A 72,089-nucleotide genomic window follows, 5' to 3' on the forward strand; every position below is an offset into this window, starting at 1 on the left:
TGCTCTCCAACTTAATCGCACATGAAATCTCGTACCTCCTCTTCCTCATTATAATAGTATTGGCTCTAAATGGGTGTTTCAAATTAAATGACATGCTGATGGCCCTGTAGCTCACTACAAAGCCTGTCTCATTGCTAAGGGTTTTCATCAAGAGGAAGGTATTGATTTTTTTAAGACCTTTAGTCCCGTTGTGAAACCTACTACCATTCACATTGTTCTTGCTCTTGAAGTTTCGTCAAACTGTTCGATTCATCAATTGGACTTCAATAATGCCTTTTTAAACAGTCTCTTTTCTAAAGATGTTTATATGACACAACCTCAAGGCTTTGAAGACCCCTCTTATCCTCAGCATATTTGTAAGTTGGATCGGGCCTTGTATGGTCTCAAGCAGGCTTCGCGTGCCTGGTACTAGTGTCTCAACTCTTATCTATAGGCTCGCGACTTTCGTATCTCACTTTCTGATACTTTCCTATTTAGTTTTAGCGATCGCAGCTTGATTATTTATTTATTAGTTTTTGTTGATGATATTGTAATCACCGACAACTCCTCAGTTGCCATTAAAAAGTTGATTCAGTGCCTCAGCATTGCCTTTTCCATCAAAGATCTTGGGTGATTAAATTTCTTTTTAGCTATTGAAGTTCATTATGCATCCTCAGGTCTCTTTCTCTGTCAGTGTACGCATGCCCTTACGTTACTTCATCGTGCCTCTATGGCTGACACGAAGCCGATATCTATTCCTCTAAGTTTCACTACTCGGTTATCTAAGGGTGGTGCTCCTTTTTTTCATGACTCTACCTTATATTGCAACGTCATGGGCGGTCTCCAATATCTCACCATCACATGGCCTGACATTGCCTTTGCAGTCAACAAGGCCTGACATTGCCTTTGTGGTCAACAAAGTGTGTCAGTTTATGCACCAACCTATGGTTGCCCATTGGTTTGCTCTCAAATGCATCTTTTGATATCTCAAGGCTACTATTGACTATAGTTTGTTTCTTACATGATCTTCCTTTATCCAACTCAGTGCCTTCTTTGATGCTGACTGGGCAGGTAGCCTTGATGAATGCAAGTCTACAAGTGGTTTTTCTAGGCTTTAGTTTGGTTTTATGATCCTCCCACATTAAACAGATTGTAGCTAGATCCAACACTAAAGCTGAGTACAAGTCCCTGACCTATGTTGTGTCTGATCTTCTTTGCCTCAAATCTCTTCTCACTAAGCTTGACTTTGCTTCCTCTTCGCCACCTACTATTTGGTGTGATAATATTGGGGCTTTATATCTTGCAGTGAATCCGATTTTTCATTCTCGCACCAAACATATTGAAATTGATATTCATTTTGTTCGAGACCATGTGCAAAAGGGATATCTTCAAGTACAATTTATCACCTCCTCTGACCAACTGGTTGATTGCCTTACTAAGCCTCTCTCTATTTCAAGGTTTACTTTCATTCATGATAAGCTCAACGTCGTCAAACCCACATTGAGCTTGCAGGGGCATGATAAGGATAACGTTGATAACAATTATGGACTCTAAAAAACAAAGTTTACAAAACACATTTTGGATAACTCAAAAGAGGTTACAAGAAGACAGACTCAATTAGGAATATCATAGTCCAACCAAATGTCCAAGAATTCAAGATTATCGCTTTTGTTTTATCCTTTAGTTGTTCTGTTTGTTATCCAACCATGTAAGTCAATGTTCCAGGACTATATATTCTCAACACTTTAAAACTCTATTGTAGCTATAAATACGTATACTCAAACCGTTAGTGGACAAGAGAGGAAAAATCAAGTTTATTGTTCTGTCCGTTTCTCTTTCAATGCCAACATGGGAAACAAATGAAAAATGAACTTTGAGATTTGGCCCATTGTTTAATGGTTCTTATTGTAGACTTGTGTTGGAACATGAAATGTATAGACTGACCATGAATTTTTGGAGTCCATAATGAAAACTGAACCGAATCACTGATGGTGGTGCCTGTTAAACACAACTTACTAGAGACTCTTGAGGAAGAATCTCTCTTTATATTATTGGAGGATCAATCTTTGTGCCACCTAACATGCTTCTCATTGATCACATCTACTTTTGCATTTGGGGTACAAATTTTGGTAGTTTAAATTGCATCAACCATACTTTGTTGAAAAAGCTAAGGTGCTGAAGGTGCCATAAAGACCATACTCCATGGGCTTTTTCTATAATTAACATCCAACACAAAAGGGACTGCTGAGGAGCTGCATGGTCTCTGTGGCTGTACTGCAAATTCCTTATTTTGTTATAGGGATAACATTTGCTACCCTCGTGGGTAAGGAACCCCTTAGTTAAAACTCTTAGGGTTGTTTTGACAAAATCTGACCTCATTGATGAGTTCAGCATGATCAGTCAAAATAATAGGAATTAACTTTTGGATCATACTTTTTGAACATAAAAACATGTTTTTTGGGTTTTGAAAATTGGATACGTTATAGGCTTTCATTTTTCAACCCTAGTAAAAAAACATGATCTAAAGGTCAGTTTTTACTAAACTTAATATGTAGATCAAGTCTGGATGGTCAGATGTACAAAAAACTGAGAAAAAAAAATGAAAATATAGCATTTTTTCACTAGAGGGTTCCTTACCCAGAGGGTAGCAAACCTTAACCCTTTTGTTATGAACGCTTCTTTTAATTTAATAATAGAATGAAATATATAATATGTTATTTTTTAGGCAATCAAAACTGGCATAATCCCAACTTGCACTTTTCTCATATTTCACTAACCTTAAGAACACATTGTGATAGTCTGTAAAAAAATCCAAGAATCACAGGGCATTGCAAACATGAATATGTCCTTTGATGTTGCAAGGTTCGAAGCAGCAATAATGGATGGTGGGGGGCAAACAACATGGACAACAATGTATCTATTCCCTTTTCAATTTGTTCAGGCCACCACGACCAAAGAATTAGCTACAACTGTTGGTAGAGATGTTTGACAACAGTTACAGACGCACAAACGGTTCACTTGCAGCTTCGATTCATGCTCAGCTGGAGCTATGGTTTGCACCACAGTCTAACTGCAACAAATTTCAAAAAACAAAAAATCCCAAGGTAAGAGACAACTAGGGGATATCCACCATGAATTTTCTTCAAAGTTTTTTTTTTCAGACAAGAAAAAAAGACCCCCTTACATTTTATGGGTTCTCTTAAAAGAGGAAAGAGGTATCATTGCCTCTCATTGACCATGTTGGGGACAACCTCCATAGTGGCTAATGAGAAGGTCAACTTTAAATATTTTGTTTTGGTTTGTCAAAGAAGGAGGTGTCCTTCTATTGGCCACCTTGGAGGTGACTTAGACTTAGAGAGAATTTAAGTCAACCTCCATCTGCACCAATAAAGAGTCAAGCTACACTCCTCTTGACTTTGGTGAAACACATTCAAATGGGGTCTATATTGGTTTAGCCATGAGGGGCACCAATATGAACTCATTTAAGATGAATTGGATTTGGTACAAGATCTAATTCATGCAAATGGATCTCGAACCATTTTAACGCAAAATAAAATTGCTAAAAAAATAAAAAATCTACTCTAATACTTCATACACCCTCTAGTGCCCTAAAATAATTCTACCGAATACCAGAACTATCCATATCCGTAAGATTCAACACCTAAAAAAATATAAAATTGATTTTAATATTTATAAAAATGAAATTGCCACATAAGGTAAATTCTAAGAAGTTAAAAACAAAATTCGTAGAAATTAAGATGTGCCAAAATGAAGGAGTGACCCCAGAGATCTATTTGAACCCAAATGGGTTTAAAGAAAATTGAATCTTCTAGGGTATCGTATCCCGGACCAGGTCTCGAGAGTTGAATTTACATCAAACTCATCTTCAATGCTCTGATCATCTAGATGTTGTGCATCACTTTGGAATGCCCATTTCGCTTTGTCACTTCATCCCCATACATTCTTCTTGAGAAGTACAATAAGTAGTTGGGATATCAAACCATAATGTTGTAAGCATCAATATTATGATAGTGTCATGTTAGCCCTAAGAAACCCCTCAATGCCTTGACAGTCTTAAACATTGGCCAACTGATTATTGCCTCAATCTTTTGGAGACCGACACTCACTCCAAACTAAATAAGCCCGTGACAACTGGTAACCAGAGCCTAGTTGAGAATTTGGGAGAAGAAAGGAGGGGTACTTGCTGAAACCCTCATGACGTTCAAGAATGGATGCGCAGTTTGGTGAACTCGTCGAAAAAGTTCACAAAGAAAAAAAGGCGGAGAAGGAAAAATCTGTCGTAGAGTCGACAGAGATGTCTCGCCTTGAGGAAACGGTTGGTCCTCTAGATAAAAGAGTGACCAAGATAGAGAAAAAAATGACAGATTTGACAAGTGACGTTCGTGGTTGCTCCTCTGCGCTAGAAAGTGTACATGACAATTTTGAAAAAATGAATGAGGATGTGAGGGATAAGGCCGAAGAGCTAAGGGCCACAGTCCAGGAATTGTCTGATTAGTTGGATGCTCAGGAAACTGACATGCGGGAACTTCGAGAATGATATGGAGTCCTAGAAAGACTATTGGGAAATGGGATTGGTGGTGTGGCCAATGCCGGGAATTATGGTAATAATCTGCAAGGGGGTAATACAGTGATGTTTCATAGTTAACGACCAAAATTGAAACCAATGGAATCGACAAAATTTAAAGGTGAAAAAGATGTCAGAATTGTGGAGAATTGACTTTTGGATGTAGAACAATTTTTTGATCAAGCAGAGATTGACATCAATGCTGATCGAATACGCATGACAACTAGGTACTTGATTGAGAGTGCCGGTGTATGGTGGAGGACGCAATATCGTGGCATGGAACGTGGAAGGGTCCCGATTGAATCATGGGATGACTTTAAAAAAGGAACTCAGAGGGTATTTCCTTCCACACAATGTTAAGGAACTTGCTCGTGACAAACTGATGGCTTTAAGGCATACAGGAGTATTTCGGAATATGTAGCGGCATTCTCTGCAATGATGCTTGATATAGAAGATATGTCGGAAATGGATCACATGTACTGCTTCAAAAGGGCCTACAGTTCTGGGCTCAACAGGAATTAACTTGGATGAGACCGACAGACTTGATAAGTGCAATGACTACAGCAGAACAGATAGTTGAGAACCCAAATCGGGAGGCCCCTCAGAAATGGCCAAATTGAGGCAATGTTGTCGGAGGTCAAGCCGGGAACCAGTATCAACCTCCTCCTCGAGATCAGAGAAATCACCCCAAGCACAACAGGAGGGGATTCTAGGGAACAAGCCGATACACCCAAATCTTCGATGTTGGTATTGCAGCGAAAATCACTTTGCTCGGAATTGCCCTAATCAGAACGTGGGGAATGCAGGAAGAAGGACGGCTAATGCCATTGAGATGGAAGAAGCCCCGGTGGAAGAGGACGTCAGGATGGGGGCAGTATAAAGGGTGAATGCGCTAGGAGGATCTTCCTTTGCAACCCCCATGGTTAAGAAGGAACTAATGTACCTGGCGATGACCATCAATGAAAAAGCTACGAAGGCAATGGTCGATACGGAGGCTACTCACAATTTCATGGCCCAAGATGAGGCTCAAAGGTTGGGCCTACAATGGGAACAAAAAGTTAGCCGCATGAAGGCCGTGAACTCCGCAACATAACCTATTATGGGAATCTCTCGAAATGTGGCAGTTGGGGCTGGTCAGTGGGTTGGCAGAACAAACTTCTCTATTGTTCCGTTAGATGACTTCAAAGTCATTTTGGGGATGAAATTTTTACGAGCAAGCAAGGCCGTGCCTATGCCTCATTTGGATGTTGTCAGCTTTATGAGTGAAGAATCGCCATGTATGATTTCTGCCTCAACGTTGGGGGCACCGAATGTACATTTGGTTTCTGCCCTGCAGATTAAGAGGGGCCTCCAATGAGGTGATCAAACATTTCTAGTGACAATGCGAGAGGAAGCTAGTGAGAAACTTCCTGTGGAAGTGACGCCACCTATAGCTGCAATGTTGGAAGAATTTCAAGGAGTAATGCCCCAGGAGTTGTCGAGAAATTTGCCACCGCGAAGAGAAGTAGATCATCAGATTGAGTTGGTGCCAGGTGCACGACTCCCTGCTATGGTACCCTACAGAATGGCCTCGCTCGAGCTGGTTGAACTCAGAAGGCAGTTAGACAAAATATTGGCTGTCGGAATCATTCGCCCCTCAAAAGCCCCTTTTGGAGACCCTGTCTTATTCTAGACCAAGCATGATGGGTCCAAGAGGCTATGCGTGGACTATCGGGCTCTGAACAAGCTGACTGTCAAGAACAAATATCCCCTGCCCCTGATCGCTGATTTATTTGACCAATTAAGAGAAGCCCGGATGTTCTCGAAATTAGACTTGCGTTCGAGATATTGGCAAGTCAAGATTGCCGAAGGAGACGAAGCCAAAACCACCTGTGTGACGAGGTATGGTGCCTTCAAGTTTTTGGTGATGTCGTTTGGCTTGACGAATGCTCCTACAACGTTCTCTACACTGATGAATCAGATATTCTATCATCACTTGGATCGTTTCGTGGTTGTATATCTCGATGACATTGTGGTGTATAGCCAGGATATGGAAGAACACATTTGACACCTGCGCATAGTGTTCAAGATTCTAAAAGACAATGAGTTATGTGTAAAAAGGGAAAAGTGTATGCTCGACCAATATGAGATAAGTTTCTTGGGCCACGTGATCAGAAAAGGTTGCCTAAGGATGGATAGCCAGAAGATAAGAGCTATTCAGGAGTGGGGAAGTCCAACCAAGGTTCCGGAGCTCCAATCCTTCTTGGGTCTGGCAAACTACTATCGGCGCTTTATCGAAGGATATTTAGCTATCATTGTGCCTCTAACTGAATTATTGAAGAAAGACAAAAAGTGGGAGTGGACAGAAGAGTGTCAGCGAGCCTTCGAAGATCTAAAAGATGCAATGGCCAAGGAACCCGTGTTGCAATTACTGGACCAAGGAAAACCATTCGAAGTCTATACAGATGCGTCAGATTTTGCAATTGGAGGTGTACTAATGCAAAATGGTCTCGAAAGTTGAACAGTGCTGAGCAGTGATATACAGTGCATGAATGGGAAATGACCGCCATGGTCCATTGCTTACGTGCCTGGAGGCGCTACTTATTGGGGTCGACATTCATTACCTACACCGACAATGTAGCCATGAGCTACTTCCAAACTCAGAAAAAGCATAGTCCAAAACAAGCTCGATGGCAGGAGTTCCTAGCAGAATTCGACATGGTTTTAGAGTATAAACCTGGAAGGACTAATGTAGTGGCAGATGCCTTGAGTAGGAAGGCCGGACTGACGGCCTTGATGAAAGATGCTGATAGAGGGACTGGACCTCGAAGTGACCTCCTTGATAGAATTCAGGAGGGATTACGAGAGGATCCAATGGCGCAGCAACTGCTTTCCCTAGTGAAAGAGGGGAAATCCAGGCGTTTTGGGAACAAGACAGATTACTAATGACAGTCGGGGGCCGAGTTTATGTGCCCCGGTGGGGGGCCCTGCGATGAGAAATATTGAAGGAGTGCCACGACTCCCCATGGGTTGGTCACACAGGTCAAGAGAGAACCTTTGCCCTGATAGAGCGAGTTTACTACTGGCCGCAGATGCGCGACAGCATAGATGGGTACATGCGCACCTGCTTGGTTTGTCAGCAAGATAAGGCCATGAATCAAAAGACGACAGGATTTTGGAGCCTCTGCTCATGCCGAGTCGACCTTAGGAAAGTATCTCGATGGATTTTATTATCAGCTTACCAACAGTTGAGGGATGCAGTATCATCTTTGTCGTGGTTGATAGATTTTCAAAATATGCAACATTCGCATCGGGCCCGAATCATTGTTCAGCAGATGACACAACTCGACTCTTTGTGAAGCACATTGTGAAGTATTGGAGAATTTTGGAGAGCATTATTAGTGATCGAGATGCTCGGTTCACAGGTAAGTTTTGGAGAGAAGTCTTTCTGTTGTTGGGATCCGAATTGCACTTCTCTACCAATTTTCATCCCCAAACTGATGGTCAGACCGAACATATTAACAGAATGTTGGAGGAATATTTGAGACACTTTGTGAATGCCAATCAGAAGAATTGGAATGATCTACTCAATATAGCTCAGTTCTGCTATAATCTTCAAAAGAGTGAATCGTTAGATCATAGTCCCTTCGAGATTGTGACAGGACAACAGCCTGAGACACCATACTCCATAGCTGCTCGAGGTCGAGGGAAGGCGCCCTTTGCCTATAATTTTGTTAAGAATTGGCATGATCAGACAGAACAAGCAAAGGCATTCCTACACAAAGCAGCTAAGCGGATGAAGAAGTGGGCAGATCAAGGACGACAGGTCGTTGAATTCCATGTCGGGGAGAAAGTGTTGGTCAAATTATACCCTGAAAGGACAACTATATTCCGGGGACTCATTCGAAAGTATGATGGACCCTTCCACATTGTTCAAAGGATCGACAAACTAGCTTATAGACTAGACCTCCCTCCTAGCGTTCAAGTACATCCCATCTTTCATGTGTGCAATCTGAAGCCATTCAACGAAGATGAAGAAGATCTGAGCCGCAGTCTGCCTCAACAGACTCTTATTCCTCAACGAGCCCCCTCTACAACAGTGCCAATTTCACGAGAAGTTGATTTTATCATTGATCATGTCCATAACTATCTTGGGAAAGTAAAGAAGTATCTGGTGAAATGGAAAGGTCTACCAGTGAGTGATGCCAGTTGGGAGACTCCACGAAACATTCATCAGTTTTAGCAAGCAATCGAAGACTACCAGAAAAAAAATGGCGCCGAGGACGACGCCAGTTTGGGCGGGGGAGTGTGTTCCACCCTACCATGTTGATTCCTCCTTGCCCTGATGTAAATACCACTTCAGACCTCTGCAGGTGCATTATAAATGGTCTTTGGCCTAAGATCCCCCGTTAACCAAGAAAAGTAACGGGTCCCTCCCCCCGCTCTCTCTTTGTTGCTCCCCCCCCTTTGTAATTTCCAACTTATGAATGGAAGTTGCTTTCTTTGTCTCTGCTGCTATCTCTCTCTCTCTCTCTTTGAGATTGTGTATGCTCGAATGTGATTGGACACCCTTGTGAGGGGTGTTTGTGTGCTTTCTGAACTCGAAAGGCTGACCTGGTTGGGTTGCCAGGTGCCGCACGCGGCTTCCAAAATAAGCTCGTGACAGCAACATAGGCCTTAATATGTCGTTCATGGTCTGTTAAAACATTGTCGGGCATTAGTGAACCCAAACGACCTAACAAGGAACTCAAAATGGGCATCATGCGTGTGAAATGCAGTCTTGGAGACATCATCGTCAACCATTCTGATTTGGTGATACCCGACACCAAGGTCTAATTTGAAAAAATATTTGGCACCATATAACTCGTCTAACAACACATTAGTAACCAATATATGATGCTTGTCCTTAATTGTCACTACAACAATCAACACAAAACCTCCAACTATTGTTTGCTCTCCATGGTGACATGCAACATTTGAAAGCGTGCTTGTGAGCTCAAGCTGAAGATTTTGAAATTCAGCAACTCATAAGGGCCTTGAAAGAGGACCCGATCAGTCATGTGCATTATGAGGTTAAAGGTGACTGTAAACACCCCAATTTTTTTTCAAAGGTTTATAAAAAAAAGACCTTTTTGCCCCTGACTCCGTTTTCTGAGAAAATCAAAGCCAAAATTCAATTATTCTTCAGATCTTCTGGGTTAAATTTCATGTCGATATATCCAACTTGATTCCGGATCCGAACCCAGTGTTTTAAACCCAAATCTGAGCCCCGTTGTCCGATTTTCAAATTAAAATTACAAAAATATTAAAAAGGGTTTTGAAAGGCTCGGGCAGTTCATCCATCCTCTGGGATCCACGACCCTATATTTCTCAATTCGAGGTTAAAACCTCAAATATTTCCTAAAAATCCGGGTATAAACCCATTTTCTGAAGAAATTTTTCCCAAAGATCGCCCTGAGTTCTCAGAAAAACTCTCTTTTGTAAATATGTTGCAAAAATACAAAAAAATTAGTTTGAAATCTTTATTTCCTCGTAAATCTTATGATTTTATTCTAAAAATACAAAAACATGTAAAAACAACAAAAAAACAAAAAAAAAATAGAAAATTTACGCGAAAAATGAATGGTTTCAAGCTTTTTAAAGTTGTTTTTGCTAAAAACCTCATTTGAAAAAAACATTTTACAAAAAGTTTCTTAAAAGGAACCCTCTTTTTGGAAAAGGGGAAAATTTCACAATGACTTGCTCTCGCGTATTTTCTTCCGGAAACCTCCATCGCAATAAGGCCTCTCTCCATCGTTGATTTTAAACCAGCCTTCTTGTTCTCCTCCATTCATCTTCAACAGACTTTCATTCTCGAACCTTCGTTCTCCGCCTTTAAGAGAAGCACGCAGGAAACCTCTAGGAGGATCATCCATTTCCATCGACTTTCACGCGACAACCCTCCTTCGACATCTATCGATTTTTTTTCTCTTCAAGCATCTATCAATCCCCTCCCTCGAGCATTGGGGACTTCACGATCGAGCATCCATTCTCTGGCATCGAGTTTCCTCTTTAGCCATCCGTTGCTCAACTTACCCCCTTCAGCATCCCTTGAGGCATCCCCTCAGCAAGCAGCTGCCATCAAATCCCTCTTCGCAGTACCTCTTCTGCAGGTAAGTGAATCAACTCCTTCCTTGATTTTCTATATAAGTTTTCTTATAAATTTTGTATCGATTTCTCATTTTTTTTTAAGCATCCATGGTAGGAATGATCTGCTTATGGCAGATTAGCCTAACTCAATGCCATATCAACAGGGAGGAATCAATTCTGACATCATTATTTGTTCCTTTTTTTTTTATATTCCCATTTCAATTTCGATGGTATATTTAATTTTCGATTATATTTCAGCAATTGATCTTCACATTGATCGCCCCCTCTAGTTTTGAACTTCCCGATCTGCTATTTCACGCTAATAAATAGTTATGACATCTGGTTGATGATTATGTATCTCTTTCAACGTTAGTATATATGTTCTGTGTTCTTTTTATTAATTTTTGTTTTCCCCTTTATGCGTCACGTTGTAACATCTTTTGATCCCCTTTACTTCATCATACCACCCTATCCATCCCTGCTGCATTTGGCATCTCAAGCCTTTTACAGAATTGCTATCAAGCTTGAGGCAATTCCCTTCTACCGGATCACGTGAGGATGCTCAGAGGATGATGACTGCGGTGACTGCAATAAATGAAGAATTATTGGGTGATGTTAAATCAAGAGAGTTTGATGAGAATGTTCTTCATTCCTCTAGTGGAGCAAGGGCAGCGCTGAATCTCATGGTTGCTATGTTTAATGGTCTTGTTAGGTGAGAAATGGTACAAAGCTTACCTTGGGAAGCTTTGTTCCCTTTTCCAGCCTTTTCACCTTAGTTTGCTTGAATCGTTCCTTGTTGAAAGCACGAGAACCTGGTGCCATTGAATAATTGTGGTGGTCCATAAATGGCTGGTTGTATCCGATGCACCAGAGTGCAAATTTGTTTTTCTTTTAACCTGGTGATGATGGAAAGGTCTCCTGTGACACTCAAAGACAATGTTGTCATTACAGGTAAACTGTTGTTGGAAAGAACTTCAACATGCGTCTCTTCTTCATGGGCTGGAACATTAACTAAATTAAAACGACTGCTGCTAGCAGCTGTTGTGTTGTTTAGTCTACAGTATGTGCATGTTATCATTCATCTATACTCCCCTTGTCCATTGATATATATATTTGGCACATTCAATATGCTGGTTCAAAAGTCTGGGTTGTGTTTTACTGAAAGATGTCATGTTTAGCCCTGCTTGTCCAACTTGTAAGAGTTGGATATATACAGAGTTAATGTTCAGCTAACATTAACACTTGAAATGATAATCCTGACCATGATCAAGTTTTTTTTTTTTTTTGCAGATGTAAGCCTCTAAAAGAGTTTTTTTTTTGTTTTTTTATGAGCAGATAGTAATAATCATCTTGTTTTCCCTTCCTGTCATAATTGCATTTTCAAATCTTTTTTTTTCTGGACCATTATGTAGCTAAACAGGAGATTGACATGTTTATCACAATGTTGATTTGTGCATCCTCGACTGGCCTGTTTGCATCATTTTAGATAGGGGCAATTGCTGAATGGTTAAAAGCTCTTCTTCTTTTTTTTTCTGTAATAATGTGCCTAGTCAGCCTGCCCTCCATTACCAGCATCCATTTATCATCTGCACTTTTCTTTCCAGTCATGCATATTTCCATATTTTCACCTCCTATAAGCCACCTTCACTCACATAACATCATTTCTTTACTCACCGCACTATTGAACCAGCATCTTCACATCATTTCTTCACTTCCAGCATGTTCATCAAGTTGTCAACACAGTCCCAGTTACACTTACTTACACTCTCTATAGCATCACACCTCCACTTAAACCCCCACATTGTTCTATTTCTTACATTTACCATACCATCATATTATGTTCCTCACATTATGAGTTTGTTAAAAGTCTCATTGGCTATGCTTCAATCGCCCCAGTACATTAGGCAAGAATGAGAAAAATAGAAACTTTTTTTTGGTACTGCTGTCAAAGTGCAATATCCCGGAGCTCAAAAAACTGATGATGATGGATATATATAAGTCAAGATTTCTCTCTATGAATATTATTACCACCTCTACTTCAGCGGTTTCCAGCTCAAAACCCTCCACCTACTGATATAAAACCAGCCTTTTATTTTCTGCATCATACTACCTATCACCATTTCACAACAAGGCAAATCCCTTCCTCCACATGCACACAACTATATTCAAGTTTTCACTGCACGTTCATCGCCTGCAGAATCATGACACCCCACATTTGCTGAACTAACCTTCACAACACTCCCTATCGATGGCTTTCCACTGTTAACATGTTACCACTTGTGAATTCCTACTTATAACATCTAATGCCTCATAGCACTTAGTGTGTTGTTATATACCGATCTGCATATCATTTCCATTGATAGCAGCACCTTGCTGCCTCTCATATCATCCTCCCCACAGCCGTCCAGTCATATTAGCCTTCATGGGTGCAGGCTCAAGTTCTGTAACAGGTGTAAGCCCAGCAGCCAGTATGGATGCAGTCATAATTCCACTTCAGTCCAACTCCACCAGTGCTCAGCATATGACATTCAGCCCACATATCATATGCCATTGTTTCACAGCATCCCTTCATTTTTATAAATATCCCTTCATTAGCTTTCATTCTCACCTATCTACACTAAGTGCAATGTTATATATATATATATAGATATATATATATGCATATATACATACATATATACATACATATATAGATGAATATATACATATATATGTATACGTATGTACATATATATACGTAAGTATATGTGTAAGCTCTCATGTATATTCATACATATGTATATAGGTCATTCTCCATATATGTATCTTGACATATGAGCATTTTACCATTGACCTTCATGTGATACGTGTAATTTTCTTCTATTTTTCAAACTAACCAGTTGTTTTGCAGGAAATATGTGGATGAAGTCATTATTTGGAGTTGTAAAGTTGATTTCATGTGTTGTAATAGCTAGATCTAAATGAGAATTTACATTCCCTGTTTTAGATAGAATGAGCATTGTAAACATCGTGAATTGCTTGTTTTCATGCATTTTTGCCTTTATTTCTCAAATTCTCACAAATGGCAACACGAATGGCACATACACCATTTCGTAAGAGGTAATTAATCCTAAGTTGATTTACATCAATGGCCATAGTCAGGATGTAAACAAGACTTAGTATTTTTATCTTTTATAAAATAACACTGGATCCACATTGGATCCTTTTTCAAAAAATCATCATATTTTCTTTAAATATTCTCCTCTTTTATCAGAATTTAATCTAAAATTAATTCAATATATATGCCAATGGCCATAGTCAGGGTATATTGAGAGTTAATTCTATTTTAAATTCTATAAAAGCACCAAAAATATATTTTATTCTTCACTTGAATTTAAATGTGGTTATTATATAATACATTCAATGACCATAGTCAGTGATGTATTATATCTTCAACCTCATTTTAAATTCATTTGAAGAATGAAATATGATTTTCAACAATCTAATTTCAAATCTTTTAAATTCATTCATCATTTAGGATAGAATTGCATCATATTTTCAAAAATTCCTTTTTTTCAAAAATCCAAGTGATTGTGAATATCTCTTCTTCAATTTCTATTTCAAATTCCAATTCTATTTCAATTTCAAAGTCCAATTTGACTTTGGAATCTCAAAAAGAAAATCATCTTACATTCAAATTCAAAATTCAAATTCAATTCAATTCCATTTTTCAAAGTTCAATTTAACTTTGAAACCTCTAAGTTATTGTAAACACCCCAAATTTTCACTCTTATCCAGTGCTCACATTTCATGTGTCATTGCATATCATTGCATGCATTCGGCATACCATTTCATTGCACTGCATAGCATTTACATGTCATTACATCTCATTTTTGAGATCCAACACTCTTGTTTTCAAAATATTTAATCCGGATTTGAGTTTTAAAGCTTTTCTTTCAAAATCAAATTTAAAACCTGGGTTTTTAATCAACATTCTGTCGTTTGCCAACCCCCAGGACCTTATATTTTGAAGTGTTTTCTCATAAGATAAATCTGGATTCATTTCAAACTCAATTTCAATTGATTTCAATTCTCAGATGAGACCCATTTAGGTGGTGTCGCTTCTGGATTTATCAAAAATCTCAAAAATTTTAGAGTCTTAGTTGGATCAGGACTCTTTTTCCAGAGTTCAGTCGGATCAGAACTCTACTTTTCACTACCTTTTTACCTGTTTTCGGAGAAAACCTTTTAAAATCTTCTGTTTTGGCCAAAATTTTAGAGTCCTAGTTGGATCAGGACTCTTCTTCAAGAGTCCAGTCGGATCAGGACTCTTCTTCAGAGTTTCAATTGGATTATGACTCTAATCTTTATAGCTATTTTTATCCATTTTCAATCAAATCTTTCAAAATCTTTCAAAATGAGTTAGAAACTCAGAGTTTTAGTCAAAACAGGACTCTGTTCAGAGAGTCCTAGTTGGATCAGGACTCTGATCCTGATTTCAATTTTGAGAGAATCTTTCAGAAAACTTTCAATCTACCAAAACTATTACACTTTTATCAAAGAATTTCAAAATTCTGAGATTTTATCTCAGAGTCTTGATCAAATCAGGACTCTACCCCAGAGTCTTGATCGAAGTAGGACTCTATCCAAAATTGATTTTTATACTTCATTTTCACTAGTTTTCAAAAGCTTTGCCCAAATTTCATCATTTGCTCATCAAAAAGCCAAAATTCTTAGAGTTCTGATCGAATTAGGACTCTTTCTCAGAGTTCTAATCAGAACAGGACTCTGAACCAAAACTTTGATTTCATCCTGTTTTTAACTATTTTTCAAAATTCTCTCATTTGTTTTCTCAGAAAATCCAAAAATCTGAGAGTCCTAGTTCAATCAGGACTCTGTCCTCAGAGTCTCAGTTGAATCAGAACTCTGTTTTATTTCAATCAGGACTCTGTCCTCAGAGTCTTAATATTTGTTATTGTTTTCACTGTTTTGACAAGTTCTTTCATTTGTTTTTCAGAAAATACCAAAAAAAATCTAGAGTTTCAGTCCGATCAGGACTCTGTCCCAGAGTCCTAGTCCAGTCAGGAGTCTGTTTTGAAGTTTGTTTTTACTCCATTTTTCATTTATTTCCATTTGTTTTAAAAAATTAGGTCATTTTGTAGAGTCCAGTTAATTCAGGACTCTATTTCAGAGTTCGGTCGAGTTAGGAATCTCACCCTGACTGTGTTTTCTGACTCATTTCACCATTTTCTGATAAATTCTTTTAAAAATTCTTTCACTTGGCTTTTAAAATCCAAAATCTCAGAGTTCTAAGAGTTCAGGACTCTAACTCAGAGTTCCAGTTTGCTTGAGACTCTGTTTTCAAAAATCTTGAATTTCAATTATTGATTTTAACCCCTTTTCAAAGCCGTTTTCAGTGTTTATTTCAAAATTTTCAAAAATCGATGTGGGCCCACTCAGTTGGCACCATATCCAGAGGAGTTCTGACCCAGTTAGAACCCTATGCCATTTCAAAAATTTTAGTTTCAAAGTTTACTTTTGAAAATCTTTTGAAAACTTTCTCAATTTCAAGTTTTAAAATCACTTTTTGAAAAACTCAAGAAGGGCCCACTCGGGGTGGCGCCATATTCGAGTAAGTCAGGGCTAGACTAGGGTTAGTCAGTGTCTTGGTTAGGTTAGGGGTTTAGAGGAGTCAAAATCAATTTTAAAAATCAATTTTATTTAAGTTTTATACCATTGGTTTTTAAAGGTTTTAAATTCAAGTTTTAAAAACCAAATGTGGGTCCATACTAGGTGGTGCCACATTTGGACTTTCTAGGGTTTAATTAGGTGTTAATTAGGGATTAATTAGAGTCCCACCTAAGCTATAGTTCTCCAAAAAATCGTTGCCCTCTTTATTGGATTTATTAGAAAGAGTTCTAAAAAAATAAAACTCCTTAATTAACCCTAATTAAGGAGGTTTTGAAAACCTATAAAAGGGGGACTTCAATAGGTCAAAAGGGGCTCTTTTCTCTCAAATTTTCGTGGCTTCTCTCTACTCTCCAGCACCTCCACCTTTCTCCATTGCAGCTGCAGCCCCAAGGTGAGTTATTTAATATTATTTTATTATTTTTATTAGTTTTTTTATGATTTTTCAATAGATTTCACCATGAAAACTCCCCTTTCATGGATTTAACCATGGATTCAACCTCAAGAACCCCAAAATCAATTCAAGAAGATGATCTAACTCTATTCCATGCTATTTTTCATGATTCTAATCCATTAGAATCGTTTATTGCATTATTTTTTATATTATTAACCAATAAAACATGTGATTTACCCTTTTAATGGGTTAAATCCATGCTTTTAAAGGTAACATCAAATTCCAGCCATTGATTCCCTGTATTTTATTTATTTATTTATTTATTCATGTTTATTACATGTTTTCCAGCATAGAAATAATTTTTATTTTAGTGTTTTAGTGTTTATTTTATTGTTTTTCATTAGTTAATGCATGATTTCCTAAGTTTCTTAGATTTCTGTGTGTTTTTTAGTTTAGAACAGAAAAGAGCATGCTGTTTCGGATTAAAATATTTATTGTTAATGTCTGATTTTTTTATATGTGATACATGCATATGTAATTGAACTACTGTAAAAACATCAGAGATTTTGGAATTCGGGAACCCTGTCAGAAAAATCAGACATCAAATCGGATTTTTAAAGCTTTAAAATCGTTGTTAAAATCAAGGAGGTAACTTGCTGTGATGATATTTTTCTCATCCTATATCTGATTTGAGATCTGTAAAATGCCATGCATTCATATTGATTAGATCTATCTAATGTGAAATTTTGAGATTTTTTGATCTTTGTTTAATATTTTTCCTCTGTCAGAGAATCTGATTTTAAATTTAAAACCCGTTAGGGTTTACCAAAACCCTAATCAGATTGTGTTGTTCATAGATCCCAAACCACAGATTTGATTCATGATCTGTAAAAAGTGAGTATTGTTATTTTTTTGTCTACTATTCACTTCTAAAATTTCAGAAATTTTTTATTAGGTTTGTTATTTATTTATGTATTTTCAATCCTAAGTATCTGTTTTAACCCCTGTTAGATTTGTTAGATTTTAGTTCAGATTGCCGGAAGGGTTTCTCCCTAACCAAAGATGATTTTTCTGATCTGTAAATTGAGAAATCTATGTTTTTTTCCTATTTTGTCTCTGTAAAAATTCAGAAGTTTTCATGGAAGATTGACCCCTAATTCGGGTCTAACTTTGAAACTGATATGTGACCTAGGTTAAAAATAACTTATTTTAGGTTGTTAATGCAATTTTCGGATTAAAATAATGTCAAAAAATATATTTTTGCAATTCCAGTCTAATTTTACGGTTATAATAAGTGTCTGTGCCAATTTTTATGAAATTTAGAATTCATTTGATGTCTGAATTAATAAAATTGCAAAACAGGATACCTGAAAGATAAAAAAACACTGATAAAATCATAATTTTTGTGATATTTCTTGATTTTCGTGCATAAGTGTATGTTTTTAGGGTTTTTTCATGTTTATAATCATATTAGGATGTTTCATGTTTGATTTTATGTTTATTTCAATCATGAATCTCAAGGTTTTACCAAAATCTATTTCAGAAAACCCTGATTTCAAGGCCATAGTCTTGCTATCGGGGACAATTTGGTCATTTGACCTCAATTTCGAAATTCTAAACCCTAATTTTCATATTTTTAATCATGTCATATCTTACTTAGTTCAATTTGTCATTATTTGCATTTCAAAAGTTACATTTTATAAAATATCTTTCTGAAAACCTTGATTTCAAGGCCATAGTCTTGCTATCAGGGGTATTTTGGTCATTTTAACCCCAATTTCGAAATTTCATATCTTATCTTTGTTATTTATTCAATTTTATTTCATATTTTATCATTTTTATTTAAGGAAATCATGGAAAAGACTTATATCTAGCAAAATCCAGTAATTTCTAGATATTACTGGATAAACCTAGAAAAACCAACATATCATCACTAACAAAGTTTTCTAGTTTTGCAGGGACATTGAAGACTTTACTTTCCTTTAATTTCTTGTATTTAAATTCAATAGTGATGTAAATTAAATTAAATTTGGAATAAGAATTTAAATTTCAGCTTAGACTAGGATTGCATTGCATATAGTTTAATTCTGCAAATATTAAATGTCTGGTGAATGTAGCATTCATGAACATTTTCATAAATTCACTATGGTCTACACGAATGACACGTGCACTAGCTCTTATGGAGTTGACAAACTTGGTGAAATTTGTATTTATGGCCATAGTCAGAATACAAATGATACCCAGATTTGTAATCTTCGTATTAGCCACATTCAACCTACACTCTTAGGCTAACTTCAAAATGCACTGCATTTCTCAAAAATACAAAAAAGGATTTTCTCAATTCCTCATAATCAAGTATTTCAAATCCATATTTATTCAATTCATGCATTTACAAATTTCAATTTCAATTCAGAAAAATCAATTTTCTCAAAAATTTCCTAAGTCTTACTCAAAAATCGATTTTCTCAAAATATGGATTTGCTAATGATATTTCAAGTATTTCCCAAGTTCCAAATTCGATTTTCTAAGTTATATTTTCAATTTCAAAGTTTGAATTCAAAGAAATCAAATTTTCCAAAGTTATTTCACATTTCTCAAAATCAACTTTCACAAAACCTCTATATTCTTCAGAAATTGATTTTCACTTTCTCAGATACATTATCTCAACCATGATTCACGATTTTCCAAGTGTTATATTTTCCAAGAATCTCCAAATATTTTCAAATCTCAAAGCAAACATCATGTTTTAAATATGCATTTTCAGAAATTCATAGCACATGCCTGATTCTTTGTGCATTTAGGAATTAGAATATGGTTTAGACAAGTTGAACAGAGCAAAGCATACAATTGATCCTTGGTTCAATTACCCCTGGTAAAGGCCCCAGGAACGGTTGAACCTCGTACCGACAGGCGAGTCCCATTCTTCGGAATTATCTTGCATTTTAAAACGGAGACTAGTTATTTTCAAAATCTTTTTCAAAGGTCAGTTTGACTCGCAAAAGTAAAATTTTTGCGATGATAACAGTTATCTTCTGATTTCACATTCGAAATCAAGTTCATCTTCAAAAATCAAAATCAAAAGTTGAGATTGATTTTGAATCTCAAAACTTGACTCTTATTAAAATTTTAAATTCAATATGGGTTTTCAAAACCCAGATCCATCTTCAATAGTCCCATTTGAATTTTCGGAATCCAAATCCAAAGTCAGATCCTAATCCCAACTTGGATCCAGATTTCCAAGTGCAAATCTCCACTTGTTGAATCTCAGATCTCAGATCCAAAACCCATCTTAGGATCCAGAATCCAATTTCACCTCGGATCTCAGACTTTAGATCCAAAATCCAATATAGGATCCAGAATCCAATTTCACCTTGGATCTCAGACTTCAGATCCAAAATCCATTCTAGGATCCAGAATCCAATCTCATCTTGGATCTCATATTTCAGATCCAAAATCCATTCTAGGATTCAGATCCCAATTCCACCTTGGATCTTAGATTTCAGATCCAAAATCCATCTTAGGATCCAGAATCCAACTTCACTTTGAATCTTAGACTTCAGATCCAAATTCCATCCCAGATTTCAGATCCAAATTCCATTTCAAATTTCAGATCTAATTCCACCTTGGATCTCAGATTTCAGATCCGAATTCCATCTTGGATTCCAAATCTTGGATCCAATTCCATTTAAAATTCAGAATTCAACTTCATCATTTGATCTCAGATTTCAGATTCAACTCCTATTTAGGATTCTAAATCCAGAATTTAATTCCATCTTGGATTTCAACTCTATTTAGGTTCCAAACTTTGGATTCAAATTCCATCTTGAATTCCAACTTTTAAATCAATCCCATTTCTCAATTCTATTTAGATTTCCCACATTTCATTTTTTATTTCAAAATTTTAAAGTTAGAATTCAATTCTATTTCATCTCTATTCTGATTCAAAGCCCATTTATGACTTTGAAATTTCCTTTCTTCTCCTTTTATCTCAACTTCAGAACCATTCCTTTCAAAGTCAAGATTCATTCTCAAATTCTGATTATTCTAAAAACTTAGAACTTTAAATCTTAAGTTCTAAGTTAGAAACCATTCCTTCACTTTATCATCAGATTCATCTCAGAAACACTTCGAAAATTTCAAATCATTTTCAAAAAGAGCATACATCTTTGCATTCACACAAGCATGATTCTTTATGCATTTAGACTTAGAATAAAATTCTTAGATAATTTCTTAGCAAAGCAAAAGGCATGAATTCGACCCTTGGTTCGATTACCCCTGGTAAAGGCGCCAGGAACGGTCGAACCTCGTACCGACGAGCGGATCCCGTCTCCCAGTTTTCCTGTAAATATTTCAAAACAGAGGCGAGTTATTTTCTCAAATATTTTCAAATTAAGGTCAAGTGAGACCCCGCAAAAGAGTTCATCTTCTTTTCTTTTCTTTTCTCTTCTCTCTTTCTTTCAGTCTTTTATTTTCTCCCTTCAAAAAGGAGGAAATAGAGGTTGGAAAGGAAAAGAGAATATTACGAGAGAAATTTTTTTGCGATGATCACAGTTTTGGCGACCGTGATGGGACTCGTCTCCGTCTGGTCGAATTATGCCTTTGCTTTAGATATTATCTAAGTCTTTATTCTCCAAAATGTCAGCTTCATGCAAACCTTAGGAGCCTAGACTCTATCCTAAGCTGACATCATTGCATATAGGATCTAAGTATGGTTTGGTAGGACCATATTGAGGAGATTATTCCATGCTCACATTAGACCTAGGTCTGAAATACAACTCTTCTCAATTCTAGGGATTGAATGCAAAACAATGTATGCAATCGTATGTTTCTTTTCATTTTTAAATCTATCTCTTTAGGACTTGCATTAGAGACATCTGATTTCTTGCATGTTGAACATATTTTTGAAAATCTCCCTTACCTATATTGTCCTGGTCTTCACGTTGCTGGGCTGTCTCACTGAACCATAGTTTGGGAGAGAGCCTCACAACTGGACCACTTATTTGGGTTCGCGCCCCCCTATCACGTACCTAAGGGCCATAGTCTGAGGTATATCGGTAGGTGCTCAAGGATGTTTGGAAGTCATTACCTTAGAACCAGAGAAATATTTCTATGCCACATACTTCGAGCTTCGGCTTGAGTATATCGGCATATCTTGATTGAACCTTAGAGTTAGGATTAAGGTCCTACGAGCCATTTCAAACTATTGCATTCAGCTTCTAGGGAGTGCTATTATGTGCATTATTGCTTGTATAAATTGATTCTTTTTGTAGATATTACCTTGAATTTTTTTTTTTTCAAAAACCCTGGATATTTATTTCACAAAAAATTCTTTTATTTTCTCAAAATCCAGGATTGTATATTTCTCATTTCTTTATTCCTTCATTTCTTAAAAACCTGAACATGTATTTTAAGTCTTCCTATCTTTAAAAAGTCCAGGCATATTTCTTTCTTTTCCTCTGATTTATTTCTTTTGATCCTGCCTGCAATTTTTCAAAATATTCAAAGTCTTGTCATCTTCAAAAATACTCTTCCTCGTGCATTTCTATCTTCTTTATTTAAAATCTTTTTTTATCGAGAGATCTTTTAAAAATTCTCTTTCACTATCCCTCTTCCTTTCAAAATTCTTTGTCCTGAATCCTTCATTTATTTCTACAGAATACGTCAACATTTCATCATGGTTCAAACAAGAGCGGGAAGAAGGAAAGCTCAGCGGCACAATGACAGCGAAGTGGAAGAAATAAACTCTTCCAGATTATCCCGAAAACATAATTCAGAGAAAGATGATGTTGACCCGTCAATGTATAAGATCTTTCAAAAGATGATGGCAAAAATGATGTTCGAGCAAGCTGAGAAAAGTTCAAAGAAGACGTCCTCTAAAAGCAAGACCAAGAAAAGGCCGGTAAAGAAGCATGTTAGGATTAACAAGAAAAAGGTCCAGCAGGACAACACATTTGAGGGCACAGAATCAGCAGAAGAGGATTCCGAGGAAGAACAGTTTGTGTTCATCCCAAAACATCTGCGACAACCCAAGAAAGTGGCAGAAGAACCTGAATCGGTCAACAAACCTAAAGACGGGGTCTCGGCAGAAGATTCAGTTCAAGTATTGACTAAGATGGTCAAAGATCTGCAGATCCGAGATAAAGGAAAGAGGATATATACCAGACATGACTTCTACCTTGGTTTAGATGGGGACAACAGCTTGGAAGATCTCCCCCGAAAGTTTATTAAGTTCGATAGGTCCGGCAACCCAAAGGCCCATCTCGCAATGTTCTTCGCCGAATGTGCCAGGTTCAGTGAAGACAATCGGGCCCTTTTCTTGTGCTTTCCTCACAGTTTGGAGGGCGTAGCAGCTAAGTGGTATGCGGAGCACATCAACCCTGTTGAGCTGCGAGATTTTGATAAAGTTGTCAATCTGTTTATAGAGAGATTCATGTTCAATACTGAGGCACCGCCAACTCTCAATCACTTATGCAATTTGAGGCAAGATGACAAGGAAAAGGCCATAGATTTCATCCGTAGGTGGAGAGATACCTGCAACAAGATGAGAACCCCCATTTCAAAGGAGCATGCCCTTCAACTCATCCTCAATAACTTCTCTCAACCCTTGAAAAGCCTCATTTTCCCATACCCTTCCAAGTCATTTATTGAGTTGACTGAGCGAGCTAAATGGCTCGAGATGGGAATAGATAACAGAGTCTATGACGGTACCACCCTGGCAAGGGGCAATCAAGATGCAAAGAAGAAAACCCATTTCACTCTTTCCACTGGTCCCTCATCCGACGACAAGGGTAACAAGGATGATCATGTCAGCAATTCAGAAGGATTCAGAGGTAAAAAAGGAAGGTCTTCCAACAACAGTAAACCTTCCCAACCTAATTCTCAGCAGCGGGAAAAGAATCAGGAAAAACCAAAGCGCAAGGATTGGGGTCCTGACCGCGAATTCACCCCTTTAGAGCAGACACTCGATGAGGTTTTGGAATATATGCTCACAAAGAATATGATTCGTCTGCCAAAAGCTGCCGATGCTTCAGTAGTCTTGGGCAGCTTCAAGGAACAGTTCTGCAAGTATCACCGAGCAGTAGGGCACGACACAGAGCACTGCTTCGTTCTGAAAAATATCGTCCAGGACTGCATCGATAAACACCTTCTGATAGAAAAGAAAACTGAAGAGCAGCCCACCGTCCTGGCATAGCCTTTTCCAGATCATTCAAAAACTGACAATGCTAGAATCTTTTTCTGTTATCCTCCATTTTTCTTTACCAAACCATCCTGTAAGGGCAAGTCAGCCCGAGTCTTTTTACGACCTTCTGATCAAAGATGCTTGTAAATATTTTAGTCTTTTTTATCAGTTTTGCTTATAAATGAAATGTCAATTTCCTTCCTATCTTTGAGGTTCAATTCTTATTTCTTTTCGCAATATTGGGGAATCTTTTATTGTTTAAATTTTCATTTACACTTCAAAATATTCTTTTGCCATCAGATTCCTATTCTTTTTCAAAAATGCGGGACAATCCTGACATCATTCATAAGAGAAATGATATTACCTATGAGGGTCTTTCAAAAAACATGAAAATTTTTCATATTTTAGTCCAACCTTTTTCAAAGATCAACCCTCGTGTTGATCATCTTTCCCAAAAATTGGTTTTCAACCATTATATTCAAAGATCAACCCTTGTGCTGATCATATTTTCCAAAATTGGTCTTTCAAGCCATCACATTTAAAGATCAACCCTTGTGTTGATCATATTTTCTAAAGATTTGGTTTTCAAACCATTGCATTTCAAAGATCAACCCTTGTGTTGATCATATTTTCTAAAAATTTGGTTTCGAACCATTGCATTCAAAAGATCAACCTTTGTGTTGATCATATTTTCTAAAAATCAGTTTCGAATCATTGCATTCAAAGATCAACCCTTGTGTTGATCATATTTTCTAAAAATTGGTTTCGAACCATTGCATTCAAAGATCAACCCTCGTGTTGATCATATTTTCTAAAGATTTGGTTTTCAAACCATTGCATTTCAAAGATCAACCCTCATATTGATCATATTTTCTAAAAAAATGGTTTTTTAATCATTGCTTCAAGAAATTAACCCTCATGATGATCTCTCGTGAATGATCCCCTTTCAAAGATCAGCTCTCGCGGATAATCTTTCTTTCCAAAAAATGATTTTCTCATATTCTTCTCTCATTTTGAAGATCCCACATGCAGGCAGGATCAAACTCTTTTTCTCAATTTTATCAACTTTTTGTTTATCAATCTTTATTAGTTTTATCAGCTTTTATTCATTTTTATTGATTGTTCATCCATTTTATTAATTCTTCTTGTCAATTCTTATTTCAAAAATTTCCCTTTCAGGTTAAGGGATAAACCTGATGCCTCTTTTCCATGAGGTATTTTCTTTTTCCTTCTCTCCCCCCCCCCCTTTCAGGTTAAGGGATAAACCTGAAACCTCATCCTACGAGGTCCTTATTTCTTCAAAACAAGGGATAGTCTTGAATGTCTTTCCTCCTCTTTTAAAGCTTCATTAATCTCTGCCAAATCTTTTTCTTTATCAAATTTTCAAGCTTCGTTGATTCTTTTGATTCTTTATCAAACCTTTTATCAATTTTTGCTAAAATTTTATTTCTTTCCCATTCAGGATAAGGGATAAATCCTGAGACCACTCATAGAAGCAACAATGCTACCTGTGAAAATTCTTTTACAAAAATAATTTTCATAAATTTCCTTGATTCTTCTCTTTAGTCAAATCTTCCATAAATTTCTATCTTTTCTTGTCAGTTCTTCACAAATCTTATTTCTTCCCCATTCAGGATAATGGGTTAATTCTGAAAATCAGGCCACATACAGCTTAACTCTGATGGTCTATTTTAATCCACAAGTTGAATCCTTTCTTCTTAAATTGAGATCTTTTAGGTTGAATTTCTATAGAATCAAAATCTTGTAGGTTGAACCCCTGTCAAACCAATATAGCTCACAGGTTAAATCTCTCTTGAACCAAAATTCCTTCTTAATCCGATCGATCTTTAGGTTGAAATCCTACTGATCAGCGAGCTTTAGGTTGAAGTCCTACTGATTCGTAGTCCTTAGGTTGAAATCCTTTAGGACCATTTCTTTCGATCTTTAGGCTGAACCCATACCGATCAGCGAGCTTTAGGTTGAAGTCCTACTGATTCACAGTCCTTAGGTTGAAATCCTTTAGGACCATTTCTTTCGATCTTTAGGCTGAACCCCTACTGATCAACGAGCTTTAGGTTGAAGTCCTACTGATTCGCAGTCCTCAGATTGAAATCCTTTAGGACCTTGTCTTCTCTCGATCTTTAGGCTGAACCCCTACTGATCAACGAGCTTTAGGTTGAAATCCTACTGATTCGCAGTCCTTAGGTTGAAATCCTTTAGGACCATTCCTTCCATCGATCTTTAGGCTGAACTCCTACTGATCAACGAGCTTTAGGCTGAACTCCTACTAATTCGCAGTCCTTAGGTTGAAATCCTTTAGGACCATTCTTTCCATCGATCTTTAGGCTGAACTCCTACTGATCAGCGAGCTTTAGGCTGAACTCCTACTGATTCGCAGTCCTTAGGTTGAAATCCTTTAGGACCATTCCTTCCATCGATCTTTAGGCTGAACTCCTACTGATCAACGAGCTTTAGGTTGAAGTCCTACTGATTCGCAGTCCTTATGTTGAAATCCTTTAGAACCATTCCTTCCATCGATCTTTAGGCCGAACTCCTACTGATCAACGAGCTTTAGGCTGAACTCCTACTGATTCACAATCCTTAGGTTGAAATCCTTTAGGACCATTCCTTCCATCGATCTTTAGGTTGAACTCCTACTGATCAGCGAGCTTTAGGCTGAACTCCTACTGATTCGCAGTCCTTAGGTTGAAATCCTTTAGGACCATTCCTTCCATCGATCTTTAGGCTGAACTCCTATTGATCAGCGAGTTTTAGGTTGAAGTCCTACTGATTCGCAGTCCTTAGGTTGAAATCCTTTAGGACCATTCCTTCCATCGATCTTTAGGCTGAACTCCTACTGATCAGTGAGCTTTAGGCTGAACTCCTACAGATTCGTAGTCCTTAGGTTGAAATCCTTTAGGACCATTTCTTCCATCGATCCTTAGGATGAACTCCTACTGATCAGCAGTTCTTAGGTTGAAGTCCTACTGATTCGCAGTCCTTAGGTTGAAATCCTTTAGGACTATTTCTTCCATCGATCTTTAGGCTGAAATTCTACTGATCAACGAGCTTTAGGTTGAAATCCTACTGATTCGCAGCCGTTAGGTTGAAATCCTTTAGGACTATTTCTTCCATCGATCTTTAGGCTGAACTCCTACTGATCAGCGAGCTTTAGGTTGAAATCCTATTGATTCGCAGTCCTTAGGTTGAAATCCTTTAGGACCTTTTCTTCCGATCTTTTAGCTGAACTTCTGCTGATCAGCGAGCCTTAGGTTGAAATCCTATTGATTCGCAGTCCTTAGGTTGAAATCCTTTACGATCATTTCTTTCATCGATTTTTAGGCTAAACTCCTACTGATCAAGGAGCTTTAGGTTGAAATCCTACTGATTCACAGTCCTTAGGTTGAAATCCTTTTAGGACCTCTTTCCTTCAGTTGATCTTTAGGTTGAACTCCTACTAATTCACAATTCTCATTTTTGAATCCCCTTCAGACCATTCATAAGTCAATCTATAGGTTGAATTCCTACTAATCTATATTCTTCTACGGTTCTTAAGTTGAATTCCTATCGAACCAAATTCATTTTTCAAAAAGTAAATCTGTAGGTTGAAATCCTACTGATCTATATTCTTTTTACGGTTCTTAGGTCGAATTCCTATTGAACCAAAATTCATTTCTTTCCAAAATTTCAGTCTGTAGGTTGAATTCCTACCGATCTATATTCTTTTGCAGTTCTTAGGTTGAATTCCTATTAAATCAAAACTCGTTTTTCCAAAATTTTAATCTGTAGGTTGAATTCTTACTAATCCATATTCTTTTTACGATTCTTAGGATGAATTCTTGTCGAACCACATTCATTCTTCAAAAAGTAAATCTGTAGTTTGAATTCCTACTGATCCATATTCTTTTTACGATTTTTAGGATGAATTCCTGTCGAACCACATTCATTCTTCAAAAAGTAAATTTGTAGTTTGAATTCCTACTGATCCATATTTCTTTTTGTTTTCCTATTGAACCAAATTCATTCTTCGAAAATTCAGTCTATAGATAAATTCTTATTAGCCACAAATTCTTTTACAAAATTCTTAGGTTAAATTCCTATTAAATTAGCTTCATTTTTCAAAAATTCAATCTGTAGGATGAATCCCTACGGATCCAATATTCTTTACGGCTCTTAGGTTGAGTCCCTGTTGAGCCAATGTTGTGTGATAAAACCCAATATCTTCATGTTATTTCTTCCAAAATTTCAGCTAAAGGATGTATCAAAATCTATATTGAGTGATTATTTCATAAAGGATTCTCGAAAACTTTGCCAATCTGCTAAAAATGTGTTGATTCCAATATTTCATTGCACAAAAGAATCACCTCAGATTACCTCTAGTATTTCTTTTCAAAAGGGTGAAGCTTCTTTGCAGAAAAGAGGTAAAATTCAAAATCTTTTTCTGTTGACCAACCAAAAGGATGTAAGAAATGTCCTCGATATGATCAATGAAAGAAATCTTCAATGATGTTGAAAAGCCAAAAGCGAATTGATATTGATATTGGCTATGACGCATGTTTAAAAATGACTTTCTGGCAATCAGGCAATGGAAATATCTTGAGCTATAAAAAGAATTCACTCAACCCATATCTTCTCATTCATTTAAAGTTGTAATCAAATATCCGCAAAAAGGGATTTCTCAACTGTCGTCAAGATGAAGACGAATATGCGAGCTAGACCCCCGGGGCTAAAGAAGATTTGGATCATCTTCGAGATGAAGGAGTTTGTGAAGAATCCTTCTAGAGAAAGTTCAGATCACCGTCGAGATGAAGGCGAGTGCGATGAACCTACCGACAAACCGTAAAAGATATTTGATTCCAGCTATCATCTAAAGACCTTTTAAGCCAATGTCATCAATGGAATCCCTGAGATAAAAGAAGGATCGGAACATCTCCAAGATGAAGGAGTTTGTGACGTACCCTTCCCCGAAAAAGAGAGAAAAGTCAGGACATCTCCGAAATGAAGGATGATGTGAAAAACCGAGAAAGTTCAGTGACTCAAAAAGAGTGCAAAAGGATCATCATAGGAAAACACCCAGATATCAAACTGCCAAAGTTGCCAAAAGTCATCTTTTCTCATGTAAAATTCTTTTATCAATATCTCTTCATTACTTGCTTTTATGAAATTAAGAATATTTCTTCTCTTCTCATATCAAGGAAATGGATAGCTTCCTTGAAGAAAATCATCAACGCTAAAATTTTGAATTTGACTCTTAGAACCGAGGAGTTAACCCCGACGGAGGGAATACTCTAGGTAAAAGAGGGAATATCTTTTGCACACACATGCACATTTTCAAGCGTTGAAGTCAACTGTAAATTTATCTTATTGGCAAAATTTTCTAGCTATTCCAAGAATGAAATAAACATTCAATATCCATTTTTATGCAACCTAGCATTTATATTTCCCAGAAGAGTTGCCTCATTTAGTTGAAGTATCTCTTCCTGTCCCATCACGGTTTTCTTATTGAAGAATCCGTATGGTCGTTCCCACTCAGGTTAAGGGTCAAACCTGAATTTTCTGCGAGAGGTTATTAATTTCAAAAGCTATTTCAGTCTCAGCAATGAGACGCCCCATTTCGTCCCCTTTTCAAAGCTTTAGGGAACCCTATATTTCTCCTTTCGCAAAACCCCTTTCGGATTTGTTCGTCCAAATAACGAAGGTCCCATTATGGTTTCTCCATTTGAGAAACTCGTATGGTAGATTTCCTATTCAGGTTAAGAGTTAACCCGAAACCTCGCTTCGCGAGGTATCTTCCTTGTAGGTTTGGGTTAAACCTGAGTCTCGTTCCAACGAGATCCCTTGTTGTGACGATGTGTTTTTCTTCCAATACCATCATGGCTCTTCCCATCGAAGAATCCATGTTTCATATATCCATCCAGGATAGGATCCTACTTGAGCTTCATTTCACGAGGCATTTTTCAAAATGTCCCATCAAGGTTCTCATGTATTCCTTTCCTCATTTAATTCATCTTGATATATCTTCGTCCCGTCCAGGTTAAGGGCTAAACTTGAATCATTTCAAAAGAGTATCTCGTCTCACCCATGAGACCTGATCAAAATTCTGATTTTCCACCCTTTCAGGATTTTCACCCAAAGTCCCATCACGATTTCCTCATTTTCCTCTGCCCAAATTATTTTCATCCCCAAGGATTTCATTCTCTTCCCCAAAACCTTTCAAGGAAAGGTACAAAACCTGAAAAATAAAAACTTTTGAAAACAAATTCTTCCACACCCAATTCAGACCTTCTGATTGGGGCATTTTTAAAAAATTTGGCGTGTTATCTTTGCCACTAAGATCGGCTTCCAACTGACTTAGTAGCAAAGAGGGGCATATGTAAACATCCCAAATTTTTTTTCAAAGGTTTGTAAAAAAAAATGACCTTTTTGCCTGTGACTCCGTTTTCTGTGAAAATCAAAGCCAAAATTCAATTATTCTTCAAATCTTTTGGGTTAAATTCTATGTCAATATATCCAACTCGATTCTGGATCTGAACCCAGTGTTTTAAACCCAAATCTGAGCCCCGTTGTCCGATTTTCAAATTAAAATTACAAAAATATTAAAAAGGGTTTTGAAAGGCTCGGGCAGTTCATCCATCCTCTGGGATCCACGACCCTATATTTCTCAGTTCAAGGTTAAAACCTCGAATATTTCCTAAAAACCTGGATATAAACCCATTTTTTGAAGAAATTTTTCCCAAAGATTGCCCTGAGTTCTCAGAAAAACTCTCTTTTGTAAATATGTTGCAAAAATACAAAAAAAATAGTTTTAAATCTTTATTTCCTCGTAAATCTTATGATTTTATTTTAAAAATACAAAAACATGGAAAAACAACACAAAAACATGGAAAAACAACACAAAAACAAAAAAAAATAGAAAATTTACGTGAAAAACGAATGGTTTCAAGCTTTTTAAAGTTGTTTTTGCTAGAAACCTCATTTGAAAAAAACATTTTACAAAAAGTTTCTTAAAAGGAACCCTCTTTTTTGGAAAAGGGGAAAATTTTACAACGACTTGCTCTCGCGTATTTTCTTCCGGAAACCTCCATCGCAATAAGGCCTCTCTCCATCGTTGATTTTAAACCAGCCTTCTTGTTATCCTCCATTCATCTTCAACAGACTTTCATTCTCGAACCTTCGTTCTCCGCCTTTAAGAGAAGCACACAGGAAACCCCTAGGAGGATCATCCATTTCCATCGACTTTCACGCGGCAACCCTCCTTCGACATCTATCAATTTTTTTTCTCTATGATTTTCTGTATTTATTGATTTTGTGATTTAGATTAGATTTTGCTCTTTTATTTTATAGATTAGTTAGATTGTTCTGACATTGCTTAGAATAGATTATTTGCTAAATTTGCTGATTTAGATTTGTTTTTATAGAGTAAGTCTCACATAGTTTAGTTACTTTGTGTTTCAATGCTTTTATTTTTTTAATTATTATTCATTGTGTATCATATGTGTATATTAGAAATAGAATTTTGTTTTATTTAGTTGTTTTGATTTTATTTTTATCCTGGATTTCATAGTTGTCATGCATGATTATCGTATCATCTAATGCTTTAATGTATAAGTCCAAGTTTCTAGACACAGAGCATGGCTTCAGAAGCAGACCATTGACCAGATCAGCGGAAAACTATGCATTCGTGGTAGTGTGAAGTCAAGTCAATCATCAACTTCAGAGGCCCAACACATATCAGGTTGTAGTTTGCTCAGTGAATTGCTTACCAATTTGGTTCAGTTTGATATGTGCTTGAGTCTCTCCGTTGGTGCATTGAACTGTCCCTTGAGATACGGCCGGCCATAAATCTCTCTCTCTCTCTCTCTCTCGCACGCGCGCGTGCGCCAGATCAAGCACACACACTTAACTTCAGGGATCAGCCTTCCGAAACCAATTGGTTTTATGGTGAAAAATAGGATTAGGTGGGGATGCCACGTTCTACTCCACCGTGCAATATTCCTACTCTTGTCCTGGTTTTCTCCAAGTGGGTGCAGAACATACATTGAGGATTTGACCTAATTTCATTCAATTTCCCCCCATTGTAATTTGCTTTACAACTCGAAACAGAGCTTCATCATTGTAAAATTTTCAAAAATAAAATGCGCAAATTCAATTGTAAATATCTAATTACCTTTTCCGCACTATTAAGAGTACAACAGAAGGTTCTCATGACGATCATAACTAAAAATAAGCAGCAATAAATCGTGAAAAATTAACCCCTAGTTTTTGTTTTTTTAATAGAAATCAGTAACATATCTTCTCGCATCTTTGCTTTTCACCACAAGCTCTCAGTGAGTATCCACAATCAACTGTTTAAGTCATGCAAACGAGAGGGAGCAAGCATAGATGATGTCCAATTTTTTAACTTTATTTGTTCATTTACCTATTTTTAAGTTCCGCAGTTTTTGTCATCTACTTGCTGCTGCATTAGTTTGCAAATCTATCAGAGTACTTCATGTATGTCATGCACTTATATTATTTTACAGTGCAAAACATGGTGTTGGTAGTTCTTTTACTAGTCTTCACTTTTATTTAGAAGATTTGGTATGACCTAGTTTTTCTCAATGCTTAAGTACTCTATAATGTTTAAGCGAATCACTTTTTTCTCCTTTTTACGAACGACATAATGATGTCAGTTCCTGGGAACTTTGGCCATATTTGATATTTTTTTGCTTTTTGAGCGTATTGAGAAAATGTTCATTGTCATGTTGATGAAGTTGCTTCTAATCATGCAGTACCACTACCAGTGTATTTGGGGTTTCTGCAGAGTCTATGCAATGTTCTTATGATGCTAGGGGAAATAGTGTGCCAACGATTCTACTAATGATGCAAAGGCATTTGTACTCACTAGGAGGCCTTCAAGTATGTTTTTGATTGTGCAACTATTGTGTTTTCTACTCTGCATGTTTTACAGTGTCCAATGAGTGTTTCTTGTTTTTTCTTTTCCTTTATTGGTTGAAGGCAGAAGGCATTTTTAGAATCAATGCAGAGAACGGTCAGGAAGAGTACGTTCGAGAGCAGTTAAACAAGGGAGTTGTACCATATGGTGTTAATATTCATTGCTTAGCAGGTTTAATAAAGGTATTCTTTTGGCAGCCAAAACTCTTTGTGTGTGTGTTTGTACATCTGCGCATGCGTTCCTGTATTCGTTCGCTTGCTCATGCTTAATTGTATTATTCAATTTTTTCACATAAAATGCATTTAAAAGGTCATGTATATCATCTGACCCCTCAAACGTGGGAAGGCAATGAGTTAGAGTTTACATAAACACTTAGATTTTGTGTGAACCATAGGAAATATTTGTAAAATGAGCTCAAACCGCATAGCAGCTGCTTCTGTTGCTTATGGAAACAACGGCTGTTGTTCTTTGGCTCGTACATGTTGTGGTCAAGAGTTCTTTGACTTACATTTAGCGAAGGCATGCCATTGCCTCGATCATTGTCTGGATACACACAATGAAAAGAAGAACTCTCAAAAGTAAGCTCTTGTTTTTAAATTGATTGCGTCCACCCATCAGGATTGTTTTGGTTGGCTCATGGTGTAGCTGATAAGGGAGATCAAAATGAACACTAGTTGAGTTTTGTGCATATTAACTTCATCCATTGGCCAGACAGAAGAGGTGGTCTCATGGCTCTCCATGAGTCTTCTATCATCTTCATACTCTTGTTGTGCCCGTATTCTTTCTTTCTTATTTTCTTTAATTTTCTTTACTTGTTTTTTTAATAGTATCGGAGAAGTATGCTCGGCCCATCTGATTTTGCATTTTTGATAGCATAAAAATATGCTGATTTGGTTAAGTAGTCTAAGCTTGTATAAATTGATAATACCCCAGTGTGTGTACAGGCTTGGTTTAGAGAACTTCCAAGAGGTGTATTAGATTCACTCACGCCAGAGCAGGTGATGGATTGCAATACCGAAGGAGAATGCACCCTGCTTGTCTAACTACTGCCACCGACAGAAGCAGCACTGCTTGACTGGGCCATCAATTTGATGGATGATGTTGTGCATCATGAACATCACAAGAAGATGAATGCACGCAACATTGCTATGGTATTTGCACCAAACATGATTCAGGTATCGATTGATTCACAACCTCTTGGCAGTTTACTTCCTCTTCTTGCATCTTACCAGACCCAATGCTATTCAATGCTTTTGCAGATGACCGATCCTTTAACAGCTTTGATCCATGCAGTGCAAGTGATGAATTTCCTCAAGACCCTTATTGTAAAGACGCTCCGGGAAAGAGAAGAATCTGCTGCAAGAGCTAGAGAGTTCTCTTTCTGCCCGGAGTCACCGAAAGATAGAGACCGTCACAATTCGTCAGGACTGATGTCAATAACCAAAAAGGAGGCTGTTGATGCAAGGACGAACAGTTTCTTCCCTGATGGATCTGTTTTAGACATGTTTTTGAGAAGCAGAGAAGATGGACTGCTGAGTGATGCTGAGGATAGTTTCCGGAGCTTGCAAGCTAAGTATGAAGGTGATTTAATTTCTGCTGAAGGATCAGCCAGAAAATCTCAGGTGGCAGCCATTGAAAATGGATGCAGTGGTCCGTATATTAGTAGAGATATTGAAAGCTTGTTAGATAGGCTGAATTTGAGGAAGGGAGTAAGAAAAATTTGTATGCGTCCAGTGTTTCAGTTGAATAAGGCTGGAAAGAAGACCAATGCATTGGGGATTGTAAATTCAACTGCAGTGGCAGGAGGAGAAGCTTGGGCATGAGATCCCAGTCCGGGAATAGTCTGGTTCTTATATTGTGTAGTGTTCCTTTAGTTTTCTTGTGTCTAAGTGGGTTGGATTCACTAAGTTCCAACATGCCTGATAAGGATAATCGTTGACAACGGTTTGGATAACTCAGAAGAGGTTACGAGAAGACAGACTCAATCAAGGATAACATAGTCCAGCCAAATGTCCAAGAATTTGCGATTATTGTTTTTGATAGAGTTATCAAAAACGATACTCACTGCTTTTGTTTTATCTTTTAGTTGTTCGGTTTGTTATCCAACCATGTAGGTCGATATTCCAGTAAAATTCTATTGTGGCTATAAATACATATACTCGACCTCTCTATGGACGAGGAAAAATCGAGTTTATTGTTCAGTCTGTTTCTCTTTCATGGTATTTCTTATAGTCTTTCTTCTCTACTATGATCCAGTGGAATTTGATTGTCAATCTTGTCTCGATTAAACTAAATCGAGACAACTACTTGCTGAGGAGATCTCAACTCGATTCGGTCATGATCAGTTAGTATTTTCTCAAATTTGTCGATGGCTTTTCTCCTCAACTAAACTCATTTATTGCAGTGATAGATGGAGGAAAAATAAAAAATCTAAATTATCCTATTTGGATTTGTTCTGATCAGTTGACCATCAGTTGGATCAAAGCTACTATTTCTAAAACTATTCTCGATCAAATCATGAGAATAAAAACAACTCGTGCAACCTGACTTATCCTGGAAAAAGAATATGGTTCTCAATCTCCTTTGAGACTTGTGATTTTAAAGAAAGATCTGACCTTCGTTAAGAAAAAAAATATGGATATGCTGTCTTATCTAGACCGCATAAATTTTTTTGCTAACTCACTTGTTGCCACTAATCACCCCGTATAAGATAAAGAATTAGTCTAAATAACCTTGAACAGTCTTCCTCTTGAGTATGAAAGCTTTGTGACCTCTATCACTACTAATCTAACACTGTATACCTTCACAGATCTAAATGATCTGCTCCTTAATCAGGAAAAACGTGTGCTTCTTATCAATGCCAAGCCATCTAAAACACCTGAACCCCAACAAACTGCCTTCTCTGCCTTTAGGGGTCGAGGTCATGGCCACAACTTTTATCGAGGCCGTGGTAGAGGACAAGAGAGAAATTCCTCTCCAAACACATCTAATAGTAATCCTATGTCACAACCACAAGCTGGTTGTGGGGCAATCACATGTCAATACTTTGGCAAACACGAACACAGCCAAAACTTGCTAGGATATTCCTAAAATCTTCTTTGCCTTGTCTCTTCAGCAATCCACTAATGACTACTGGTATCCTGATACTGGTGCTATGAATCATCTAACTATGGATGACCAATAATTCTTCAATAAGTCACATTATCATGGGGTTAAGTAAATCATGGTTGACAATGGTAAGATGCTTCCCATATCTCACACTGGTAATCTTACTCTGATGTCTCATGGCTCTTCCTTTGATTTAAAGAATGTTTTTCATGTTCCTACTAAAATGAAGAATCTTTTATCTATGAGCCAGTTTACTGAAGACAATGATTATATTTTTGAATTCACTCCCTTTGAATTCCTTGTTAAGGATCGTCAGATAGGAAAGATTCATCTCAGGAGACCGAAATCCAGTGCAAGACTTTATCCAATCAAATCAGATAATCGTGTGTAAGTAGTGGCATATGCAGGAAAAGTGGCTTCTTTTGATATATGACATCAACGTCTTGGCCATGCAAACAAGAAGATTGTTTCTTACTTAAGCTCTAATTGTGCTATTTCTGTTAATAAAAATAATAAAACAAAAGTGTGTGAGAGCTGTCTTATTGGCAAAGCTGAAAAATTTCCTTTTGGTCCCTCTTTTTCTTCTACATCTTCTCCACTTGAACATCTTTATGCCGATGTCTTGAGGCCTGCTCCAGTATCTTTTCGTGAAGGTTTTCAATTTTATCTTCTCATAGTCGATGATTTTTCTCGTTTCTCGTAGCTATTTTCATTGCATACCAAGTCTCAAGTGTTTGAGTGTTTTAAATCTTTCAAGCATGTTACTGAAAAGCAACTTCTACAATCCATTCATACTTTTCAAACTGATAATGAAGGCGAATTTACCAGCCATGAGTTTGAAAGCTTTTCACGGGACCATGGTATACTTCATCGATTTTTATGCTCGCATACCCCAGAACAAAACAGGATCGTTAAACGCAAACATCAGCATGTCATTGAAACTAGGCTCAGTCTCTTACATACCTCTTTTTTATCATATTTTTTATGGGTTGATGCCTTTCGTATTGTTGCATACATCCAACCCTAGTACTTAATCGCAAGACCTCATACAAACTTCTCTTTCAAAAATCGATCGACTATCATCATCTTCGTGTCTTTGGTGCTTATTGTTACCCGCTTTTGACACCCTATATTACCTTTAAATTTCAACCCAAAACTACTTTATGTACTTTTCTTAGCTATGCGTCTCACCATAAGGGCTATCTTTGTTTTCACCCCTATTACAATCCCACCTATATTTCTCGCCATGTTTACTTTGATGAATCTATCCTTGGAACCGCCCCTCCCTCTACTCTTCCCTCTTCACCTACTCTTTCCAAATGAGGTCTCTCTCAGACTGTAGTCCTACCTCCTCCTGATGCTCCTTAGCCACTTCCTCCTGAATCGACGCCCCCTTTGATCTTCTGCTTCACCTGCTGCTTCCTCTCCTGTGAGCAACATTCCTGCTACTAATTCATTGGTTTCTTCTTCGCCACTGCCCTCTTCTTCCCCTATCCCTGACTCTGTCGTGAGTTGCCCACCTGACCATACCCACCCAATGATCACTAGCTTTATGACCAACTCCCTTAAACCCCATGCGTTCACCTCTACTCGTTATCCTATCTCTCTTGCTTGCTTTAGTTAGGTTCTACTCACTTCTGAACCAACTACGTTTAAACAAGCTAATTTTGATCCCAAGTGGCGTATGACTACACACGATGAATTTTGTGCTCTCCAACTTAATCACACATGAAATCTCGTACCTCCTCTTCCTCATTATAATAGTATTGGCTCCAAATGGGTGTTTCAAATTAAATGACATGCTGATGGCTCTGTGGCTCACTACAAAGCCTGTCTCATTGCTAAGGATTTTCATCAAGAGGAAGGTATTGATTTTTTTAAGACCTTCAGTCCCGTTGTGAAACCTACTACCATTCACGTTGTTCTTGCTCTTGCGGTTTTGTCAAACTAGCTGATTCATCAATTGGATTTCAATAATGCCTTTTTAAATGGTCTCTTTTCTAAAGATGTTTATATGACACAACCTCAAGGCTTTGAAGACCCCTCTTATCCTCAGCATATTTGTAAGTTGGATCGGGCCTTGTACGGTCTCAAGCAGGCTTCGCGTGCCTGGTACTAGTGTCTCAACTCTTATCTATAGGCTCGTGACTTTCGTATCTCACTTTCTGATACTTTCCTATTTATTTTTAGCGATCGCAGCTTGGTTATTTATTTATTAGTTTTTGTTGATGATATTGTAATCACCGACAACTCCTCAGTTGCCATTAAGAAGTTGATTCAACGCCTCAACATTGCCTTTTCCATCAAAGATCTTGGGCGATTAAATTACTTTTTGGCTATTGAAGTTCATTATGCATCCTCAAGTCTCTTTCTCTGTCAGTGTATGTATCCCCTTACGTTACTTCATCGTGCCTCTATGGCTGACACAAAGCTGATATCTATTCCTTTAAGTTTCACTACTCGGTTATCTAAGGATGGTGCTCCTCTTTTTCATGACTCTACTTTATATCGCAGCGTCATGGGCGGTATCCAATATCTCACCATCACATGGCCTGACATTGCCTTTGCAGTCAACAAGGTCTGACATTGCCTTTGTGGTCAACAAAGTGTGTCAGTTCATGCACCAACCTATGGTTACCCATTGATTTGCTCTCAAATGCATCTTTTGATATCTCAAGGCTACTATTGACTATAGTTTGTTTCTTACATGATCTTTCTTTATCCAACTCAGTGCCTTCTCTGATGCTGACTGGGTAGGTAGCCTTGATGATTGCAAGTCTACAAGCGGTTTTTCTGGGCTCTAATTTGGTTTCATGATCCTCCCACAAGCAACAGACTGTAGCTAGATCCAGCACTGAAGCCGAGTACAAGTCCCTGACCCATGTTGTGTCTGATCTTCTTTGCCTCAAATCTCTTCTCACTAAGCTCAGCTTTGCTCCCTCTTCGCCACCTACTATTTGGTGTGATAATATTGGGGCTTTATATCTTGCAGTGAATTCAATTTTTCATTCTCGCACCAAACATATTGAAATTGATTTTCATTTTGTTCGGGACCATGTGCTAAAGGGATATCTTCTAGTACAATTTATCACCTCCTCTGACCAATTGGCTGACAACCTTACTAAGCCTCTCCCTATTTCAAGGTTTACTTTCATTCATGATATGCTCAACGCCATCAAACCCACATTGAGCTCGCACGGGCATGATAAGGATAACATTGATAACTGTTATGGTCTCTAAAAAACAAAGTTTACAAAACACGTTTTGGATAACTCAAAAGAGGTTACAAGAAGACAGACTCAATCAAAAATATCATAGTCCAGCCAAATGTACAAGAATTCAAGATTATCGCTTTTGTTTTATCCTTTAGTTGTTTTGTTTGTTATCCAACCATGTAAGTCAATATTCCAGGATTGTATATTCTCAACATTTTAAAACTCTATTGTAGCTATAAATACATATACTCTAACCCTCGGTGGACAAGAGAAGAAAAATCGAGTTTATTGTTCTGTCTATTTCTCTTTCAATGCCAACATGGGAAACATATGAAAATGAACTTTGAGATTTGGCCCCATGTTTAATGGTTCTTATTGTAGACTTGTGTTGGAACATGAAATGCATAGACTGACCATTAATTTTTGGAGTCCATAATGAAAACTGAACCGAATCACTGATGGTGGTGCCTGTTAAACACAACTTACTAGAGACACTTGAGGAAGAATCTCTGTTTATATTATTGGAGGATCAATCTTTGTGCCATCTAACATGCTTCTCATTGATCACATCTACTTTTGCATTTGGGGTACAAATTTTGGTAGTTTAAATTGCATCAACCATACTTTGTTGAAAAAGCCTAGGTGCTGAAGGTGTCATAAAGACCGTACTCCATGGGCTTTTTCTATAATTAACATCCAACACAAAAGGGACTGCTGAGGAGCTGCATGGTCTTTGTGGTTGTACTGCAAATTCCTTATTTTGTTATAGGAATAACATTTGCTACCCTCGTGGGTAAGGAACCCCTTAGTTAAAACTTTTAGGGTTGTTTTGACAAAATCTGACCTCATTGATGAGTTCAGCATGATCAGTCAAAATAATAGGAATCAACTTTTGGATCATAATTTTTGAACATAAAAACATGTTTTTTGGGTTTTGAAAATTTGGTACATTGTAGGCTTTCATTTTTCAACCCTGGTAAAAAAACATGATCTAAAGGTCATTTTTTACTAAACTTAATATGTAGATCAAGTCTGGAGGGTCAGATGTACAAAAAACTGAGAAAAAAAATGAAAATATAGCATTTTTTCACTAGAGGGTAGCAAACCTTAACCCTTTTGTTATGAACGCTTCTTTTAATTTAATAATAGAATGAAATATATAATATGTTATTTTTATGCAATCAAAGCTGGTATAATCACAACTTGCACTTTTCTCATATTTCACTAACCTTAAGAACACATTGTGATAGTGTCTAAAAAAATCCAAGAATCACACGGCATTGCAAACATGAATATGTCCTTTGATGCTGCAAGGTTCAAAGCAGCAGTAATGGATGGTGGGGGGCAAACAACATGAACAACAATGTACCTATTCCCTTTTCAATTTGTTCAGGCCACCACGACCAAAGAATTAGCTACAACAGTTGGTAGAGATGTTTGACAACAATTATAGACACACGAACGGTTCACTTGCAGCTTCGATTCATGCTCAGCTAGAGCTATGGTTTGCACCACGGTCTGACTGCAACAAACTTCAAAAAAAAATCCCAAGGTAAGGGATGACTAGGGGATATCCACCATGGATTTTCTCCAAAGTTTTGTTTTTCAGACAAGAGAGAAAAGTCCCCCTAACGTTTTATGGGTTCTCTTAAAAGAGGAGGTATCATTGCTTCTTATTGACCATGTTGGAGGCAACCTCCATAGTGGCTAATGAGAAGGTCAACTTTAAATATTTTGTTTTGGTTGGTCAAAGAAGGAGGTGTCCTTCTATTGGCCACCTTGGAGGTGACTTAGACTTAGAGAGAATTTAATTCAACCTCCATCTGCACCAATTAAGAGTCAAGCTACACTCCTCTTGACTTTGGTGAAACACATTCAAATGAGGTCTATATTGGTTTAGCCATGAGGGGCCACCAATATGAACTCATTTAAGATGAATTGGATTTGGTACGAGATCCAATTCATGCAAATGGATCTCAAACCATTTTAAGGCAAAAAAAAATTGCTAAAAAAATAAAAATCTACTCTAATACTCCATACACCCTCTAGTGCCCTAAAATAATTCTACTGGATACCAGAACTATCCATATTCGTAAGATCCGACACCTAAAAAAATATAAAATTGATTTCAATATTTATAAGAATGAAATTGCCACATAAGGTAAATTCTAAGAAGTTAAAAACAAAATTCATAGAAATTAAGATGTGCCAAAATGAAGGCGTTACCCCAGAGATCTATTTGAACCCAAATGGGTTTAAAGAAAATTGAATCTTCTAGGGTATTGTATCCCGGACCAGGTCTCGAGAGTTGAATTTACATCAAACTCGTCTTCAATGCTCTGATCATCTAGATGTTGTGCATCACTTTGGAATGCCCATTTCGCTTCATCACTTCATCCCCATACATTCTTCTTGAGAAGTACAATAAGAAGTTGGGCTATCAAACCATAATGTTGTATAAAGCATCAATATTATGACAGTATCATGTTAGCTCTAAGAAACCCCTCAATGCTTTGACAGTCTTAAACATTGGCCAATTGATCATTGCCTCAATCTTTTTGAGGTCGACACTCACTCCAAACTAATCAATTATATGACCCAAGTATGCCACACTTGTCTGCTCGAATCTACACTTATTGCACTTAGCATACAACATATTAAAGCTAAAAGCCTCAAGTACAATATGAAGGTGGCACATGTGATCGTTCCATGTTTGGTTGTAAACCAAATAATATCAAAGAACACTAAGATGAAACAATGCAACATAGGCCTTAATACGTCGTTCATGGCCTGTTAAAACATTGTCGGGCATTAGTGAACCCAAACAACCTAACAAGGAACTCAAAATGCGCATCATGCATGTGAAATGCAGTCTTGGAGACATCATCGTCGACCATTCTGATTTGGTGATACCCGACACCAAGGTCTAATTTGAAAAAATATTTGGCACCATATAACTCGTCTAACAACACATTAGTAACTGCTATATGATGCTTTTCCTTAATTGTCACTACAACAATCAACACAAAACCTCCAACTATTGTTTGCTCTCCATGGTGACATGAAACATTTGAGAGCGTGCTTGTGAGCTCAAGCTGAAGATGGTGAAATTCAGCAACTCCTAAGGGTCTTGAAAGAGGACCCGATCAGTCATGTGCATTACGAGGTTAAAGGTGACATACTGCTCCACAAAGGCAAGGTTGTGTTTCCTAATGAGACACCAAACATTTCAGAAATATTTCAGCATTTTCGTTCATCTGGAAAGATGGAGTTCACAAGACGTGGCAGCAAGTAAAGGTTGAGTTCTATTGGCCTAAACTCAAGTGCAACATGAAGAAAGTTGTGAGAGATTGTGTTGTTTACAAAACAAAAAAGTATGAGGGCATCTGATAGACTGACCTCCTCCAACCCTGGTCTATTCCCACATGCACATAGACAAATGTGAGTATGGATTTCATCAAGAGATTGCCGCCTTCACACAATAAGGATGTGATTTTTGTTGTCGTATATCGGTTGACAAAATTTGCACATTTCATGGCACTACCAAGCACATACTTGATTCAGCTAGTGGCATGGACATTTTGCCAAAATTTATGACATTCTTAAGATAATTGTGTAGATCAAGACCCGGTATTTATTAACAAATTTTGGTGAGAGTACTTTTTGTTGATGGGCACTAAGATGTGCTACAATACAGTTAACCATACATAAATGAATGGTCAAACAGAGGTTGTTAACTGATTTCTTAAGACATATATACCATGGTTGCCAGTCAAGGAAGCAAGAGCAGGAACCAGAAGCGGGAAGTGGGAAGTGGGAAGCGAGGCACTTTTAAAATTTTAGGAAGCAAAAAGCATGAGATGACTTAATAGCAAATCAGAAATCATCTCAAAAGTGACCTAGGAAGCAAACTGGAAGCGACCTAGAAAGTAAACCGAAAGCAACCTAGGAAGCGAAGGGGAAGCTAAAAAAGAGAAAAAAATAGAAATAAAAATGAAAATAAAAAAATAAAAAAATGGAAGAAGCGAGGGGGAAGCACGCTTCTCATAAATGGGAGGTGCGCTTCCCATAAAAGAGAAATGTGCTTCTCATAAAAGGGAAGCATGCTTCCCAAAAAAAAAATGTGCTTCCCAGCGCATTTCAGAAGTGTGACGTTTTGTGCTTCTGAAACGCGCTTCGAGGAAGCACGCTTCCCCACTTACCTATGCATTTTTGGTAACTCTGGTATATACAGTGCTTTACAGGAGAGCTCCAAGACACTTGGATAGATTTTTTACCATGAGCTGAATGGTACTATAGTACTTCTTTTATTTGGCTAAAGGTATGACACCTTATGAGGCATTGTATAGACAACCTCCTTTGTGGTCTCTCTTCTACGAGGATGGCAACACATGGTCTCCTCTCATAGAACAACAATTAAGGTAGCAAGATGAGATATTATAGGTGTTTTGGTGCAATTTGGAGTGAATACAAAGCCGCATTCGTCAGGTATACAACCAGTAGTGCAAGGATCGTGAATTTAGTATGGGTGATTGGGTATGGTTAAAATACATAACCCATGGTTAGTTTTTGTTGAGATCACAAAGCTAACTTCACACTATTTTGATTTCTATCGTATCATTGAACGCATTGGGCCAGCCGCCTACAAGTTGAGATTGCCATCCCATGTGCATGTTCACCCTGTATTCCATGTGACACAAGTGAAGTCGTATTTTGGACCAGCCACTGATGTTGAGCAACTTGTGCATGAGCAAGAATGACTGAAAAACGTCCTCAAGGTGAAAGTATGCACCAAGGTCTGACTGGTGCTTAAGTACTTAGTGAAATGGAATGATGTCAGGGAGGACTCCGCAACTTGGGAGTTCGACTATATTCTTTGTAAGAGGTTTTTGAGTTTCCTTCCTAGGAGACTAGAAATATTTCAAAGGGGAGGAAACTGATGCACACCCCTAGACCTGACTCACCTGTTATAACCTACATGAGCCTGCGCCAGCCTAAGATATAGTCAAGTGATGTTAGACCACTATGCATGCCTCGAGAAGCTACAAATGGTTTAGTTCAACCTAGGTGCTGAGTCAGCAGTCCAATTGGTGTGAAGAAGGATGGCCGGTTAGAAGGATCACACTTAGCCAACATGAGCAACAATATAACATCCTATTTTTTGTAACCCATAATTTTCATATTTAATATAATGATGTGAGTTTTTATTTGTAATTAATGGTTAATATTATTGAATATTACATTTCTGGAGGGATGAACCTGAAATCACCAAAATCAAGTTTGGATCAAATCCAATTTGATCCAGAGGCAAAACAATAATTTTTTGGCAAAGGATATGCCCATAAATTTTAAAAAAGATGAAGGGCGAATTTGTCAAGGGATAAGTTAGAAAATTGTTTAAAAGTTCTTGATTTTATTAAAAATGACAACTTGGTAAGTAGGTTTATAACTAAGAGCAATTTTGGTAGAGGAAGGTTAGGTTGGAAAATTAAACTTGCTACAAGAGATATTTTGGTTTTTTCGCAGAGGCAACTGTCATTAAATCTAATAACTCAACCCCATCAACTGAATTGGGATTGCCACATTAATCTCATGTAATTATGAGATTTAAGGGGGCTTTGTTTAAACCTATTTCCTCCATATTTTTCTTTATTTACACATATTATCTCTCTTTCTCTCTCTTGTTGCGTATTCCTGCATGTTTTCTCGTCTTGTTGCTCTCTTCTTCCTCCCCTTGATGTTGAAGATTTGGTGGAGGGTGTTTCTACAAAGGAAGGATAATAGGAGCATGATACTCGTTGAACCTTGATAGATTTGCGGTTTGATTCAGGGTTGAATATGATTTTGGGTGGATTCTTTGGATTTCTTGTGTATCAAGGTATAATCCCTTTACTTTATAAACTTCTAGGAGCATATAAGCATAAATGAAATTGTGTTGAAAACCATGTTAGCTTCTTTGATTTTTGGCATGTTTGGTAGGTGATTTAATGTGTGCATCATGAGTGTTTTTTGCTGAAAAAATTATGGTATGCTACCTTATTTTATGAAATTGACAAACCATGTTTATATTTGAGTTTTGCATAAATTTTGCATGCCCGTGATTGTTATATATTTAGACAATAGTGTTTTTAAAAGCATGCATGGGTGTTTAAGTGGATATGAGTTTTAAGTGCTAATAGAAATTTATGTTAGAATTGTTTATCTCGTGTTTTATAACAAAAAATCATGAAATTTATATTGATATTGCTGTTTTAAAACTTGGATTTTTGGTTTGGCTTAGTCGAAGGTTGACTTCTGAGCTCAGAGACAACAAGGATGAGAAGACAAATCAATAGAACTTATCTCATAAGTTGAAGATGCCATTTGAACTAGTCACCAACTTCCAGAGCTGCCCAAGAGTTTGCTCTAATACCATAAAAGAATTGATTGCTGCATGATAACGAAGGTTCACGACTAAGATGTTGACCTGCTAAAAAACACAAAAAAAAGTGTTCAATCACACAAAGGAAAAAATGTAATGTGGTTCAATTCAAAGACCTACATCCACAACCCTCAGTCTCTCAATGCTTTCTTAATGTTGAGAAGAGGATAAAACTCTACTATATAACAAGTTACAAACATTACATCCTTTTTTAGGAGTTTTGAATACAATACAAGAGGAAACCTTATCATTATCAAGCATATTATTATCAACAAGTGTTTGTTTCCTAATGCTACTTGCTAGGGTTGGACATTGAGTCCATTTGGAGAGTCTTTAACAGTTCAAATCTCGCTAGAGTTGCAGCTCACCATCGATCATCAATTCAGGAGTCCTAAAACGTTCTCACCCACAGATTCATGCAATTCAGGCATCAAATTGTTGATCAAGCTTCTTGTTAGAATAAGACTCAAGCATGTCATGATAATCTCTAGCATTGGGTAACGATAATTGATGATGCATGAAATGCACATCATTCTTATTCAACATTCATGCATTTTCAAATATTTTTAATGGTTTAGAACCCATGAATGAATGCATTTAGATGCAAAGAGGTCTCAGTTATAATTTCGCTTGAATCAGAGTTAAATTGATTAAAATATCGCATGTTCAGGGTTTTGGATCGATTTTTGATGCAGAGCAGATCCAGATCCAATCTAGGAGCTCAAATTTTGGATCTTGGACTGGATTCAAACCTTATTTTTACCCAAACCCACGTGATCTAAAGAGTTTTCATAAATATTTTTCGAAAACCCCCTCTTTTTAACTTGTTTTGGTAGTTAGATGCAATTAACATGTATTTTAGCATTTAGTTAAAAGTAACTTTATTTTTAGGTGGCTTTTAGAATTAGGTTAAACAAGTAATATAAATAGTATCAATTTTTTAGGTTGGACATTTTTTGGAGTGGAGAAAATGCCCCCTATTCCCTTCTCTCTCCCCTTTCCATCCTCTCATCCTTCCACCATTTTCTTTCTTCTTTTCTTCTTATTTCTCTTCTTCCTCCTCCTTTTCTTTCCCCCATTGTGTGTTGTAATTCCTTGTATGTTTTTGTTGTATTCTTGCAAGTGTTGCAGACCTAAGGAGGTTCCCTGCCGGTGTGCCGTCTACATCCATTGGGGGTGGCCGATCTTCTCTCCCATGCAGCCTTCTTCTTCTTTTCCTAATCCTCTTGAATCACCTTCCGGATGGGTGCAACAACAAGGATCCATTGCATGGGCGTGCAAGGTTGTGCTGGGCATGAATCCAACCTCCATCAACCACTCTACCTCACCTCCTTCCTTGTCAGACTGCCCTTGAGGTAGGTCTTCCCTTCCTCCTTTCTTTTTGTTATTTCTGAGATTTCAGTTTATTAATATGTGTTTAGTTAGTTGCTTTTAATTGTTCTAGTTAGTAGGATTAGTCAGTAAATATAGGTGTTAACATAGTTAGCAAATATAGGATTCACATGTTTTTCCTAGGATTTACTGAATTTCATGATTCAAGGAGCGATTAGACAGCTGAGTCTTAGAGAACATAGTGGTGATTTCCTATATTTTTTAATTTTGTGATTTAGATTAGATTTTGTTCTTTTATTTCATAGATTAGTTAGATTGTTTTGACATTGCTTAGAATAGATTATTTGTTAAATTTGTTGATTTAGATTTGTTTTTATAAAGTTTGACATAGTTTAGTTACTTTGTGTTTCAATGCTTTTATTTTGTTAATTATTATTCATTGTGTATCATATGTGTATATTAGAAATAGAATTTTGTTTTATTTATTTATTTTGATTTTATTTTTATCCTGGATTTTATAGTTGTCATGCATGATTACTGTATCATCTAATGCTTCAATGTATAAGGCCAAGTTTTTAGACACAGAGCATGGCATCAGAAGCAGACCATTGACAAGATCAGCAGAAAACTATGCATTCATATATACATAGTGGTGGTGTGAAGTCAAGTCAATCATCAGCTTCAGAGGCCCAACACATATCAGGTTGTATCTATCCTTTCTCCCGTATTTATTTTATCGTTCTTTAGTGTGTATATGCATTGCATGTTTATATTTTTGTATGCTACTAGGGACCGTGTCATTCAAGCATGGGGGGATGGTTTAGATGCACACTATTTTTTTTTATGTCAGGTAGCTAAAACTCATAGAATTAAGTCTTTAAGAAACAAGTTTGTAGCATTTACGAATGTTTTTACATAATCTGACAATTTAAAAATTTGTAAGCCCCATGTGATTTTTTTTTTCTGAACTAATCTAAAAAGGAGTAGTTATTTATGTAAAATTCAAAGAAAAGATAGTATGTGAATGTTAGAATTGTTTTGAATCACTACAGTATAAGTATGCATAGTATGTTTTTGAAAGAACTAAGCAATTGAAAAATATATAGAAAAATGAGCTTAAAAAGGAAAAAGTGCTTACGTTTAGTCATTGATGTCTTTGTGATTCCCAGTAGCTGAGCTTAAACATAAGTTAAAGTGTTTGAGTCTCATGAAGAAAAGGATAACGAAAAAAATCGTCTTCTTGTCTAGTCGATATCTGTGGCCTATTTGGTTCAAGCAAGTAGAGTTTCAAGGGTGTTTTACACTTGGTGCCCTAAAGCCATCTGGTTTGGGAGCCACCGGCTCAAAGGCTCGTTACATGAACTTTATAGAAAAGCCTAAGAGATAAGGATATTGCACATGACAAGAAGAAGACTATTCGTAAACTATTAAAATGGAAGGTCTAGTGACTCAAGCCATTTTAGTCTGAGGGATACTCTGTATCTAGTGTCCTAAGTTCGTTTGGATTGGGAGTCATTGACCCAATGCTCACTACACGGGTCACGAACACTTGGTATTTGATATAGTGCTCAATTGAAGAAAAAGAGAAAATATGAAAAATTGAAAATCAAAAGAAAAAAATGAGCTTAATGAGAGAAATTCATTGCTTAGGAATAATTGTGAAATACTATGCAGAAAACATACAAGTGATTATAAATAAATATTAATATGATAATACTTGACTTTTTGAGAAAATTCATAGACGCGTGAAAATTCTAAATTTGTTATGAAAATGTAAATTACATGAAATATTTGCTTAAACTAATTTCTTAACTGCCTAATATTTTTTGAAAAGAATCTTTTATTTTCTGCATGGCAATGATGTTTGTGGGTAGCATCTCTGCAAACCCTCATGAGACCTTACTCGTCCACTGGGGTAACCCAGGGGTTTAAAGGGCTTGTTGCATGAGCTAAATGCAATCGTAATTCCTACAAAAGTGAGTTAGGAATTTTATTTTATTTTACATGCATTGTTTATTTTTAGTTCGTAGCATATTAACTTAACTTAGTTTAGTTTATTAAGGGACTAACAAACATTCAAGTATGGGGGTATTTGATGATGCATGAAATGCATATCATTCTTATTCAATATTCATGCATTTTCACATGTTTTTAATTGTTTAGAACCCATGAATTGATGTATTTAGATGCAAAGAGACCTCGATTCGAATTTTGCTCGAATCAGAGTTAAATTGAGCAAAATATCGCATTTTTAGGGTTTTGAATCAGTTTTCAATGCAGAGCGGATCCGGATCCAATCTAGGAGCTCAAATTTGGATCTTGGACTGGATTCAAACCTTATTTTTACCCAAACCCACGTGAACCAAAGAGTTTTCATAAATATTTTCTGAAAACTCCCTCTTTCTAACTTGTTTTGGTAGTAAGATGCAATTAACATATATTTTAGCATTTAGTTAAAAGTAACTTTATTTTTAGGTGGCTTTTAGAATTAGGTTAAACTAGTAATATAAATGGTATCAATTTTTTAGGTTGGACATTTTTGGAGCTGAAGAAAGTGCCCCGTATTCCCTTCTCTCTCCCCTTTCCATCCTCTCATCCTTCCACCACTTTCTTTCTTTTTTTTTTCTTATTTCTCTTCTTTCTCCTCCTTTTCTTTCCTCCACTGTGTTTGGTTGTGCTGGGCCTGATTGGATATGAATTTGAGCTCTTAGATTAGATCCAGATCCACTCTACATCGAAAATCGATCTAAACCCTTGAAAATGTGATATTTTCCTCAATTTAACTTTGATTTAAGCAAAATTCGAATCGAGACCTCTTTGTATCTAAATACATCCATTCATAGGTTCTAAACCATTAAAAACATGTGAAAATGCATGAATATTGAATAAGAATAATATGCATTTCATGCATCATCAAATACCCCCCATGCTTGAATGTTTGTTAGTCCCTTAATAAACTAAAATAAACTAAGTTAATATGCTATGAACTAAAAATAAACAATGCATGTAAAATAAAATAGAATTACTAACTTTTGTAGGAATTATGGTCGCATTTCGCTAATGAAACAAGCCCTTTGAACCCCTGGGTTACCCCAGTGGACGAGTAAGGTCTCATGAGGGTTTGCAGAGATGCTACCCACAAACATCAATGTCATGCATGAAATAAAAGATTATTTTTCAAAAATATTAGGTAGTTAAGAAATTAGTTTAAGCAAATATTTCATGTAATTTATATTTTCATAACAAATTTAAAATTTTCACGCATCCACAGTAAAAACTTTTTCTTTCACTTTTCTAAACTTGTAATTATCTAAGAATTTTTTCAAAAAGTCAAGTATTATCATGTTAATATTCATTGATCATCACTTGTACATTTTTTGCACAGTATTTCACAATTATTCCTAAGCAATGATTTTTCTCATTAAGCTCATTTTTTTCTTTTGATTTTCAATTTTTCATATTTTCTCTTTTTCTTCAATTGAGCACTATTTCAAATATCCAGTGTTCGTAACCCGTGTAGTGAGCTTTGGGTCAGTGACTCCCAGGCCAAATGACATTAGGGCACCAGATACAGAGTATCCCTCAGACATAATTGCTTGAGTTACTAGACCTTCCATTTTAATAGTTTATGTATAGTTTTCTTCTTGTCATGTGCAATATCCTTATCTCTTAGGCTTTTCTATAAAGTTCATATAACGAGCCTTCGAGCTGGTGGCTCCCAAACCAGATGGCTTAAGGAAACCAGGTATAAAACACCCTTCAGACTATATTTGTTCGAACCAAATAGGCCACAGATATCGACTAGACAAGAAGATAATTTTTTTCGTTATCCTTTTCGTCATGAGACTCAAACACTTCAACTTATGTTTAAGCTCAGCTACTGGGAATCACAAAGACATCAATGACTAAACGTAAGCTCTTTTTCCTTTTTAAGCTCATTTTTCTATATATTTTTCAATTGCTTAGTTCTTTCAAAAACATACTGTGCATACTTATACTATAGTGATTCAAAACAATTCTAACATTCACACACTATCTTTTCTTTGAATTTTACATAAATAACTACTTTTTTTTAGATTAGTTCAGAAAAAATTTCATATGGGGCTTACAAATTTCTAAATTGTCAGATTATGTAAAAACATTCGTAAATGCTACAAACTTGTTTCTTAAAGATCTAATTCTATGAGTTTTAGCTATCTGACATAAAAAAAAATTAGTGTGCATCTAAACCAATAACCTTATCGTTATCCCCAGCTAATCTCGTGGAGATTGACCCAATGTATTTGTATATATATGACCCTTGTATATTTGTGTAAGCATTGAATGAAATAATTCTTTTTTTTTAGTCTGCGTTAGTCTTTCTTCTAAGACATCTTCTTCAAATTGTATTACTATAATTTTAACATGGTATCAGAGCATTCAATATCCTGGTTTACCTTTTTTTTTAGCGCAAAGATCCTATGATTTTGCTCGAGCCAAAGCTCTCAAACTCGCTACAACCAACCCTCCCTGCGTACGCACTCTTCTATATGCCAAAGCCTACACAACCCCGCGTGCTTACTTTTTCACGCACCTATGTCCCTATGTTTGCCGAAGTCATCGCGCACCTAGGCTCCTACAGACGCACAAATCCATAGTTGTACACGCGCCACTCTCAATCTGCGCCTCACAATTAGAGTAGAAGGCATAAGATATTTTTGACCTTGTCAGAACAACAAAGCTGGGCTATGATACACCTTGTGGTCTATTTTGCAGTTCAGGCAGATCGATCTACTGTTTTCTTTTTAGATCAAATTCATATTTAGCACACCCCTTCTTGTCATCTAAACTGAATTCTACATAATTCCCATGGATGCAGAAACTGCGAGATCCTCCAACTCTGAAGGAGATTCATCGATGCAATCTATTGTTAGCCCATATTTTTACATCACTCTGACAATCCATGTATGGTACTGGTGTCCCAAGTTTTAACTGGAAAAAATTATTCTACATGGAAATCGGTCATATGCATGGCCCTAAGTGCAAAAAATAAGCTAGGTTTCATTGATGGAATGGTTTCAAAATCGGATATTCACTCTACCTTATTTGCAGGATGACAAAGATACAATGACATGGTTTTTTCATGGATCTTGTACTCGATCTGTAAGGACCTATCTTCAAGTGTTATATATTCTAACACTGCTTTTGATGTTTGAAATGAGCTTTATGAGCGATTCTCTCAATCAAATGCACCATGCATTTATCAAATCTAATTTGATATAATCAATCACAAACAACATCATTCATCCATCATCGTTTATTATACAAAGCTTATAGGAATGTGGGATGAGTTACCTTCATATGTCTTATACCCGAATTGCTCTTGTGGAGCAATAAAAGCAATCCAAGACATACAACAAAGAGACTGCCTTATGCAGTTTTTGATGGGGCTCAATTGTAACACCCCAACAAATTGGATGAAAATTTTTGGATATTTTTTTTTAAATAGTGGAAGTGACAAGTCCAACAGTTGAGTGAATTACAGGGTAAAACAGAGAAGTACAAAAAAACATTTCATTCATTAACTAAAGCATTAATGTCATTAATTACATCCACTAATCAGAGTCTAAGCATTAATACTGAAAACTAAGATCCCATGGCTACTTCCGTTTGACACCCATGATTGCTCCATTCATTCGTTACCTAAAAAATTTTAATGCAAAAGGGTCAGACTCCTCTGCCTGCGTAAGAAGCATTATATTTATATATTGTGCTCAGTATCCTGGGTATAAATATATGCAAAATTTGCAGATATTAAAATTGAAAAGTTTCAGGCAATATAACTTGCTAAGAAGAAAATTTCTACTGAAACAAGCATGCTTTATACTTTGCTATGAAACAAGGAAAAAGTACCAGCTACATGCTCATTCTTATAAGCATTACTTGTTTCTATAATATCTAAGATCTAAGACAAGGATTACAAACTATACTTTGAAACTAATACGAGAACAATGTAAAACTTTTATATTTACCTTTCACTTACCCTGTGGGTACGCACAGGCATTCAACATCGTATCGAACCGAGACCATACGGAGGTCGATTATTTTATAACCCGTATGACTAGCCGTATGAATATCCAAAGAAGATGGTCCGTGACCGAGAGAGTATTCCCCAGTAGCTAGAACTTGAATTAAGATGCACCCTGTAACTTTTGCAGAAGACTTGGATCTACTACCTAGGACACATTGGTAGTCCTGACCCCCTAACTCCGTGAACTGGGGACCGGGTAAGACGCCTAGCTCTCACAAAAACTCAATTGTCCCACAGAGCTTGTACCATCTACCCCATCTAAGGTAGACCAAGGGTTCAGTAACATACACCATCTTTCAGATGTACCTAGAGCCTAGAGAAATCCAGTAACATATACCGTCTTTCAGGTATACTCAGAATCTCAAAATTTTTATATTTATTCATAGATTTATATTTTTCATTTATATTTTTGTGTGAGCCATTGCACCACTAGGGGTCTGGTAACATACACCGTCTTTCAGGTGTACCCAGAGCCCAGAGAGTCTGGTAACATATACTGTCTTTCAGGTATACCCAGAATCTCACAAAATTTTGATATATGTGCATACATTTAGTTTTTCATTTATTTTCTTGTGCGAGTCATAGCACCACGAGGGATTTCCAAAATCCTGAACACTCAACTAGGTTCAAACACATAGTATGCATCTTACCATTTGAGGTGTCTCATAAGCACCGATCATATATATATATATATATATATATATATATATATATATATCAGAATTTGGCTCGACCTTGAGCCCACATTTGAACCTTTGTTTTTTGAGCTAAGGCGTACACATTCGTACCCCACGAACAATTTCATCCACATGGCATGGTTTGCTTGATATAATTTTTATTTAGAAGCATCATATCACGTCCTCTCTTTTTTTTTCTGATATATCTATATATCTATATATATATATATTCTAGGGTGCACGTATCGTACCCCACTGATATTGCTACCACAGGGCGAGTACCACACCTTATAAGTGCTTTAATGGCACCAAAAGAGCTCAGTAGGTTTGGTTACAATTTCGTACCATCATGCCTCAAAGTGTTTATAATTGTGCTAATATCCAGACAATACTTGTGACTTTAAGCCGCCCATATTCTGGCCATGATCATCATCCCATATGCGAACCAACTTATTCAATCTACATGTAAACCAATCAGTAATTCTCACCAAGTTATGCATATTTCTAGCATATCATTAATATTCATGCTGCGGTAACATTTGCTCATTAATCAAGGCCGGACAAAAACCAACTTCCATGGCCCAGTCTTGCCCAAGAAGGTACACAGTCTGGGTCCCCTATTTAAATTTCCAGAGTCACTATTATAACTATATACACATATATGACACAATTACATATGTGCAAATTACTTTTAAAAGTCATACATGGTACAGGCCTAACGGCTCAACCAGCACGTTGAGGTCGTGTATCCACTCGTTGACCAGCCGATGGCCTGTTCTCATGTGTTGCAACAGTGCCTAGTAGGGAGTTGGGCATCCCACAGTAACTGGGGTACCCTATGTGCCCAGCTCGGGGTCGGTGAAACCTCAGTCATGCTGATATAATCCAACCCATCAGATCGGGACTGACGAATATAAATTTAACATTAACTAGAAACCGATAGATAGGCATTTGCATACGACAAAACTAATTAGAGTCACATGAATATATATGTATTAGCATAGGGAGAAAATAACCAAATTCATATGAATATGCCAACTTTTGCATCAGGATAGCTGCACATGATTTTTTTTTAACCAGATTCACATAGCTATTCGCATATTTAGATGTACACACTTATGCATTCATCGATTCATATGCTCACACAAAATATGTTGTTTCATAATCCTATCATCATGAATTTACTACCATGTAATTAAATCAAAATGAACATAACACTGTATGATTAGCTTTACCAGGGTAACCAAACTTTTTGCATGCTTGCAGGTACACTCATATAAAAAAAAATGACTCAAATCATAGACAACTGTATTGGTTTATGATCTGATTTACATGCAGATTCTGTTGTGTTCTTAATCTATATCATTTCAATATTCGTATAGATCTAGCATGCGTACTATAATGTATTGACAATGAATATACTAACATAAATACATGATTCAGTTGTGTATATATATATATATATTTAAATTATGTCCAATTTTGAGAATAACCCACATCATACCATTGTGCTTACTATATGGTCTAATTTCAAGAATTAAAATTTCTGGTGTACCTGTCCAAAAAAAAGAGGCCACATGACCTCACTACATGAATCCATCATTCTGCGTGAATACCTTTCCTTTATGGTCAAGACTATATAAAAAAAATGCATTTGAACGTGCAAGATAGAGGTGGTTCGATAACCGAATCAAGGTTGCATCACATATAAGTATATCATTTTTTTTGGAATAGGAAATACATGTTGTCTATTGCCCTGATATGGCTATCGGTGTGTAGTAATTATGCACTTAGGTATCATGTGATCAATAGCATGTATATGATAAACAACATAAGAGGGCTTAGCTATGAAATGAATTTGGACCTACATTATGTATTAAACAACATAAAAACCCTAAACAAGAACAACCTTGTATAGTCCTAACAATCACAAATTCCCTAACATACATGTCTTGATTTTTTTTTGTTTGAGTTCTAACTGTGCACATTGGCGAACAACATACCATTAGCACTTACGTTCTCATAGAACATTGTTACATTACCCAAACATGTCAGGTGACTACGCTGGATCACCCGATTTTTTTTTTTTGTTTTCCTCCTTTGATAGACCAAGTGAGTTTGAGTGGAGTGGGTCCAAACATATATTTTTAATAGGTGTACAAATTTTAAGTGAAGCAACAAGTGAGGCACGAAGAGGCCTCGGCAACCACGTAACAACATCCATACCTATAACGCATGGTCTTATGTTTTTGATATTTTCTGCATACCCCTAGGTGTTTCCCTAAAAAAAACAAGCAAATATGCAAATACTACATCAATCATAATTACTAAACAGCGGGATAGCAAGTCAACAATTTAGATGTTAGTGAATTTCTAGATTATATGTCGACATTAGAATGCATTCCAGCATACATTTTGGGACATAATTCATACAACAAAAGTCATATTCTACTGAGAGGTATGACTGATCGGTAACAGTTAATAAAAAAAATGTATTTATGAATATTGTGCAATTTCTGGCACAAAAATTACAAAAGACTAGCAGCATGCAACTCTTTGTAGAATAGTTCCTAGATCATTGATGAGAATACGAGCACACAAAAAAAAAAGATGAAAGAGGTGGTGAGTAGGAAATCCGGACTCATCCTTTTGGTCATTATTTCAACCATAATCATCCATAGAATTCATTTGAGATTTTCAGATCGGCAACCGAGACTACTGAATATATTGCAATAAGTTACATGCTAGAAAGACTTTGGAGACTAGTAGATTGTAGTCTCATGGTCACGCGTGATTTCTTTGGTATGCAGCATAGCACAAGATTGCGTGTAAACTGGTTGTAGCAACACACGACCCCTTGCATTGACCTCAACGAAGGTCTGGCCTGATTAAACGACCCTCAACGTCTGACCCGAATGCCATGGGGTTGACGTTGTAGGTGTTCATCACTTTAGGGTTGCAACTCGTGAAGTAGTGCAATACTATTTGGATGGTCAAAAACCCATTACGATGATTTCCAAATAAACCACACAATAAAGCTTTGACCTAACCCCAACAATGACCATGATCTCAACTCGTGGCCACCATAGTAGGCACTTTTTTTCCCCTAGAATGCGGAAGGTGGGATGCAACGTACTCATACTATAGGGCATTAAACACTCGCATATAAAAACAATAACCCTTACATTGTTCAAAGATTTGAGTCGGCGGAGATGAACTTTCTTCTTTGGTTGAAGCACCACGTCAAAATGATGGAAGGTGAGAGTCTCACATCCAGCAATGGGAGTGTAGGGACTAGAGAGAGAGAGAGAGAATCGTGATTCATGATTTTTTTTCAAGGCTTTCCCTATTTTATCTCCACCTACTTAGGTGGTTTTCAAAACCTTTTGAAAAGGTGACCCCGCCCCCCTCAAAATGCACGATTTCCACTACTATCTTCACTCCCCATGTTGCCCCTCTTCCTACTTGAACATTAGTTTATATAACTACTATTTTTTTTAGTACCCATCCTTCACTTTTGGTGGGATTCCCCTATTGTTTTGGTAAAGTGAGAGGAGTAGCAACTTCTCTCACGTTTTTGGTGGAGGGACGGCTAAAAGATAGGGATTCTTTTAGCCCCCACATTTTTACCTTTTTCAAAAAGGTAAAAACGCATGTGGTTTGTGCAAAAAGGCCTTGCGCACAGGGGGTTTCGAACCATGGTCTACTCCCAAAGGGGCAACGAACCCCACCACTATGCTATATCCAATTTCATTGTAAATAAAGTGAAATTTATTATACTTAACCCTATTTGGGCCTATTTCTGGTTTCTATGTAAAAAAGGAAAAATGTTTTCATTCATACCACATATGTGCGCAGAGTGGGTTTTGAACTTGGGTTGTCTCACAACTAGGCAATACCTCTTGCCATAACACCACTTCACCTTTTATTGCTTGTTTTTAGCAGAATTAATTTATACAAGCTTACGCTTGATGTTTCACTATTCGACATTTTTTTTTCATTTTCATATGGTCTTTCTTGATTCTTCTTGTCTTCGCTTTAACTTCCATTTAATGTATTTCAGATCTCTGTTATCATCGCAAAAATTTTTCCCCTCCCTCTGCGAGAGTGAGAAGAAATGATTCTGCGAGTCAAACTCAACCAAAGTTTTGAAAATGGTCTTTGAAAATTACTCACCTCCGTTTTGAAAATTTGCGGGAAAATTCTGTAGAATGGGATCCGCCTGTCGATACGAGGTTCAACCATTTCTGACGCCTTTACCAAGGGGTAATTGAACCAAGGATCAAATGTGCGCTTTGACTAAGTTAAATTATCTAAATTATGCTCTATTTTCCTAGAATGCACAGAGAAACAGGCATGTGCTATAGAATTTTGAAAAGATGCAAGTTTGAGAAATATGATGTTTGCCTTGGAAAATTGAGATGTATTTGGAAAATGAGTGGGAAAGTGTTTAAAAATGGAATTATCAGGAAATCATTGAATTTCATTAGAAATCAGAAATTTGCATTGGAAAATGAATTCTCAGGAAAACTTGAACTTTGAGAGAATCGATTTTGAGATTTGGATTGCTTTTCTGAGGAAATGGATTTGAGAATCTTCAGAAAATCATGAAGTTCATTGGAAAATGGTTTTTAAAATAGAAAATGGATTTTCAGGAAAATGGGAACTCTGAGAAAATCGATTTTTGGAATTTGGGTTTGAAATGAAAATCAATTTCTGAAGGGGATTTGAGAATTCTGAGAAACCAACTTATGAAATAATTCAAGGAACTTTGGAAAAACTGATTTTGGGATTTGAAAATGAATATGAGAATGTGGAAATCTTAAAAAATCATGATTTTGAACTTGGGAAATACTTTGAAATCTCATTTGAAAATTCAGAATTATGAGAAAATCAAATCCTGAGAAAGACTTGAAATTTTTTAGGAAAATCGATTTCTCTGAAATGGAATTGGGAAATGAATTTGAAAATAGTGCAGATTGGATAAATGAATATTCATTTGAAAGATATTTCATTGAGAATTTGGGAAAATCCTTTTAAAATTTTGAGAAATGTAGTGCATTTTTTAAGTTAGCCTAAGAGTGTAGGCTGAATGTGGCTAATACGAAGATCACAAATCTTAGTTTTCTTCGTATTCTGACTATGGCCATAAATACGAATCTCACCAAATTTGTGAACTCCCTAAGAGCTTGTGCACATGCCATTCATGTCAACCATAGTGATTTTGGAAAATGTGCATATGCATCATACATCAGATATTGGAAATTGCAGAAATTAAACTATATTCAATGCAATCCTATTCGAAGCTGAAAAGTAACTCTTATTATAAATTATTATATCTGATATTACATTGAATTGAAATAAAAGAAAATAAAAGTCTTCTTCCTGGATATTCCTGCAAAACTAAAAAACATGTTAGCACAAAAATATAGGTTTATCTGAATTTATCCAAAAATTTGAGTCGAAACTCGAATCTCGAATCTCGAAGGAAAACTAGATCAACTAGAAGGAAAGGAGATTCGAGTCGGAACTCAAATCCCGAAGGAAAACTAGATCGATTAGAAGGAAAGAAAATTTGAGTCGGAACTCGAATCCCAAAGGAAAACTAGATCGGTTAGAAGGAAACAAAATTTGAGTCGGAACTCGAATCCTGAAGGAAAACTAGATCAATTAGAAGGAAAAGAAATTCGAGTCGAAACTCGAATCTCGAAGGAAAACTAGATCAGTGTGGACACTGAATTTTAAAGTGTATCAGTATGAACATAAAATTTTAAAAATGAACCAGTACAAGCACTGTATTTTGAAAAATTACCAGTATGAACACTGGGTTTTAGAAAATTACCAGTACGAACACTGGGTTTTGAAACATTACCAGCATGAATACTGGGTTTTGAAAAATTACCAGCACGAATACTGGGTTTTGAAAAATTACCAGCACGAACACTGGGTTTTGAAGAATTACTAGCACGAACATTAGGTTTTTGAAAAATTACCAGCACAAATACTGGGTTTTGGAAACTTACCAGCACAAACACTAGGTTTTGAAAAATTACCAGCACGAACACTGGGTTTTTGAAAAATTACCACCACGAACACTAGGTTTTGGAAAATTACGAGCACGAACACTAGATTTTGAAAATTTACCAATTGATTCTGATGGAAGATTTTTAGTCTTTACCCCCATGCTGACTTGCACAACCGTTGGGGGCCTCAAGATTTATCCCTTATCCTGAATGTGTAGTTCAGGTTTATCCCTTAACCTGAAGAGGAAATGAATTTAATGCAAATGAGTGTAAATGAATGTATGCAAATGCAAATGAATGCAACATGATGTAAATGGGTGCACATACGTGCAAAATGAGAGATTTGTGTGATGTTGTCTGCATATAGGATGTTTTGAAGATAATTTTCAAAATAATGCCCTAGTGTAACACTACAAAAAAATAGTTGATTAGCGACGGAATTTAGCGACGGAGTTATATCGTCGCTACTTAGCGACAGATTAACGAGAGAAATGAATCCATCGCTATATTTGTAGAATTTTACGAAACTAGCGACAGAAAACATTCCCTCGCAAAATCCGTCGCTAAGTAGCGACGGATTTTGCGAGAGAATGTTTTGTCGCAATAAATACGACAGTTAGCGACGGAATTGCGACGGCTAAGATTCCGTCGCAACATAGCGACGGCCTAGGCGACGAAATATTTTCTGTCGCCTTTTTTGTTTTTTGAATTACGATGGCTTAGCGACGGAATTAATCCGTCGCTAAGCCGTCGCTATATGTCGCATTACCCCTAATCCCAGCCCTCTTTTTCCTTTCTCCTTTCGCTGCTCCCGCCCGCCGCCCTCTCCCTCCTGCCGCCCTCTTCCTTCCGTCAACCTTCCGCTGCCGCCGTCGCTGCCCGGAGCAACCGCAGGTACGTAAATGGATTGGAGGTCGACCCCCTGCTTTTTCCGGCAGGGGGTCGACTCTGCCAGGCGGTCGACCCCCTGCGTTTTCCGGCAGGGGGTCGACTCTGCCAGGCGGTCGACCCCCTGCGTTTTCCGGCAGGGGGTCGACTCTGCCAGGCGGTCGACCCCGGTAGGTGGTCGACCCTCTGCCGTGTCCGGCCGGGGGTCAACCCTGGTAGGGGGTCGACCCCCTGCCGTGTCCGGCCGGGGGGGGGGGGGGGGTCGACCCCCCGCCATGTCCGGCCGGGGGTCGACCCCCCGCCGTGTCCGGCAGGGGGTCAACCCCTTTTGATGTCCGGCAGGGGGTCAACCCCCTGCCTTGTCCGGCCGGGGTCGACCCCCTTGCCGTCTCCGGCCAGGGGTCAACCCCCTGCCTTGTCCGGCAGGGGGTCAACCCCTTTTGATGTCCGGCCGGGGGTCGACCCCCTGCCGTGTCCGGCCGGGGGTCGACCCCCTGCCGTGTCCGGCCGGGGGTCGACCCCCTGGTTTCTTGCTCTTTTTTTTCTTTTTTCAGAAATTAGGGTTTTTATTTTATTTTTATTGTTTAGTTTTCTTTGATTTTCATTGATTAGGATTTTTTATTTTGATTTTCATTTATTAAGCAATTGAATCAAATTTCTTAAATTAAGGCTATTTGTAGTTAATTTAATTAGGGTTTTTTATTTGATTTTGTTTTATTAGGGCTTTGAATCAAAATTTAAAAATTAGGGCATTTTATAGTTAATTTGATTAGGGTTTTCTTGGATTTGATTAGAGATTTTATTTTTATTTTCTATGATTAGGGATTTGAATCATAATTTTTTTAATTAAGGATTTTTAGTTAATTTGGTTAGGACTTTAAATCAAAATTTTTTAATTAAGGCTTTTATAGTTAATTTGATTAGGTTTTTTTTATTTATTTAGAGTTTTTATTTTTATTTTCTATAATTAGGGATTTAAATCACATTTTTTTAATTAATACTTTTTAGTTAATTTGATGAAGGATTTTTTTGTATTTGATTTTGGCAGGTTTTTTCCTTGTTTGATTAAGGTTTAAATTGTGGCTTTTTTATTTAATTTTATGGTTTATTTTTCTTATAGTTTATGATGTTTTGGTTTATTTATAATTTATTTTCTTGTATTTTAAGGTTTTATGATTTAATATGGTCGAATAATTTCATGGTGACTTCATTTTAAAACATCATTTTTTTTTGCAGATTTCTCAACAGAACTTGCTTGTGCCCCGCCACCCGTGGTAAGTAAGTGACAAAAACAATGCAAATCGGGTAAATACCCGTGGTGAGTAAGTGATGCAAGCGCATCACATGTTATTTAATTTATTGAATATAACACTTTATTGTTCACACACTCACTTAGTTGTTGATATCTATGACTACTTTGTTGGAGTTCGGAGATCATGCTGAGCATGATTTTAATGTATGAATATGGAAGTGTTCTTATTTTTGGAGTACGGAGTCCATGCTATGCATGGTAGTAGTTAGTGGGATATTGAAGTGTGTTTGCTGCAGGTACATGTTTGATATTTGTTTGATATGAATTATTTCGATGTATTGCAATGTTTGATGTGATTGTATCCATGCTTACATGTAGTTACTTTCAATTTGATTATGTCTTCCATGTGAAATTGTATACTGAAAGCATGCTTCAAATGAATGTATCGTGTCATGAATAGTTTGCACATGAAAATATTAAGTTATCAATGCATGCATCATAATTCTTGTGATTGTATGACATCATATATTGCATGATAAATTTGATATTTTCTTCATCATAGTATTCTGATGGTTCTCTTTTAACTGGTTAGGATACTATTCGTAACATCATACGACAGAATGACTGCAAACCGTGAATGGATGTACCGTAGGATAGTAGACAATGAGTTATCGCATGAATATATGGATGGTGTCGACAGTTTTATTGAATTTGCAACGGCAAGTGTCAGTACGGTAGATCCCACAGGTCGGATTAGGTGTCCCTGCAAGATTTGTAAGAATAATCGATTTGTAGAACCTCATGGCGTTAGACATCACCTATACAGGAAGGGTTTTGTGAGTGATTATCAGAACTGGACGTTTCATGGAGAAGAATTTAGAAACGATTTTGATGCACGGGTGAATGTGGTGCACGATAATCCATATACGAATTTGATATTTGATGCTGCAGGAACAGAACTGGGTTCTGCTATGAGTTCTAGTGATGTAAGAACTGTCGTAGATGAAGAATCACCAAACGATGCAGCTAGTAGATTTTATGATTTACTTAGAGATGCTGATGAGCCACTTTGGAACGGTTGTGAGAGTCACACTATCTTGTCTGCAGTTCTTCAACTAATGAATTTGAAGTCCGAGTATAATTTGAGTCAATCATGTTTTGACCGTTTGTGCATGATTGTGAAGAGTATGTTGCCTAAAGATGAGAAATTGCCACAAAATTTCTATCGTGCGAAAGTTATGGTCAACGCTCTAGGTATGGGTTACAAAAAGATTGATGCTTGTCCAAATCACTGCATGTTGTATTTCAAGGAGCAGGAAAACGACATATCATGCCCGTCATGTGGGCATCCTCGGTTCAAGCCAAAGACAAGAGGCAATGGTAGCACGAGATCAAAGGAAGTTTCATACAAGTCGCTCCGCTACTTTCCTATCACTCCTAGATTGCAGCGATTGTATATGTCTTCAAAGACAGCTAAACACATGAGATGGCATGCAAATAAAGTTCGACACGATGAAAACAAGATCACGCATCCTGTTGACGCTGAAGCTTGGAAGCACTTTGATCGTACTCATCAGAACTTCGCAATGGAAGTGCGAAATGTTAGACTCGGTCTATGTACAGATGGATTTAATCCATTTGGGGGTAGATCAACTCCATACTCATGCTGGCCAGTATTTGTAACTCCATACAACCTTCCACCAAGCTTGTGTATGAAACGTCCAAATCTTTTCTTGTCTCTGTTGATCCCTGGTCCGACCTCACCTGGCCAAAATCTTGATGTATATCTAAGGCCATTGATTGATGAATTAAAAGTACTGTGGGATGACGGTGTTACCACGTATGATGCCCACAAAAAACAAAATTTCAACATGAAGGCCGCTGTTCTATGGACAATCAGTGACTTCCCTGCATATGGTATGTTATCTGGTTGGAGCACACATGGGAGGTTGGCTTGTCCGTACTGCATGGAGGATTCCAAAGCTTTTAGATTGAGGCATGGAAGGAAGCCTTGCTGGTTTGATTGCCATCGTCGATTTCTACCCAGCGATCATCCGTTCCGACGTCAAAAGAATGCATTTACAGCAGGCACAACTGAAATGGAAGGTCCATCCTCAAGATTGTCTGGCATAGAGATTTTAAGAAGATTGCGATACTTTCCAGATGTATTAACAGATGCCCGCAGTCCTACACCCTTCCGTGGATTTGGGAAGGAACACAATTGGACGAAAAAATCTATTTTTTGGGAACTACCGTATTGGCCGACCCTATTGATACGACATAATTTGGATGTGATGCATGTAGAGAAAAATGTGTTTGATAATGTGTTCAATACAGTAATGAATATTAAAGGAAAAACGAAGGATAATCCGAAGGCCCGTATGGATTTAAAATTAATATGTAAAAGACCAGAATTGGAACTCAAAGAGTATAATGGCAAAGTACTGAAACCAAAGGCGAAGTACGTGCTCGGACCTGATCAAATAAAACATGTATGTCAATGGTTGAGACAACTGAGATTTCCAGATGGATATGTCTCTAACATTGCTCGGGCTGTGAAGATTGACGATGGACAGTTATATGGGTTGAAGAGCCATGATTGTCATATCTTTATGCAACGATTGATACCCCTAGCATTCCATGATATGTTAGACAAACCTATATGGGGGGTATTGTCTGAGTTGAGCGGATTTTTCAGAACATTGTGCGCATCGGAGGTCATTGTATCAGATGTAAAGAATCTCGAGGACTCTGTCATCACCACTGTTTGTCTGTTAGAAAAGATATTTACGCCAGCATTTTTCGATGTTATGGAACATTTGATCATACATCTGCCATATGAACTAAGGGTTGGTGGCCCTGTGCAATATCGATGGATGTACCCATTTGAAAGGTATATGTTTTTTTATATTTGTCTCTTTAATGACAGATATTTAAAATTTGAAATGTATATTCTTGTCAGATGCATGTTCGACCTAAAAAAAAAGGTTCGTAATAAAGCAAGAGTAGAAGGCTCTATTTGTGAGGCGTACACTTTAGAAGAGATTTCAAATTTCTCATCTATGTACTTCAAACCTCATATTTCAACACGTTACACATGCCCGCCCCGTAACGATGATGGAGAACAAGTAACTGTAGCTGACAAGCTGTCGATATTTCAACGACTTGGGCATGCATTTGGTAGTTGCCGATCAAGGCTATTGACAGATCGAGAGCAAGATGCAGCACACATCTATATTCTTTTTAATTGTTCAGCGATCGACCCATACATCGAGTAAGTATATGTATATGCAACTCAATTATAAATCCTTTTATGTTCTATATGTGGATACATGGCTCGGTAATATAAGTATTTGTGGTTTGCAGACGATTTGATCTGGAGTTGCAAAGCAAAGTTTCACATCTCACTAATGCAGAAGTACAAAAAGAACGTGAAACTAAGTTTGTGGAGTGGTTGAAACAGTTGGTAAAGAAGCTAACATAAATTTTGTACTTATAAACAACACTAAGTTACTTAATTGATCGTGATCACAATAATTGTTTATGTCTGTGCGTAGGTTCGCCATGGTGATGTTAAAGATCAAGGAATATGTGATTTAGAAAATGGTCCGACCAAAGTTGTGCAATGCTACAACGGGTATATCGTAAATGGTTATCGATTCCATACAAAAGACTACGGTATAAACAAATCAACGATAAATAGTGGCGTGTGTGTCAAGGGTAGCAGCTACGGTGAAAATGAACATGATTACTACGGTGTTATAGAGGAAATAATGGAGTTGACTTACTTAGGCATGAATAACAGGGTTACGGTATTCAAGTGTCATTGGTTTGATCCAACTGCAACAAGACTCGACAAAGCTTCAGGCATTGTGGAGGTGAATCATAAATCCAGGTTTGGAACATATGAACCATTCATATTAGCCTCGCAAGCTCAACAAGTTTATTATACTTCATATCCGAGTATAAAAAAGTCAGATAGAAATGAATGGTGGGCAGTTTGCAAGGTGAAATCCAAACTATACCCCGAGTATGATCAGTTACAAGAAGATGAGTTAGCTGAAGACAGTGATTACTATCAATCAGATGATGTCTGTGACTTCGCTTATGGTCACGATGTTGCGCATGATATGCATGTCATATCTCCATTGGCTGATGAAACATTCATAGAGGAATGTGATCCAAATGATGTACCAAGTGGATGGGCAAACAATGAAGAAGAAGAAGAAGAAGAAGAAGAAGAAGAAGAAGAAGAAGAAGAAGAAGAAGAAGAAGAAGAAAGTCAAACTAGTGACGAGGAAGAATTCTCAAGCTAGTGAAAAAAATCTTATACTACAAACCTCTATTTAAATGCATTGTAATACTTGATGTGAGTTGTATTGCAATACTTGGTGTGAATGATTAAAAATTTTATTTCAATGTATTGTAATACTTGATACGAATGATTCGAATGCATTGTAATTTATCTGAATGTATTATAATTTATGCAATTAACGAATGATTTGAATTAGTGCAATACTTGATGTCAATGATTTGAATTATTTGAATGCATTGCAATGCTTGATGTGAATGACTTGAATGCATTGTAATACTTGATGTGAATTATTTGAATGTATTGTATGACATATGTTATTTGTTAGAATATGGTTCGTGGAGGTTATAGTGGTCGCTCATCCAGTAGTAGCCAGGCTCAACCTTCATCTTCACGGGCTCCTGTGATAGGTATATCATATAACTAATTAGATGCTTGATTAGTTCAAATGCACATTCTGAGAACTTGGTGTGTATTTTTTTACAGATGATGTTGCGCCTGTATACGACCCACCTACACCAGTTGATCGCACAAGTCAACAGCCAACACAGGAAACAGGGTCTTCACAGGCTGGCACAAGAAGACTCATTCGAATAGTGTATATCGATAATCGACCGTAAGTATTTTGTTTTCAATTATTGCATATCTTTTAAATATTTTATATTGATATTTACTGTGTAACAATTCATGTGCAGCACGAGGTTTGAGCCACAAGAAGTAGTACGGGAGATTAGGAATTCACTTCTTCAACATCTACCAGGACCAATTGCTCAATGGAAAGAGTACCCAAAGGAGGTATTAGACATATTGTGGTCCTCATTCATGGTATACAGTTGTTCCTCATAGTTAATGTGTTTCATATTTAATTTATTTAAGCAATGTCTACTAACTTTCTGAAAATATTTGTAGGCTTCGAATCGCTTTGCAACTACGGTGGAAGAAAATGATGCAAGGAAGGTGTGGCAGAAGGTGGCTGCCAATCGATTTGCAGACATGCTGCACACTATGAAGACTGCAGCAAAAAAAGCATCTGGCGTAGTAGATGATCCATTACTGTGGAAGGGCCATGGTCCTATTACTATCAGGAGAGATTACTGGGATGAAATGTGCGATATGTGGGCGGGAGATGCATTTAAAAATCGCTCTGCGAAGGCTTCACAAAATCGATCGAAGATGCCCGAAGCCCATCTACACACAGGTGGATCTAAGACATTTGGGAGCCACCTAAAGAAAATGGTAATTCATCAATATATAATATTAAATTTATAAGTATAGTTGCAAATTTGTGTACTAAATCTTTTGTCATTTAACTTCGCAGGAAGCAGAAAAAGGAGGCAGTGTACCATATAAGGATGTGTTTGTAGAAACACATAAACGGAAGACCACGGGAGTCTTCGTATCAGAGAAGGCGAGAACGACAACGGTATGTATTAATTCTATTAATAATCATTGCAATATATATGCAAGTCATCATAATGTTATCATTAATTATTAATGAATACTTTAAACATTATTTTGTAGGAGGCATATGAGCAACAAATGGTAGAGCGATATGGTGAAGACGCTACTCAGCATCCATCATTTGATCCTACAGCATGGGTGACTGCAGCAGGTGAACCCAAAAAAGGTCGCGTGTTCGGGTTTGGGAGTAATATGAACACTTCACCAGTTATTGGTTCTTCCAGTTACGGCTCACCAACTTCTTGCGCCGACATAAGCTCCAAGCAGCCGACTATTCTTTCCGGTGATGATGTACGCGAGATCATTAATGAATCACTGAATAACTACTTCCAATACACCGTCGCCCCCTTTCTCCGAAATGAGATCAAGGCCGCTGTTCAGGATAGGGGATCTTCGATTCCAGGTCCCTCTCAGGTATAATCACATATATAGTTTTTTTGACTATCTTAAAGCACATCTGAGCATGGTAGAATCACATATAGAGTTTTTCTAGATGCCTTAGAACACATATGAACATGCTATAATCACATATTCAATTTTTTTACTGCCTTAGCACACATATGAGCATGATAGAATCACATATATATATATTTAACTTTTTGTCTGTCTTAGAGCACATATGAGCATGATAGAATCACATATAAAGTTTTTTTGATTGCATTAGAACACATAAGCATGCTATAATCACATATTCAGTTTTTTTACTGCCTAAGAACACATATGAGCATATTATAATCACATATTCTGTTTTTTGACTGCCTTAGCACACATATGAACATGCTATAATAACATATAGAGTTTTTTAACTGCCTTAGAACACATATGAACATGTTATATATCATTTATGATAGAATCACATATAAAATTTTTGGCTTTGCCTGCCTTAGAGCACATATGAGCATGCTATATTCACATATTCAATTTTTTTACTGCCTTAGCACACATACGAGCATGATCGAATCACATATATAGTTTTTTGCTTGCCTTAAAGCACATCTGAGCATGGTAGAATCACATATAGAGTTTTTTTATATGCCTTAGAACACATATGAACATGCTATAATCACATATTCAATTTTTTGACTGCCTTAGCACACATATGAGCATGATAGAATCACATATAGAGTTTTTTTATTGCCTTAGATCACACATGAGCACATGATAGAATCACATATAGTGTGTAATTTATTTCATTATATTTTGTTTATCAATACTGACTGTTCTTTTCTTGTGTAGGCTGCTAGCGATAATCAGGGTAGTGGAGCTGAAGGGACAGATAAAGACAATGAACAAGAAGACGCACAAAATCTTGGCGATGATTAGAGGACTGTGTTGAAGAAGTTCTATTTTTTTTATTTTTCCTAATTGTAATTGTTGAATTGTAAATAATTAAACTTTTTAGTTTTAAGGTGGAACGATTAATTATTATAGATACTTGTTATATGAATTTTTTTGTGTGGTTTGTTTTTTATTTACAGGAAATATAAATTGTACAGGAAATATAAATTGTACAGTTCTCCGTAATTAATTTTTAAATAAATTTTTTTTGATTTTTTTTCGTTTTTGCGATGGATTAGCGACGGATGATTCCGTCGCTATTCATATTAATCTAGCGACGGCTTAGCGACGGAATTAAATCCGTCGCCACGCCGTGGTCGCCGTTTAGTACCGGCGGATTGGCGACGGAATATAGCGCTCGTTATTCCGTCGCAATTAGCGACGGACTTGGCGACGGAATAATTCCGTCGCCAGTTAGCGTCGAAATATTCGCGACGTAAGCATACTGTCGCCGCGTTGTCGCTAATCCGTCGCTAACATGGTTAGCGACGGATTAGCGACGGATTAGCGACGAAAGGTGGTCGTCGCTAATCTACTGCTCTGTTGTAGTGTAATAGGGGAAACACATTTTGGATGAAAGGAAGAAAATTGATGTTTGAAGAATGCTCTTTGAAAGTAACAAAGTAACTGACTTTTGATCGATTCAGAAGGGACTCTAAAGAGGGTCATTTCTCATGAAAGGACATTTTGCAGAGAAAGAGAACAAGGTTATGAGGAAAATTGATAATTTTATTGATGCATTGAAAAAGAAAATAACAATTTGATAAGAGAACTGGGAATGCATTGTTCCTTCAAAATGACAAAATGATGAAAGTGCATAGTCTTGCGTTGCAATTTCTTAGAAAACTTGCTCAGGATGGTCAATTGGTGCCTTTCTCATCTTCAATAAGGATGTTCTTGTCGATGCAATCTTGAATGATATTCTTCAGGACGAAATAATTCTTAGTGTCATGCCCTATTGCCCGATGAAATTTGCAGATTTTTTCTTTGAATCTGCCCATGATTGTTGCAGGATCAATTGCTTTGGGTAAACGGATCATAGCTTTTGCGAGCATGTATTCCAAAACACTTTTGAGTGTCTGGTCCAGAGGGGTGAATTTCTGATCCGTACTCCATCCTTGCACTTAAAGTTTTTCTTGATCTTTCTCTTTATGGTGAGGACTAGATTGAAGAGGCTTATCATTGTTGGAGAACTTTCCTTTTTGGCGCTTAGATCCCTCTGAATAGTTATGATTTTTCTTATTGCTTTTGCTATCATTGGCAGAAAGAGTAAAGTGAGCCTTTGGAGGTTCGACCATATCTTTTGCGAGCATATATTCCAAAAAGCTCTCGAGTATTTGATCCAATGGGGCCATCTTGCGATCCTGGTTCTGACCGTCATGTTGTACTTTTTGCCAAGTGCTTGACTTCTGTTGAGACTTGGCCGATACAGTCGATCGATATTCTTGCTCATCCTCAATGAAGAAATTCTTGTCGATATAATCTTGGACAATGTTCTTGAAGATGAAACAATGATCGGTATCATGCCCTACTGCCCGATGAAATTTACAGAACTGATTCATGAATCTTCCCATGATTGTGGGAGAATTTGTGACTCTTGGGAGCTTTACCAATTCTTTGGCCAACATATATTCAAGGATTTCATCGAGAGACTGCTCGAGAGGAGTAAACTGGGGATCGTAACCCCAGCCATCCCGCTTTATCTTTTCTTTTTGCTGAGATTTCTGGTGAGAGTCTAACGAGAAGGGTTTGTTGTCTTGTTTGAAGGCTTCTCCTTTTTTGCCTCCATTGCTGCTTCTGCTGGACTTAGAACTTTCTGCATTGCTACTCTTGCCAATGATATTCTGGGAGAATGAGACAGATGCTTTTTCCTTGAAGGGAGCCTTTTCAAGATTGTCTCCAGCTTGCTCAGACATCACCTTGATCATTATTTTCCTAAACATTTGATATGCAGCGGGATCGATGTCATCTCCGTCAGTCTCACTCTGTCCTCTAACATTTTTTGGTGAATTCATCTCTTTTTGCTTAAAAATCACTCATGCACTTAATATAGCAGCGTCTTCTTATCTGAACTGATCTGGACCACTTGGGAATACCGATGCTCTTTGCAGAATGAGATGGATGATTAAATTTTGATAATGAAGATTCAGGATAGAAATGAATATAGGAAAAATATTTGATGAGAATTTGATAGATAATTGGAAGAACATCCCATTACTAGGGATTGGGTCGCCGCTGGAGTCACGACAATTGTGTTGTCATTCTTTGCGAGGAGAACAAACAACTGCAAATATGCCTTGTCACCTAGGCGAGATCATCAAACCATGATAGAATGAAAATTGAAAGATTTTTTTATTGAAGGAAAAATATGATTGCATCAATAGTAGACTTGAGAAAGAAGGGACATATAGACAGTCTGCCACCACTCTTAATGATCAGCAGAGACACGAGGACCGGAGAAAAGAGTGAGAGTGATGAAAGAATCTCATCCATATCTGGCAGAATGGTATGTTTCAGACCACAACACTGATGCGAGATCGAACTCTAGCATGATCCCTAAAAGTAGTCGAGCTTCTACGTGCTTCTGTCTCTGAGAAAATTGCCTAACGCATCGCTCTGGATAGTAGTAGGTATAGGAAAATGGGCCAAGTAGCTTGAATTGCTTGCCATAGACATGTATATCTGGGAAGAAAGCGAGCCCTTCAGTGTATATGACCATCACATACTGAATTCTTTCTCGAGCTGTTTTGTATAATGAGATGACTTCTATGAATGCCCCATATTGTTGGTAGATCTCGATCAGGTTCACATATTCATTTCCATTTTCCTCAATCAGTGGCCAAGACTTACGCCTTGTCATGCGAGCTAAAGCATCTTGGGGGTCCAAACCCTTGACATTGATAAAAAAATGTTGTTCCAATGGATCTCCAGACTGACTGGCTGGCTCGGGCAATCCTATGATCTCTGAAAATTCATCCATCAATAGGGTTATCTCGCCCCATGGGAACCAGAATGTACAAGTGCACAGATTCCACCGCTCTGCTAGTGCATGGATCAGATTTCCGCTGACTGTCAACTTTTTCACTGAGGATGCCAGTTCCAACCCACAATCACTCAAGTGGTCAGGAAACATACAGGAGAAGT

At 37.2% G+C, this 72,089-nt stretch overlaps 1 protein-coding gene and 1 pseudogene across 2 annotated transcripts; both read left to right on the plus strand.

Moving 5' to 3' along the window:
* Positions 1 to 8,069: 8,069 nt before the first annotated feature.
* On the plus strand, positions 8,070 to 35,089 carry LOC149840129 (uncharacterized; annotated as a pseudogene). The gene is made up of 6 exons (XR_016431675.1): positions 8,070 to 8,710; positions 10,387 to 10,695; positions 32,685 to 32,811; positions 32,911 to 33,030; positions 33,793 to 34,023; positions 34,108 to 35,089. The product of XR_016431675.1 is annotated as an uncharacterized LOC149840129 (transcript).
* A 32,703-nt stretch (positions 35,090 to 67,792) lies between these two features.
* Positions 67,793 to 69,147, plus strand: LOC149840130 (uncharacterized). Its single transcript, XM_090004349.1, has 2 exons — positions 67,793 to 68,021; positions 68,844 to 69,147. Exons 1-2 carry the CDS (start codon positions 67,800 to 67,802, stop codon positions 68,928 to 68,930), a joined length of 309 nt encoding a protein of 102 aa, XP_089860475.1. The 5' UTR covers positions 67,793 to 67,799; the 3' UTR covers positions 68,931 to 69,147.
* Positions 69,148 to 72,089: the final 2,942 nt, after the last annotated feature.

Source organism: Nuphar pumila, chromosome 4, assembly GCF_984573655.1.
Source record: "Nuphar pumila chromosome 4, dmNupPumi1.hap1.1, whole genome shotgun sequence".
Lineage (NCBI taxonomy): Eukaryota > Viridiplantae > Streptophyta > Magnoliopsida > Nymphaeales > Nymphaeaceae > Nuphar > Nuphar pumila.

Excerpts from the sequence above, each read along its gene's own strand:
- LOC149840130 (XM_090004349.1), top strand. The coding sequence starts at position 67,800 with ATGAACACTTCACCAGTTATTGGTTCTTCCAGTTACGGCTCACCAACT. Across the intron at positions 68,022-68,843 it reads CGATTCCAGGTCCCTCTCAG|GCTGCTAGCGATAATCAGGG; the intron begins GTATAATCACAT and ends TTTCTTGTGTAG.